This window comes from Cupressus sempervirens, chromosome 8 (assembly GCF_028749045.1).
Source record: "Cupressus sempervirens isolate cs-2001-9-10 chromosome 8, ASM2874904v1, whole genome shotgun sequence".
Lineage (NCBI taxonomy): Eukaryota > Viridiplantae > Streptophyta > Pinopsida > Cupressales > Cupressaceae > Cupressus > Cupressus sempervirens.
In genome coordinates this window covers 595,690,508-595,762,596 of record NC_143125.1, presented here as the reverse complement: position 1 = coordinate 595,762,596, position 72,089 = coordinate 595,690,508, and the positions used below count along the sequence as shown (strand labels likewise).

Sequence of the window (72,089 nt, the reverse complement as noted above, 5' to 3'; positions counted from 1 at the left end):
TGCAATTTGTACCTTGTTTATTTTGATACAAGAGATACTTGATACTCACATTGTTATTTTTATTTTGAGATGACTTGAGGGTCAAATGTATACTTTGATTCAGTACCATCGATGATTTACTGCTATGCTGTTCAGTTTATCATATTTGCATGTTCATGTTATTTTGAGATGATAGTGGATCTATGAGGATATCTGGTTATATGGTTTATTGGATATATTGTTGATTATGTTATGATATGGATTTTTATGCTATGGTTATTTACTTTAGTCTTGTATTTTTACAATTTTTGCAAACATGAGTGATGTAAATGGATTAGTTAGGTATTTGACACATGTTGCTTTGACTATGATATTATATGCAATTGTACTTGATCATGTATTTTAGTGTGTAGGATTTATATCCCTAGTAGTGGCACATGGAGATAGTGATTTAGCTATTCATATTTTACCAATGTCATCCCTATATAGTCAACATATCCTTATTTAATTATTTTAAATTAAAACCTTTATGTGATTAGAAAATCTCAACTCATCTGCATTATGTGATTAGACCAGTGAGTGTGTCTGTGCATTTAGAGGTTCACTCTGTCACACAAGTGTTGAGTGATTTTTTGTGATTTTGGGTTTTTAGGTTTTAAATCTTTTCAAGTTTAATTTTTAGTAGCTTTGCCTTGGGTGAATTCCTGCTATGAAGAATAACCTATTTTTGTTTGGGTCAATTTGGAGGCTAGCTACTCTAGTTGGGTATTTTCCTCAATTGACTATTCACTCAAAAAGTGAATAAATATTGAAAAAGTAATTTCATTATTCACTTCTCACTTTTTGAAATAAAAAATTTGAGAGCTTTTTGAGAATCCTCTTTTGAAGTCAAATTTTGTTCATTCTAGGAGCTAAGAGCGTGGATTTTTTGTGAGGTCAATCTTGTTAGATCTAGCTTAGGGAGTTTATGCTTTGCCATCACTTTTAGCAGATTTGGCAAGTTATTTATTTTATTATGCTCATTTCAATTTCTACCCCTTCTTCTGTTAGGTAGGGCATTCCCATTTTATTATTGTTACTATGTTTTAGCTTTTTTTTCTTGTAGCAATATGTTAGGAGCCTAAGAACTAGTGTTCCCCTCTATTTCTATTTGTTGGTTATGCTCAATTGGTTGGGTATGAACATTTTCCCTATTTTTGGGATGGGGGTTTGGGGTTTTGAGTCGTTATGCTAACTATTTTTGCATATGGTGTCCAAACTCATTTATTTTGGATTTTCAAGGTTTTTATGCCCAAAGGCTAAATGGATTTTAATTTTAGATTTTTTCCAAAATTTGGGAGTTTTACCTCATTTTGTGTGCCACCCTATTTTCTTAGGTTTTCTTGGCACAATGTGGGTCTTGGACTTGGATGATCTGTTTGGATATCAATCAAACCACTGTTGCACCTTTATGTTGCGTGGCGATGTGTGTTATGTCTGTCCTCTTAATTCTATTTTTGGTTGAGGAACTTTCTACTTTGTATTCTCATCCAGTCCTTGTGCTTTGATCTTTATGATGGTGGTGTGCCACACATGAGTACATATGCATACATTTTTTGGGTGACCTACAAGCTCTGCTCTTCCGTGGTACTTCTGGAAGTTATGATCATTAGGGTTGGGTTGGGAGTTTGCATGCCTATGGGAACTCATTGTTGGATGAGCATGGGTAGGGTAGGGTAACATATGGAGGGTGCTTCTATCTCCATAGCCTAGTTTCTATTTCCCAAGGGTTGGCATGTAGAAGCTTTATAAACAAGTGATAATTAAGCTTAAACATTGGGTGGTAATAAAATGTAAAGATAATAAAAATGATTTGGGATGTGCTCCTTCTATTGGGAAGTGAAGAGCTACTAGTAACAACTTGGGCTTGTCAATGCCAAGAAACTCTCAATGATGTTAGCCCCTACTTAGTAGCCCTTTAAGTGTCCAACCAAGACTTATAGTTTATGCATTGTCTATGTCTTGGATTTAGTCATCATATTGCCTAGCATGTGTGTTAGCCATGGATTTTTCTTGTGTATGTTTGTGGTTGGATCATTATCTCCATTAGCATGGTGGGTGTGGACCTAGGGGTTCCATGTGGTTGGGAGGAATAGCTACCTATTCCACTATTAGGAACTGGTGTATAGAGATGGTCTATTGTTCTAGCACAACCATTGTTGGATGTTTTCACTTGGTACTTTGGTGTTTGGAGTATGCTTTCTTATGATTTATGATTTCATTGGGATGCTTGTATATCATGTTTTGATGATGTTAGTTACTGACACATTTCCTTATTATGTTGATTAGCATGTGATAGGTGATGTTATCTACTTGTAGGATTATCTTATGTTTTTTTTCTAGCATGTTAGATTTCCTTATGCTTATGTCAGAGCATGTTTAAGAGTGACATCCCTATTATGATATTATCCACAATCTAGTTGGTGGCTTGGGATTTTATGCATAGGGGATGACTAGGGCCCATGATTGTCTTATGATGCTATTGACAGTTGGGAGGAACCACATACTTAGTTAGTTGTTTTGTTCATTACAATGTTAATTGTGTTATTACAATGTTTCTTTTAGTGCATTGTGATGTTTCCCTTTCATACTTTTCCTTCTTATTATTTGTTAGATGGTAAGTTTTGTTTCCATCTTTTAGATTTGGTTCAAGTTTTCTTGCCTCAAAATGTGGATCCAGTACTCCCTAGTGCGAATGTTTCATACACTGTTTTTACCCTTTGGTTGTTGTCCTTAAATTTTTCTTATTTTCCTAGGCGACCATGTGTCAAGATGGTGCAATATAATAAATTATTGCACGGCCATTAGAATTGTATCGTGTGTTCCTTGATTATGTTGTATGCCTCTTGGAGTTTTCTTGTGTGATACTTTTTAGTATTGCACCCCCTTTGAAGAATTGTTGTATAATACCCTTAAAGTATTGCACACCCTTGTGAATTGTATCACCTCATCCCTAAAAATATTGCATTACTTCTTTAGAAGTATCACATAATACTAGAAAGTATTTCCCAATGCTAGTTTAAAATATCACCTAGAAATTGTAAAAACCTATGCAGGCTGGCAATGAGCACTTTTTGGTAACACTTGGACTTTTTTAGAAGTGTTTTGAGTACCCTCTTTGGTGTTCTTCATTTTTTTGTTGTTAGTCCTTTGTGGTTTAAAATATATTGTTTAAGTTTATGTATATTTAATTCCTTATACTTAAGATATATTTTAATATATGTGACAATTCATTTGAGATAGGTTCCAGACCTCTACTAGCTAAGATAAAGATTCTAGGAAATTTCAGGGCTTCAAAAATTTAGTCTTAGCCAATTTTTAGGAATTGGCATTTTTTTTTTAGCTTGGTTGATCTCTTATGCTTTCTTGTTTATGTTTTGGTTAGTAACGGTGTTTGGAGGTCCATTGGTGTTTGGATGATTGTCAGTCTTCTGTTGTGATCTTTATGATCTATGTGTGATGGTCGTCTTGTGCTTTCATACTTGTTAAAAAATATTATCTTTCTTATATTTCATCCTTGTTCCAAGAATCTCTGAGTAGGGCATTACAAAAGGTATAACATTAATTGATATGGTAAGATCTTGGTAATACAATCCTAGAAAAGGAGGAGATAATGAATGCTAGCCAAGATAAATAGTAGCTATAGTTAAAGTTTTCATGAGGTTTATATTGATTCCTCTATAGGACTCTAATAAATGGGTCAAATTTTTCTCATCTGATTTGTAAATCTACAAAAAATTGTATAACATTGAGAGAGACATTGGTGCTAGTAATGATACTATAGTGGCCAATTAGAAGTCACACCATTATACTACAAGGAATGTTCAAAGAGTTGAACCAACATAAAATAATGAACCTACAAGAAATTTAAATGTAGAAGGTAATGTGTATGCTCAATAAAATATCATGGAGCATGAATGTGAAATAATATCTAGATTATATCTTGGTCAACACATCCAAGTTTCTAAAATAGATATATTGGGAAGAAGAGATATTCATAGGAATACAAATTTGTGTATTGAATATCAATGCAAAGAGAATAAAGTTGTAGTCATCAACTTTATTGGTGAAATGAAGAAACAAGAATTTCTCATGTATGATGACATTTGGAAATAGATAAAAATTTCAACTCTTAGTGGAAATCCAAATAAGGCCATTGACATTATTATGACAGGCTACCATATAAATTAGATGGGAAACCCTCTATATATGATAATCCAAGAAACTATGTGAATAGAAAAATCTTATCTAATTGGTGCCACTAGTCAATCTCTCCATATTGCTACAATGCCTAATCCTTCTCTACTTCTATTACTTGCACCAACCAGAGTGACAACTTTCAATGTTAGAGCTCTAACAATTCATTCAAAGATGTGAATACCAATAAAAAAATCCAGTCAATAGGAGGAGACATGACTTACATATTTTCAAGAAAAAATAGATCACATCATTTTTTTCTTCTTCAAATGAGCATCATTGGTGAAAAGTTGCTAGAAAATATAGATTGTCATCACAAGCAAGCATTCCAAAAATGTCCTAACATAATTTTTGTAGGTAAAGGTTTTGTTGTTGTTATTTTTATTAATCTATGTGACCTAATAATTAATATTACAACAGTCCATATAAAGTATTTCTAAATTGTTTTAAAAAACATTTTTTCATTCTTTTAGGTGTTTTTGCTATTTTGGTTAGTGGTATTTGTTAATTACCTCCAGTCAATGATAAACCTTCATATATTAGCTAGAGTTGAGAAAAATTATCGTGGAAAGAATTCAAAGCAATGGTTATATTGGATAAAATCTTTAGGAAAGGTGGCAAAGACAATTTTCATAAAAGAATCCATGAGCTTCTAACATATCTAAGAGATGCAAATCCAAAGATAAATGATTAGAAATTTCTCAATATGATAAGGAACCCTATAATATTTGATGTTGCAACTAATAATGACTTCAACAAAGAAGTACATTTCTTCTTGACCAATAATAATGTCCACAATCATAACATGAGAATGTTTTAATCTTTGAGGTATCCTTTTGCACGTAGTCTCACAACTAATAGAAGGAATGGTAACATAGTTGAAGATAGCTAAAAAAAATCTTTGGATAGAAGCTAGCTATGTCAATGGAGCATTGAGATATATCCAGAGTATTTTGTATAAAATAGGAAGTCATCCTTTTAAACTACCTATCATTTGATGACCACCATCCAAAAGTATTTCATATAATCCCATTATAGAGGAGAAGAACCTTTGAACTACTATTAATGTTGGCATGGACATTGACAATTCATGAATCTATAGGGCTAACTCTTGTAAAAGAAACAATTAATATAGGTCTAAAGGGAAGAGATGGATTAACATTTGTTTCTATTTCTTTGTTGGAAATAATTCTTCAATTGTATCTTGTTATTGATGTTACACAAATGTTAGTATTAACCGAGCAATGAAGAGTTTTTAGTATTAACCTTGTATATCTTAGAATTGACCAAGTAGTTGGCTAAAGAAGAACATCCAATATTAACCAAGAAATTTATTAATGAAGAGTATCATGCTTGTAGTATTGACCAAGTGGTCATGCATCAAAGAACTCATAGTATTAACTACGAGTACAATCTTAGTATTGACTGAGTGACAACAAAATGAAATTGTCTAATAATTAATTGATTGAGGCTGACTATTTGGATGTTTATTGACTATTTGGAAGGGTATTTAAGATGGCTCATCCAAACTTGTGATATATAAAAATGGTTAAGTTGTGGGATAAAAGTGTAGAAGAGGAATATTGAATAATTTAGGGCTATGTGAGTGAAGGAAAAGGTAGACTAGGAAAGTGTGGTAGATAAGTTTTAAGGAACATCTAGTTAGTAAGGATCTAGAGATCAAGCCAGAATAGAGATCTAATTGTGAAAAGATAATTTTCTCATAAATTAGGTCAAATTGTTGTTACCTTCTAACTATTGTAGAAGTATAGAAATCTCTTAATAGAGTTGATTTAATAGTCATATTGAAAATCCTTTAACAAGGTGATATTTTAAGATTGAAGTGATCAAATACCTCTAACCAAGAAACTCCTAATAGGGTGATCTAAATCCTCAAACAAGGTCATATTTAATAGTATGTTTTATAAACTTTAACAAGGCTGGCTTCTTATAGAGATCACTTTAGAAGAGTGAAAAATATTGTAACTAGTTGCATGGTGCTTTTTCCAAATTGGGTTTCCACATTAAATCTTGGTGTCATCTAAGTTCATGTTATTTTCTTATGCTTTATGTTTCAACAACTAAGTTACTGAAAGACTACAATAGTTTAATAATCATAATATTTCTTTGTTAACTGAGTAACAATAATATTCTAGTTTTAATCGAGTTGGATAGTATTGTATAATTAGTCAAAAGTTTGAATTGACATCTAGGGATAGGAAATTATTTTTGTGGTAACTGGTTCACCCCTCTACTCTTAGGTACACTCTATATTTCTAACAATTCATATCAGAGCACTTAGTTTTTGTAGGGAAGGTTTTAGGGACCTAACCTAATGATCAAGATGCCATACAGAAGGAGATTCCTAAACTTATTAGAGAAAAATTTTCAACATGACATGAATTAATGAAGCTGCATCTATCAAGAATTAGTAATATTAGTATGTTCTACATGAAAAAAAATATGTGCCACCCCCTAAACCTATGACTATGGAGCAAATGAAAGAGGCAAAGGAGCACAATATACAAATGATTAATATAGCTTATCCTTTGAACTATTATAAATTTAATGAGGTTAAATATTGTCCTACTACCCTTGAAATGTGGAAAAAGTTGTAGAAAGTATATGGAGGTGATAAAAATGTGCAAAGAGTCAAGGCATAAAGCTTGAGAGAAAATTTTGATTGAATGAAAATGAAAGAAAGTGATAATATTGTCCAATACAGTTAAAGAATCAAAGAAACTATGAGTAATCATAGCTACGGGAGGAGAAATAATTGATGAGACAGTGGTCAACAAGGTATGAAGAACTCTTCTTCCTATTTATGCAATTAGAGTTTCAGCAATTTAAGAGATGAAATGCAATCCAAAAAATGATATAACCTTAGATGCACTTATGGGAATACTAACTTTATTTGAGTTGGATAACTTTGATAACTATGCTCCTACTTCTAGCAATCTTGAATCTATATTCAAATCTAAACTAACCCTTTGTAGATCTCAAAAGGAAAACATGTTGATAGTGATGAAGAACATGATTTAGATGAAGACCTAGAATCTATTGAATCCCTACTTGCAAAAATAGTATCAAAAGGGAAAGAAAAATTCAGAGACAACATTCCACTAATTTGTTCCTCATGTGAAGAGGTTTCTCATATTGCTACAAGATTTCCAAAAAAATAAGACAAGGATTCAAGAAAAGAAATAACAAGATCAGAGGAAAGAAAGACTTCAAAAGCTACAAGGACTACAAAGAAAAAGGTAAGAAATATTTTGACACTGATAAGGATTCTAATAGTGATGATAATGAAGAAGAGGTAGTTGATATTATTAAAGATGAAAATGAGGAAAATGAAAAGATGACACTTGTCTCTCATGGAAGAAAAACTAATACATGGATAGTAGATAGTCATTGTTCTTATCACATTACTAGTGACAAAACCAAATTTGAATACTTAGGACACTATGATGGTGGAAGTGTTATATTTGGAAATAATGAACCTTGTTATGTTAAAGGAAAAGGAATCATTGCATTAACTAAATGAATCAAATTTGAAAATCCCTACCTGGTTCAAGGATTAATACGTAATCTACTAAGTGTATCTCAGTTGAACAATATAGCATACAAGGTAGAATTCATGAATGACAAAGCTAAACTATTGGATGGAAAAGGAAACTTGATTAGGACTGGCAATCAAATAAGAGGTAACTTGTTTTAACTAGATCTCACTAAAAGTACATATTTTTTACCTCAAATAGAGGAAATTTGGCTATGTCATAAAAGAATGTGTCATGTTAACTTTGATAACCTAGTTGACATAAGAAATAAAAAAAGAGTAAGAGGCATACCATATTTGAAGAAACCTCAGATGGGCATGTGCAAACAATGTCAAATTGAAAAGATGAGTAAAAGAAGCTTCAATAGTAAGTCATACAATTCTAAAGAAGTTTTAGAACTAGTTCATACAGATATTTGTGGGCCAATAGGTATAGAAACCTACTATGGAGACATATACATCTTTCTATTTGTTGATTATTATTCTAGGATGATGACTGTAATGTTTTCAAAAGATAAATCAGATGCTTTTAAAAATATTTAATGGTATTTATCTAGAGTTTAGAAAGAAACAGGGAAGAATATAAAATGTTTGAGATCAAATAGAGGAGTGGACTTCATCTCAAATGAATTCAATGAGTTCTACAACAAAAGAGGAATCAAAAGATAGGTATCAAAACCAAGAACTCTAGAGAAAGGTGATATAGAAGAAAGAAGGAATATATCCATCATGGAATGTATATGAACACTAATACTAGAGAGAAGAAATCAACACAATAGTCCATACACTTAACCAAGTTCAACTGAAGAAAGATACAAATAAAACACCTTATGAATTGTGGTATGGGTACAAGCCTAATATTTGTTATCTTAGAGTATTTGGAACCAAAATGCTATATATTGAAAGATGTAAAGAAAGGAAAGTTAGATGGAAAAAGTAATGAAGGTACATCCCTAGGGTACTCCAATAAAAGTAAGCCATACAAATGTTTGAATCTTGTTAATCACAAAGTTATTGAGAGTGCACATGTGAAGATTGATGATTTTGTAGAAAGAAGTGAAGAATAGATCAACAAAGAGCTTGAAGATCATAGAAAGTTTTTTTACTATGAGGTGGATCCCAATAGTTTAACACAATTAGTTGTTAGCAATACAACCTGAATACTAGATAAAGGAACCTATTGTCCTATGTCATAGAAAAAGGCACCCGAGTCACAGATGATTCAAATTGATTTGTGGCCACAAGTAATGCAACCTGAGTTATAGGAACTGCAACCCAATTGGCCAGTGGAGACCAAAGAAAAGGTAGAAGATCATGGAGATCTAAGTGAACCAAGTTTAGAATCAAGAAAGAAAGATCCAAGAGTTGCAAAATATATTAGAAGAAATCATGCACCTAATCAAATATTTGGAGGAGAAACTAAAGGCATACTAATGAGGAACAAATTAAAAGGCACATGTTTTCTTCTTGTATTTGAGCCTAGATCTGTAAAAGATGCATTACAAAATGGAAGTTTGGATAGAAGCAATGAATGAAGAAATTGAGAAAATAGAAAAGAATAAAACCTAGTCTCTTGTACCTAGGCTTAAGGATAAGAATGTGATTGGTACAAAATGGATATTTATAAATAAGTTGAATGAGAAGGGAGAAGTAACAAGAAACAAGGAAAAAATATTATGAAAAGGCTATTCTCAAGCAAAAGGTATTAATTATGGGGAAACATTTTCCCTTGTTGCAAGACTTGATGGAGTCAAAATAATTCTAGCATATGCAACAAAAAAAGGGATTCAAAGTATATTAGATGGATGTTAAATCAACTTTCTTGAATGGAGTCCTAGAAGAAGAAGTCTACATTGAGCAACCTAAAGGTTTCATTGATCTAAGCAAAAAGACATGGTATGTAAACTTCACAAAGCTTTATATGGACTAAAGTAAGCTTCTAGAGAATGGTATAAAATACTACATAGATATCTAGTAAGAATTTGTTTTAAAAAGATAAGTGATAACAGTAAGTTTTGTATATAAAGGAAGGACCATAGGACAAGATATTGCTTACAAAAATATTTGTAGATGATATCATATTTGGAGGACATGAGATGTTATGCAACTCATTTGCTAAAGAATATGGTTTAAGGTATAAGAAAGGGAGAAATATTGAGTTGAGATCCTTTACTGATGCAGATTGGGAAAGAAGCATTCATGATAGAAAAATCACTAGTGGAGGAGCATTCTTTCTTGGTAAGAGGTTAGTGTCTTGGACAAGAAAGAAGCAAAATCATATTTCTCAATGTATAATAGAGGCATAGTATGTTGCCACAATAGTCAATTATTCTAACATAATATGGATCAAGTGATTAATGTCAAGAATGAAGGAGAAAATTGAGAAATTAGTGGTTATCTATTTTGATAACACTAGAGCAATCAATATACCCAAAAATCCTATGATACACACAAAGATGAAACACATTACAATCAAATGTCATTTCTTAAGAGAATTGGTTCAAGAAAAAGAGGTGAGATTAGAATATGTGAACACTAAGGAGAAGATAGAAAATATATTTACTAAGGTTTTACCTAAGGATGCATTTATGTATCTAGGAGGTAAAATAAGGTTTATTCCCCTATTAGATGCTTGCCAAAGGAAAATATAATGAGGCATCAACCAAGTTCCATTGAAGATCTATCAAGTTGATGTAGATTGTTACACTGTAGGTGTGAAATGCAAAGCATGTTCTATATGAATCAGTACATGAGGTACATATATAGTAACTCAAGATTGTGTATCCTTTAGAATTTGATGTCAAAGAGGAAGAGTTCAATATCAATAAGGATGAGTAAAAGAGAGTTTAGTGCCAAAGTAAAAGAGGGAGAATTTTGTATCTCAAAAGGAAGTCATTCAAATGATGGAATCTACATCAAAGAGGGAGAAAATGATAGTAATCCACAATAGAATGTTGAGAGGGAAGCGATAGAGAAAAATCCAAGAAAAATCTTAGAGGGAGTTGGTATGGATGAGAATAAAAATAAAACTAAGGATATTATTCAACTTCTCATAACTTTATCAAGTTTATGTTAAGGACCTGAAACCTTTAACAAAGTATCAAGAAGTAATGATAGTATAACAAGAGGAGTCTAAGATGAAACATAGAAATTCAAACCACATAGAACACAAACTAACAGGCCTCATAGAGAACAAAAACCAACAAAAACTAAGAGGCCACCCAAAGATAAAGCTAAAAGAAAAGACAAAAGGATAGCAAAAAACCAACACCTGGACATCTATGTATTTTGCAGCAAGTCAACAACTTGATCTGCCAGAATGTGCATGTTCTTCGCAGTAGCCTTCATTTCCTCCACCTTGCTCGCATCCCCAACCTTCTTGGAATGAGCCCTTGATCACTTTCTTGGTCCTTGGTTGTCAGTCACAATAGGTGAATCCTACCCTTTACCCTACTCAACCTTTTTCAAGAGAATACTAACATTATTTGCCACTGTCTTTAATAAGCTACCATTCTGCTCAATCATCTTCTTAATCATTTTTTTGATATTCCCCATTCTAGTCTCTGGACTCTCTAGCCTCTTCTTGAAATTAGTGTTAGCCTTCTCTAAGACCTTGCTCTTATCTTCAAACATAGGGACCTTCTTCATTAAATTTTTCACCTCTTCAACATTACTAATTACTTCTAATAACTAGTCAATATGTTGACCCCAAGTGTGTTCACCTCTGGTCATCTTATTTAACTGTTCAAAATCCTTGAAATTAATGTGCATTTTTTGTTTTAAGTATATAACTTCCTTCAAAATGTTCCTAGGATTACAAATAATCTCTTTTGTAACACCCATTTGTCTCTCATTCATGTTATGATCTAAGGATTCATCATCCTCCCCCAAATTCTCTTTTTCCAGATCCATATGATTCGAACAAGTCTCAACCCCCTTTTGAACCATAGTCACTTTTCTTTTCCTTTCCATTCTATGAATAAGAATTTCCTCATATAAAGGAACTAAAACCCTAACCTCATTCTAGCTCCTATTCCTCAAACCCTTACCTCTACTCCCTTTCTTCTAAGATCCCCTCCTCCATCCCTCATCACCATCACTATCTTAGTTAGAATCACTCCCACTAAATTTTGTATTCTTCTTCTGAGAACTACAAATAGCACCCCCTTTCAAACTCATGCTATCCCCCTCCACATCATCCTCATTCTCCAAATCATACCCCTTCTCTATGACACTACCCTCCGTATCATACTCAACCACCTTCAAATTATGCCTAGGTTTGTCAACCCTTTTTTATTTAAGCAAGTTCATTATGAGTACTATTAAAACCTCACAGAACACATGTTCCTCATCTGTGTCTTTTTGAATTTCTTGAATAGAATTATCGAGTGACTATCTAAGATAGAAGGGAAAATTGAGCCTAATACTATGCCTAAAATGGTTGGCTAACATAAAATGATAACTGTAGAACTTTGTGATAGGACCATCCAAGGTAAGGTATTCAATTATCATAAACAACACAAATCTCCAAGGCCACAAAATAGAGGTAGGATTATAGTAAGCATTACCAATTTTCACTAGTCGATTACGTTCTTTGGCAGAGTCCACAAATTCATCAATCACACTGTCTAAGAGCTTCCTATCATGGTAGAAATTAATGCCCTCCATGTGTAGTCTCATGGCTTCCACAATAACCTCTTCTGTGACCTCCATTCTCTAATTACCAACCAAGATTGACCCATTCTTCCAGGTCTTAATGAAATCCATCAATGCCAAATAGGGAGTTTGTTGGAAACAATTCTTCAACTGTATGTATTCATTGATGTTGCACAAATGAACTAATATTAATTGATGAACCTCTAAAAAGCCATTATTTTTGGAACCTTCTATCTTGTTTTTAGACAATTATCTTGCAAGAAGCATTTAATGACTCTATAGTTTAAGCAAAAGAACTTATGTTTTTATCAATATATTATGTATATATTAAGACATGAAGATTGAAGTATAGATTATTTAGATATGTTTTTTTTTATTGAATCTATGGTTTTCTATTGTTTAATGAAGAAATATTTCATGCTAATAAATATCTTCTCATCCATGCTATATTTGCGTAGGTTTCTTCCTACAGCTATAGGATTTCTAAGAGTGATAATTTGAACGTTATACCTTGTCTAACATCAACAATGAAATGAATATGTATGCATGTAAAAGTCATTGTGTTTAATATTTTGTAAGTGTTTGTTGCACATGTCCAAGTTAGAATTTCAACACTAAGTCAACATCGGCCAGATTGATGAATCATTGCAACAAGAAGAATATGGTGTGATTTCTGTTATGGAAATGCATGAATATAGCTTCCTCAACTTGCTATATTTAGACTTGATCATTTTTCTGTTCACTCATCCAAGGGGGCCCACTTGGTGAGGGAACTTCCTTTTTTGAATAGATTTTATTTCTTTTTTCTTTTTTCTTTGCAAAGTAGAAATCTATTGTTCCTATAGCCATTGATAAAAAAATCATTTAACTAATAAGTAGACTTATTGTTTGTAGCATTACCTTAAGCTTTAAGGCAGAATGTCATTTCAGTTCCTAGCTTAGTTCTTTCAGCATTCCTTTTATGTTTTAGTTGGAATGACTTAAAGAGGAATCAGAGCATATACTTTGTAGCCACCCTCTCAAACTTACACTTCCATGTTGACAAATAAAATGAAGTAAGTATGTTGTTCTTAACAAAATATGTAAGATTTTTTTTAGTCATAGAGTCAATGTAGAAGGATTCCTAATCCTTTATTACTAAGGTAATTAGCTAACTAACCATTAATCAAGCCATGAAAAGCTTTTAGTATTAGCCTTGTATATCTCAGTATTGATCGAGAAATTGGTTAAAGAAGAACTTTGACTATTAACTAAGTAGTTGATTAATTAATAGTATCCTACTTGGAGTATTGACTAAGTGGGTGGTATCAAAGAGCTCACATTATTAACCAAGTGTTAAATCTTAGTATTGACTGAGTGATAGAAAATAGCAATTGTCTAATAATTAATTGATGGATACCGACTATTTAAATATTTATTGATTGTTTGGAAGGGTATTCAAGCTGACTTGTCCAATCTTGTGATATATAAGAAAGATCAAGTAGTTAGGATAAAAGTGTAGAAGTGGAATATTGAATAAGATGGCTATGTGATCAAAGTAAAAGGAAGAGTAGGAAAGTGTGAAAGATAAGCTAAAAAGAACATTTGATTTGTAAGGATCTAGAGATCAAGCCAAAATAGATATCTAAATATGGAAATATTGTTGCTTCATAAACTAGGTCAAATTTTTGTTACCTTCTAACCAATATAACAGTAAAGAAATATCTTATCAAAGTTGACTTAACAATTATACTGCAAATCCTCTAACAAGGTGACATTTCAAGATTGAAGTGTTTGAAGACCTCTAACCAAGCCACTGCTAATAGGGTGATCTAAATCCTCAAACAAGGTCCTAACATGCCTCACTTTAGAAGAGGGAAATATATTATAACTAGTTGCAAGGTGGTTTTCCCAAATTGGGTTTCCATGTTAAATTTGGGTGTCATCTATGTTTGTGTTGTTTGCTTATATTTTATGTTTTTGCAACTAAGTTACTAAAAGGCTAAAATAGTTTAATAATCATAAGATTGCTTTGTTAAATGAGTGATACTAATATTCTAGTGTTAACCAAGCTAGACATTATTGCATAATCAGCGGAAAGTTTGAATTGACATCTAGGGACATGGAATTGTTTTTGTGGTAACTGATTCACCCCTCCCCTCTTAAATACACTCTACATTTCCAACATTCTCTTGTAGAGTCCATATTAGGATTCAAAATAATGCCACCATTTACATATGACCACTATGAAAAAAATGAAAAGTGATGAATGACTTTCAAATAGAAAGGTAGAAGAAATGAGACAAAGAAACCTTGAATATCAATTATGTACTCAAATAATGTAATTAAAAATTACTTTTAAAATTAAAAAAATGCAACAATAATTATTCTTCTATTTTTCATCAAATTTGTGTTTTATTACTTTGAACCAATATACTATGACTAGATATTTGAAAACTATGTTAACTTATTCTTTAATGTCTATGAATGATCATAATAATGTCATATTTCCATACACAAAATTTTATTGCAATTTTTAATGCAATATGATTTTTACATCAAGATATTCTGCACACTTCATTATGCTAACTCGCCTATTATGTTATTCAAAACATTATTGATTTCAAATTTATATCCCTCCAATTAAGTATACTTTGTTCTTAGTATTTGTTTATGTTGATGTTTTAAAAATTATTTCAGCTATCGAATATTTTGATAGAGTATCAAGAATCATTGACATGAGCTCAACAACTTCTGTAGGCTGAAATCTTTTTTTGACATAGAGTTTTTTTGAGCTATTGTTATGCACAATATTAAATGATAGGAATTCTTTTGAACACCTCTCTTGAAAAGTCAATTTTCTTAATCAACTTCAAGGTTTTGGGTGATCTCACAACCTAATAGAATATATTTAGTTAAAGATAAATGTGTCTTCTCATGGGGAGGCCTTTGCTGGATCATTTTGATTTCAGATGAGACATAGAATCTGCACACTACTTCAACATAATCATGCAAAAGAACTATGTTTTTTTATTTTCACATTTTTTATATGAATGCAATCTAACAATGCAACTAATATGAATTCATAATTTAACAAGGGGTTAGTAAAGAAAATAACATGAAAGTAAAATCCTAATGGACATAAGGTACAAAAAACAATGTGTCTATGAGTTAAACTTTCGAAGAAACTAGTGGGTAACCAATGAAAATAGGAGTAGCACTTCCTTGATTCCAATAATGCAATCATTGATGCAAAACTTAATAACCATATGGTATTTCACTCTTCATCAAATTGCAAGGCCATGAAAAGTGCACTCATGTGAGACAAAGAGTTATGCAGGTACAATTTGGTGATTTCTTCTCGAGCTAGATACATCAACAAAATTCATCAAACCATAGCAAACACTGAAACTAAAAGATCACACAACTAGAATTAAAGCAATAAACTTTTGGCTCAATCACAATTCCATGAACATAAATTCAGAAAACAATGGCATATTTAGGTGAGAATCACTACACTCCAAATATGAGCACTAAAAGCATAATTTTATTCCAAAATAATGATAGCCTCAATTACATATTACAATTGAGTATTTATAAGAAATAATCTCCTCTATTTTTGTTGAGAGTGAGAGATATCTCCATGCAATCATATGCTTTTAATTTAATAAACAAACTAATTATATACAAACTAAGAATCTAGCTAGTGCCTAGTAGGACTCCATCCATTTATATTCATTAATTGGATGCATGAGCCTTTGCATGTCATAGAAAAAAGTATTTATGAGAGAAAAAAGAATAAGAAACCCTTTAGTGAAAGTATAATTTTTTGGAAGTGTCAAAAATAGAAGTTGATCTTTTACTGGGCATCTACCAAAGTTAAACTGCTATCAGAATGTGTTCCCAATGCATAGAAAGCTCTATTTTTGCACCTAGCAGTTAACTATCGACACACCTTTGGAAAAGTGCACCAGTGTACTAGCTCACTAGCATACCTAAACACCTATGTAGTAGCTCATCAGCTCACCTCAAAGGTCCAAAATTGAAAAATTCTATTGAGTGTCAAGATTGAAATTATGGCTTCTGGGTTTTGTCCCTCTTCACAAAAGAGCTATATATGGATGTTTGCCCTTGAACTTCTCAATAATTTTAGTAATCTTAGCTACATCCAATAGATCTAAATCATCATACTTATCTTTGAACTTTTGTAAGTAGTTGTTTACTTCAATAGGGGTATCAACAAAATCCCTGAGTTTTATATCTAACTCTAGCAAGGCTTCTTCTGTTATGAAGGCCTGTCGGATGTCATCATCACTAGAAGCTTCTTCAAAAATCTTCTAGAACTTCTCTACCACTACCTCTATAGGCATTAATTTCTCCTACTCATCATCCTCAAAAATATCCAAACATGCATCGCTATATTGTCTCTGTGCCTCCAAAATTTTCTCTCAGGCTTGGTCCTTGAGTTGATGGATCTCCGCGTGTAATGTTTCCATTACTTTATTACTATCTACTATTTTCTCAATCCAATCATCAATTAAATCTAACTACTTCACTATATATACATCTACCAAAATCTTGTACCTCTACCCTTTTATAGCCTATAATACCTGTAAATCTTTACTTCAAGCACGTACCTTATCCATAATACTAAAATCTTGCTTCAAAATTGCTACCATCTTGTATACATTTTCCTACATAGCATGTAGTAGCTTAAGATTTCCTTGAATGATTAGGATGCTCTTTTCCTCAAAATTTTCTCACCACTGGTGACAAGCTTTCAAAAATGGATCCAATTGTACACCTCCCCATTTTTTCTCTCTAGTCTAGCATTAAGAGTCTCCTCAAGGTGCTCTGGATCCAAAGGACCAACAACTTCGGCTAAATATATTTTTAAGATTTCATTTTTCCTATGAAGTGTCATCAGTTCTGTCCCTTCCTATTCCAGACTCCTAAACACCTCTTTTATCCCATCATGACCATCAACCTTGCAGTATCTAATGTGGGCATCCCAAGCATAACCTCTCTAATTTAATAGTCTTGTGGGCCTAAATCTTCTACATCTACATCAAGAGGAGGCATAGCCACTTGTGTGAATAAATATTGATTCTAGTCACTATTGATAAAAGCCAACACTCTTGCTTCTCTAGAAGGGAACTTAGGTTTTCTTAGAGCCTCTACCAACTCAACCATGTCATCTTCATTAGTAGTGAATTGTGGCTTTTTTCTTCTCGTCATTTCCTTTCCTAACCACCTTGGCACTCTTTCTACCAAGGGCCTACATCTTGAGGATGAAGGAGTTTGTTCTTCCACTATTTTCCCCTTATCACTCATCTCTGGGGTTCTTTCCCTCTATGAAGGTTCTCCTTCTATGGTTTTCATCTTAGTGGAGCCCATAGTTTGTACCTTAGTATCTTGGGAGGTTTTCTAAATATATTCAACCATACATCTCTCTTTAGACACTTCATCAATTCTTGTTTGTTGTAGCTCTTCCTCTTGCTCCTTTTGAATCTACTCATCTTTGATACTTAGAGGTAAAGGAGTAGCTGAGCCTTTGTCCACCACTATGACTTGTAATGGGGATGGAGGATTAAGATCAGGACCCTATGATTCTAGCGACATTTGCATCCAGTCTTCTTATTGGGTCTCATTTGTCAAGGTATCCTAGATCTTATCCCCAATAAACTATGTTTCTATAGGCATGAAGTCAAAATTTGACATCTATGTCTTGCTCATCAACCCATTGTTGTACTTCATCCTCTAAATTAGTTATTTCTAGAGGTTCTTCTAGGATAGATGGTGGTGTCATGGTGGAACTTCTCCTCCTTTCTTGCTCTGTGGCTCTTGCTAGCCAAGTTCTTCTTTGCAATGGCACATTCTCCTCCTCATTTTCCTCTTCTTCTTCTTCCTCTTTAGGAATGGGGTCTAGGATATATGGAAAAGGAAACATCCTTCTAATCACCCTTTCCCTTTTTCTTAATAGGGGTCTTTATTTTTCTTTATTTTCAGGGCCCGAAGGGGGTGCTTGTTCTCCCTACAAAGGAGGAGAGAATTCCTAGGTTCCAACCTCTACTTATGTTTGGTTGGTCACATCTAGTGGCACTTGAGGGTCTACCTAGACATGGGAAGCTCCAGTATCTTTTGGCCCTTACATATTTTCTTCTTTTTGTTGTGGAGGTGTTAGAACTTCACCCTCCTCTGGTTCAGCTCTTTAAGGAGAACTCCTCTTTCTTTTGCCCTTTCCTTTTTTCTCCTAAGGGTGATAGTATCCAATTGATCTATCCAGTTGGTATACCATTTTTGGCCTAATAGGAGACTGAGCTACAAAGGTAGGTATGGTGACCTTCTTCCCTCTACCTTTGGTGGGGTGGTCTTGTGCATGAAAAACCACTGTCTCAGGTATTGGATCAAGTTTAAATAGTTTCCTGATCCAATCCTATGTCATCTTGATAAGATGCATTGTCTGATGATTAATATCATAATTTTCCTCCCTATCAACCTTAGCATTCATTATGGGCCTTTCTCCAATTTTGTTTGTGCTGAATAGAGGGTCGAGTAGCTCCTTGAGTCATGTTCCAATATTTGCAATGGAATCTTGACATTTAGAGCCTTTTCTACCAAATATGAAGTCATCCTATAATAATCCATAATATGGATGTCATATTCATTTATTGCATTCATCTAGTGGTCTTTGATGGTTTCTTTATGCTAAAATTCCTTGCCTACCAGACTTTGGACTCTCTTGATATTATTAAAGCACGGCCTCAGAGAATTGTACTCTTCTAGGGGATATTGATCCCATTCCCATTCAAAAGAAGGAATATCCTACTTTTCCTTATCAGAAGCCATGTCCAACATGGTCTACACTATTTCCTAACTCTATCATATGTGGAATCAACTTGTCGAGCAATCTCTAAAAGAACAAGTCTATCACTAGGATATCTTGGGAGCTTCTTCGGGTTGATAGTGGCACTAGCTACCCTTAGATATGTAAATATTTTAAACTAAATTTAATAAGCCCCAAGTGTTGTTATATGTGCCACTGCATCATCAAATAATCTTTTTGCATAATCTCCCTTAATGAATTAGATGATAGCAAATATAAATGCATCATTCATGATTCTATATTATTTACTTTTCTTTGAGCATTGTTTCCTTACCAGCTGAGGGTAGATGATATATGGCCAAGCATTAGGTTCTTGTATGTTGTCTCTCTTGTATAATCTAGGATAGATCTTTTTCCTTGCAGCTAACAAATACACCAAATATGAAGTCATATAGAACTTCCTCATATCCTTTACTACTCCCAATTGCTCACATAGATTTTCACTTAATGTAGTGGCCCATTCAAGTGGCATATTTTCCATCTTGATAGTCTTGATAAAATGTATCATAATGACATTCAGGTGTCCAGCTACTAGCAAACTCATCACTCTACTCAAAAGTATGATTGATTATCCAATATCTTCTTTCATATATCCCCTTGTCATATCCACCTTACCAGTTACCTTCCCCAAAGGAGTCTTCTCTATAAGATAAGAGGACTAGATGATATCAGAAGCCTCTTTCAAGTGCTCTTTGTACTACCTTTATGTGGCCTCATAGGTTAACCAGATAAATTGTGCCACCCTCAGGAGATGGAATACTCTTTCAATATTTTTAGGTCAAAGGTCCAAGACAACTTCTCTAGTCACACACTTCACCACCCTCTCCTCGAGGAAAAAATATTGTGCAAATTCCATTATGAGCTCTGAGGATTGCACTGATATTGGGTGTGAAGCTATCTTTACCAACCCTAATTAGATCAATGTAGAAACCATAGCCAATCTCTCAATGGGTTTTTTACATAACCTGAGGAACTCCCCCAAATCAATGTGTCCCAAATTTGTGCCCTTAATGTCAGAGTAGTCATCTTGGAACCTCAATTTTGATGGGACACCTTGGAACTTGAAGAGTAAAAGTTTTGATGTCATTTTCTCACTTGATGAAGATGACATAATATTCGCACAAAAGGGAAGAACATCCATTAGTCCCTATTGAACCATAATTTTACAAAGTGACATTTATTCAAAAATACAAGAACACTTATTTTAACATCTTAAGGGAAAAAAAAAATTAAACATAGCAGGTGTGCCATGAAGGTGCACTTGATGCACAATATTAAATTTTCTTTAAAATCTTTCAAAAACAATAGGTGTGCTCCTAGTTAGGCTTATGACTTTATGTTTTGTTTTACTATACCCAAGTGTGCACTAGCACACCTAGTTAGGTGCACTAGTGTGCACCAATGTTTTCATTTCATTTTGTTTTGTATTAAGGTTTGGTGCACACTTGCACACCAAACTTTGAGTTTTTGTTTTTTAGGTTTTATTTAAACTTGCACCTCATGTGGATGTGAGGTGGCACACCATGCCAGGTGCACCACTCCGCACCCCACATGGGTTTCTATTTCTTTTTAAGTTTTAGCATTTTGAATTTAAGTGTGCACTAGTGCACTCAGATAGGTGTGCGAGTGTGCACCCAATTTAGGCTTAATGCTTTGTGTCCCTCAAAGGTGCATAGGTGAGGAGAAAGGAACAAGAGGCACACCTCGAAGGTGCAGTGTCTATTCAATGGAGGCCTTGGTGGAGCTCAAGTTTGTGGGATATGTAGCGAGAGACTTTGACAAATGTAGAGGATAAAAGAAAATAAGGTGAGGAAGGAGGAGGGGGTGGGAGCTTATATAGCCTCACCCACTTTTGGCAGTACATTGGTGCACTCCTACATAGCTGTGCAGGTGCACATTCGTGCATCACCAAAGGATGATATGCTTTCCCCCTTAAGTGTTGTGTAGATGTGTAGCTGCATTAATGTGCAAAATTTCCTTCTTCTTACTATTTGCTACATTGGTGCACCTCATTAGGTGCATTGGTGTGTCCCTCTATTTTTTGCAATTTTGACTTATTACTTCTTTAAACTAGCTTTCAATAACTAGGTTTGTCTTCCAGGACTTGGAACATGAATTAGGGGCTAGGTAAGACCATAAAAATGGCTCGGATCCTAGACTAGAAGTCCCAAAGCCCAAAATAAAGTAGCGAGTCCCCATTTCTAACTGAAATGGAGTGTGTGTTGTGGAACCACAACAAATAACCCTAATAAAAGGAAGAAATGAGGAAGGCATTTCTTCATTGGAAAAACTTTTTTCAATGTCTGTTGAACACCAACTAAATTCCAGACATTCTGTGCATATTTTTAATGACTTCATAGTCAAAACTTTAGGTCCCAAAACCTTCAAGCCCAGTGTGTGTTCAATGTATTCATTTCATTCAACATCTCAAGATGTGATCAATCAAAATCTATAGACAACTTGGAAACAATCTTCCACCCCTCCTAGCACATTCATCGAGAATCTCTGCGAAGGTCATTTGTCAATCATTTGCTCGACTAGATGAGAGAAATAGTTTGAGGGCTCTTAGCAGGATGTTGATTTTATTTTAAATTTCTTGGTAATCCCTTAGGTGATTGCTCCATGTAGTTCATAATGTTTCCATTTGGTTGTTGGATGAAGCTACATTTTTTATTTATATCTATTTATCAGATTACCCCTTTTAGATCTTTTAGAATCCTTCAATCTTAACACCATTCTTTTCTCTCTTTTTTTTTTATTTAATTTTATTTTTTATTTTCTTTTGTTACTGACTACACTTAGACTATGTAGCTAGGACATTGGTGTCATTTCTTGGATTTAATATTTGGTGAACATCCCTTGCATTCCTCTTTTAGAACTATTTATAAACTCCCACGCCAAACAAGGATCTTAGAAATTCTTTGAGAAGACCCCTCTATTTGAACTAATAGAAGTTTGCATCATCCCTCGCTACTTTCAAGCTTAGTTTGACAACACCTAAGACAATCGATCTTTAAATTTGTAAAGTTTTGAGAACTTGTGGGTCTAGAATCCTGAACTCAAAATTGAAAGTCCCCCTATTACTGTAAGAAACATCTATTCCTTAGTTGGAATAAGACACACAATCATCCTAATTCTTTGAGAAAGAATTCCTAAAATTGGAACCAAAAGAGTAGTTAGTAAGATATGTCAAGATAAAATCTTGAGTGCACCTTACCTCCCTGGAATGACACAACTTTGAAAGAAAACAAATGACTAAAAACACACATACAATTGAAAGAAAAAACACTTATAGAGAATAATAGCTAACTAATTTATTTATTTATTATTTTTATTTTATTTTTGAGTCTCCTAGGCTTCAAAATAATGTTTTAGAAATTGCCCATTGACTGGCAATGGAACTAATTCCCCCTATAAGGAACTAATCCTAAAAGTAATTTTTCCAAGAATTTCAGCAATCTGATAAGGATTTATCCACAAGTGTTGAAACTTGGTGTAGCTACCTAGCTTTTCTTTAGCTTTATCACAAAGTAGAACAAGGTCAAAAATATTGAAGGACTTTCTCATGGCCCTCTTTTCAAACCATCTCTTCACAAAAGCTTGATGTTTAGCCATGTGCTCCAATGTAGCCGTTTGTTTCTCATTCATCTCTAAAAGATTCATCAATCTGATTTGTAGTTTTTCAACATCTTCAACATATCCACTCATAAATTTCAAAATGGGAATCCTAAGGTTAAGCAAGAACATTGGTTCTTGTTCATAGACAAGCAAATATGGCAATTTTCCCAAAGCATTCTTGACCCTAATTTGGTCTATCCATAAAGCATATTTGAGTTGCGTATGCCAATCTTTAGGATTCTCCTTTAGTAATTGCCTTATTACTGAAGTCAATTTCTTGTTTGTAGATTTTTTCACACTATTCCCTTGTGGATAATAATTTGAGGAGAACTTGATAATAACCTGATTTTCAAATGCCCATTGCATCAAGAATACTGATGCAAAATTGGATCCATTATCGAACACTAAAGTGAATGGCATCCCAAATCTAGTAACACTATGCTCCTCCAACAAGTTAGTTACTACCTTATCAATGCAATTTCTGAAAGTTTTTGCTTCTATCCATCTTGTACTATAATCATTGGCTGTAAGAATGTATGTGTGTCTAGTCGATGATGGTGGATTGACTGGACCAATGAAATCCAGCCCCAACTTTGCAAAGGCGTGTACCTCATATATGAGTTGTAGCAGCATTACCAGGTTTCTTTCTCTATTAGCACTAGTCTAGAAAATATGACAAGAAAGTACATGTTCAAAAGTGTCCTTGAATATCATGAGCCAAAAGTAACCTAATCTTAAAATCATATGAGCAGTCACTTCTGTCGAACCATGCCCTATACTATACTTGTCATGAAATTGTTCTAGGACTTCTTTCACTTCCTCATGTCCTAAGAATTTCAAGTAGATCCCTTCATAGTTCCTTTTGTACAACTTGTTATCATGCATCATTTAGGACTCACACTTCATTTTAAGTCCTCTACATTATGAACTATTCATCCAACTGGGTCACCAGTTCTATAGAAGATAGTAAACAATATCCTAGTACCAAACATTCGTTATTACACCTTGACCAATGTCAGCTTGAGATACTATTATTTTCTTCTGATCTTTTGTATCTGTCTCTTTCTCAAACTTAAATTTCTTTTCATTGACAACCTAGTTATCAGCTATCATTCTTGATAATCCTTGACCCCTAACTAATAAAATGAGTTGGATCTCTAGATCAAATTCTTGCAATATCACCATCCATTTACCTCATCTTTCACCAAGTTCATTTTGCATCAATAATGTCTTTACTACTAGATTTGGCACAATAGCATACACTTTTCTCCTTAGTATGTAATGGTGGAACATTTTTATTGCTTTAAGCAAGGTAAAAGATTGTTTATCGAGGTTGGAATAGTTCAACACAACATTTCTTAGAGGGTAGCTCATTAAACCAATAGGTCTTTCATCTTCCTTCTCCTTTTTCTAGGTTACAATTCCAGCACACGAATGTTACAAGGCAAAGGAATATATCTTAAAGGGAAGGTTGTAATTAGGACTTACTAGTATTAGAGTCATGGAGATGGTTACCTTGATATCCTTGAATGATTTCTTGACCTCAGGAACCCATTCTATTTTAGCCCCTTTTTTGAGTAAATCATTAAGGGGATGCACTATCTTTGCAAATCTGATTATGAATTTTCACACAAAGTTTATCTTTCCAAAGAAAGACTTGAGTTCCTTTTGACTATTGGGGGGTGATAAATTTAAAATGGCTTCAACTCTATCAAGATCAATGGAGATGCTAGCTTCAAAAATGACATGACCTAGGAGTTTTCCCTTAGTGACCTTAAATGAACATTTCTTGGGATTGAGAGATATGCCATATTTATGACACTTATTGAACACCTATCTTAGATCAACAATATGAGTAATTAGATCCTTTGAAAAGATGGTCAAGCAATCCATATAGATAACTATACAATTATTAATCAATCCCTTAAAAGCTTCATCCATGGCTCATTGAAATGTGGCCCATGCATTAATCAATCCAAACGAAATTCTCCTATAGGCAAAGGTTCCCCATTTGGTCATAAAGGTAGTCTTTAGTCTATCTTCTTCTTCTACCATTACCTAATTACAGCTTGAATATCCATCCAAGAAAGGCATCATTTTCAAACCATTCACAATTTGTAAGACCTCATCTAGTGAGGGCAATGGGTAATTTTCCTTCTAAGATGCCAGGTTTAAATTGTGAAAATTTATGCAAAATTTAATCTCTCTAATCTTTTTTAGAAGAACTAAATTAACCACCCATGTAGAGTGATGCATAGGGAAAATAATCTTCATGTCCAGTAACTTCTTGACTTCCTTCATTATTGGAGGCCCAAGGATGGGATTGATAGGTCTTTGCCTTTGTCAAAAGGGTTTCATGTCAAGTTTGAGTGGGATATCATGCATAATAATCTAAGGATCATACATCTTCAGTTCTTCATAGCTCCAAGCAGTAAGATCCTTATATTATTTAAGAAATTTGAGTATGTCTTCCCTTTCTTGTAAACTACATGCTTTCCTAATCCTTACCATCTTGGGATCATCTTCCTTTCCTAAATTGTATGAGTCACATTCCTCATTACCTTTTTCTTCAGTGGTCCTTTTATGAAAAACTGATTCATCATGATCAAAAATGCACTCCAACTCAATCATCCCCTTGGGAATAGTATTAGTTTTCAAATTCAAAATTCCTTCTTCATCTTGAGTTGTACTATTCTCAAGTGCATTGTATGGGGTGTCATCTATTTTGTGTCCCTTAAAGTGGTTGCTGCACATTATAAATTTGAGAATATGTCGATCATCTTGAAAAACTTGGAAGTTTTTTATATTGTCTGGAATAGATGGAGCAACAACCAATTCAACTAAAAGTTGTTTTAACTTTGTTCCTTCAACTGGTTGTAATGCACTTGCTAAAATAGCAAGGGCATTTGCTACCATGTTTTTCCTTCTTGGAATAGACTTTATGTTCAAAGCTTCAAAACCATCTAGTAGATCCCATACCCTTTTCCTATAAGCAAGAAACCTCTTATCATTACAAGAATATAGTGATTTCACTTGTTGAAGAACCAACTAAGAATCTCCTTTGACTATGAGAGTTATAAGTCCTTTCTTGAGTGAAAAAAGAAGTCCTCAAACCAATGCTTCATATTCTATGACATTGTTAGTAGATCTAAATTGCAATCGATATGTTGCGTAGAAAGACTTACCTTTTGGACTAATTAACTCAATACCTATAGTGGCTCATGATTTACATTTGGAATTGTTGAAGTGAAATGTCCACATTGGTCTTTCCTTGGGTTTTCTAACCTTATGCTTATTTTTCCTCATTTTTTCTTTTACCTGAGCTTGGAAGGATTGTCTCTTATGTACCCATTGTAATCTTTACAAGGTGGGCTTATTGATTTTCCATCATCATTCTTCAAAACTGAGAGTGTATGTTTTTCTTGTTTGTCTTGAATTTCATCTATCAATTCTTTGATTTTGTCCACATTGGGTTTAGGATGAATGACTAACAAATTCCATCCCTAGCCTTTTATGTACCATTTTCTTCTTTTTACTTTGATCATTTCGAGTGGAGGAGAAGACAAACCTTCACTGTTTGAAGAGGTATCGCTATATGATGCATTTATAGCTTTATTTTCCTCTTTAATCTCCTCCACAACATTAGATGTGTTTGTACGACTTTGGTTTTCTATAGGTTCATTTTGTGGATTATTGACTTTCTTTACTCCCACCGTTTGTGTTAACACCTTAGCAACTACTTCTTGACATGATGAACATTCAAACTCCAAATGGTTAACTTTATGTAATCGACAAAATCCTAGAATGAGAAGGATATTAGGGTCAGCTTCTTCTCCTAGACATTGTAAATTAGCCATCATGTGGTCTATGAATTGCATTATGATCTCATCTTTCGGGGTTGAAATTATGTAATCCATATCGTGATCATTTGATATTTTGGCTGAATTTGTATCCAAAACCATTACCTGGTAGGAGCCTAAATCTACTTGTAAGAAGGCTACCTCATTAGGAGCATTGTATTCTATGATCATCTTTTTTAACTTTGGCTCTACATCTATTTTGATTTGATTGTTCAGACCTTTCCACGTAAACCAAAGTTCTATGAAATTCATGGAAAACTATCCCCTTAGGCACTTCATCCATTCTCTACTATAGATTAATCAATATGTCTTTGGGATATCAACCACATCTATATCAATGACATCTTGAATTTATGGGTTGATTGCTAACTATATTATCCTTTAGTATGCCTATGGCATTCACCTCTATTTTTTCCAATTGTATCAATATTCGGTTGGTAGGTTGAGGGATTACTCGTAAATTTTTCACTATGGACAATGGCATGACATTACATGAGGCTCTTGAATCAATAAGGCAATTGTGAAGATTCTTCCCATATATTCTAATGCTGAGCAAAAACAGGGGCACCTCTACCTTGTCTTTAAACATAGTGGGCAATGCCTCCACAGCATTAACTTGTTGTGATACCATATTTTGAGGGGTAGTATTCGCATTATGGGAGGTCTTTGTATGATCCAAAGTCTTCATGAGTGCTTCTCATTGTTGTGGATAGTTTTACAACATGTCAAACATGGACATGTTGGCCTTTGTTCATTTTAGGTCTTCTATGACACTATACTTTTTAGTAGACCAAGAAAGGTTTTTCAATATTGTTGGTACACTTCCTTGGTTCTAATTTTTTTGTCCTCCAAATGATGGTTTAACTGGTGCTAGATTGTTACTCACTCTTGGATCAAGAGGAGTTGGTTGTAGTGCTAGGGGAATCCCATCTGTTAGAGGTTCCTTCCTACTTCTCAAGTTGTATGTATTCCAATTGTCATTGTAGAAAGAAAACATCTCTTCATGTTGAAGGTCAGGTTCTTGGCTAAATGGGAATGAATTGACTAGATACTCTACTTGTGTGCTTTGTGCAGAATCATAAGATTCTAATAACATAGCATTAAATTGGATAGGAGGAACATTATGGTTTTCCTACGAAGTTTGAGTCATTTCTTGATTTCTATCATAGTACAAACCATTGTTGTTAGATATGTTTTGACCATCATCATATTGATTAATATCTATGTACTAAACATTACTATTGTTATTATCTGCAAGAATGCTTCCATTATTTAGATGGGTATTCAACTATTAGTTCTACCTCTAGAAGCCATTATTGCAGTTAGGAGGATAGAAGTTGTTCCCTCCATTATTGTTTGTTGTATTGTTGTTCTCACTGTTATTGTTCCCACTAAAGTTCCTATTATAATTTTGACCATGATTGTCATTGTAGGGGCTAGTGTTGCTCCTCTAAAAACTATTATTCTATCCCTTTGACAACCTTAGATGAGTTAGTTCATTATTTATTTGTGACATAGTCTTTTTCATCTAACCAAATTAAGAAATAAAGCTATTGTCTACTTTAGTAGGTACTGCTACCTTTTGCTCAAACAAGGTAGCTTTCGAAGGTTCATACCCTAGATACATTAGAGCGGGGTTCTAGGGAGCCAGTGCCTATCGTAATGGAACTAGATTCATAGGTATTAATTGACTTGGCATCGTAGGTCCTTTGACAAGGTATGTTGGCATTGTTGTGATAGCTTGGGTTGGAATCATCAATCCTCCTCCACTTATATTGGCTTGCTTAGTAAAATTTATTGCTCTTGTGAAGACATTTTCCAATGTATTGATATTTGTTGTAGGAAGGCTCCTCAAAAACATAGTAGTAAGAGGGTCCATAGCATTTAGGTAAATTTGAATAGCTACTTCAACTAGTATAGTATATGGTGTTTCTAATTTGCAATATACCATATGAAACTGATGATTGAAGCTTGAAATTATCTTAGTTGGATCCCTTTTGATCGATATGAACTATTGATGTATCACTATTGGGTTGATAAAAGTTTTAAATTGTTCCAAGAATAATTTTTTGAAGGTATCCCAATCTCCACTACAGCCAAGTGGTAAATTGACATGCCAATTGTAGGCAACTTCCCCCAAAGAGTAGGGGAATAAATGAAGGACCACATCCTCGTTAGCAATCTATTTTTGGTCGCAAATTTCTTTGAATACTTTAATGTGGTCTTCAGCAGTTCATGTCTCCCCATAAATAAACCTTGGGCAAAACTTCTCAAGATTTTTAGGGAGATCATGGAGTGCACCTCTCAAATTGATTGGTGAGTCTACAACATTTGAAAAAAAGGCCATTAGAGAGTTTGGAAGACCTAAGGGTGGTGGTTGTGGAGGTGGAACTATTAGAATATTTGGTGGGCCACTAGGTGGTTGGAGTGGAGGTAGAATTGAAGAAGATAATGAAAGTTCAAATGGAAGTGATTGAATTTAGGGTATTCCTTTGTCCTATGTGGTTTGTGAAAATGGGTAAGCTCAAGAAACTCATGTATACTTGGTGAAGACCTTAAAGTTCACTGAAACGGGGATTCTAGATCAAAATGCTCCAATTTGCATTAACTCTAGAAAAAGTGCACCTTTGTAGAAGTACACTTTCTCACAAAATGAGGCGCACCATAGAATTTAGTGCACTTGCACACCTGCGCACCTATGCACCTATATGCCTGAATTTTTGAAAAACTCCAAAAAAAAAAATTGAACTTTAAAAAATACAGAATTTCAAAACTTTGGTAGATTTTTCTTCTATTCTAAAAATCAAAATATGGCCCTCCTTCTAGCGCCACTTCTGTGGAGTTGTTATGCATGGTGCTAAACAACAGGAATTATTTCAAACTCCTCTTTTGAAAAGTGAAATTTGTGAATCAACCCCAAGGTTCTATGTGATATTATGACCTACTAGAATCTATTTAGTTGAAGATAAATGTATTTGTTCATGAGGAGGCCTTTGCTGGCTCATTTTGATTTCGGATAAGATGTAGAATCTGCACACTACTTCAAAATAAACATGCAAAAGAAATATTTATTTTTGTATTTTTTACATTTTTTATAGGAATGGAATCTAGCAATGCAACTAATATGAATTCCTAATTTAACAAGGGGATAGTAAAGCAAATAACATGAAAGTAAAATCCTAATGAACAGAAGCTATAGAAAACAATGTGTCTATGAGTTAAACTTTACAAGAAATCAATGGGTAACCAATGAAAACAAGAGCAGCGCTTCCTCGGTCCCACTGATGCAATCATCGATGGGAAATTTGATAACCATATGATATTTCACTCTTCATAAAATTGCAAGGCCACAAAAAGTGCATTCATGTGAGACAAAGAGTTATGCAAGTACAATTTGTTGATTTCTTCTTGAGTTAGATACATCAACGGAATTTGTCAAACCATAGAAAACACTGGAACTAAAAGACTACACAAGCAGAAAAAAAGCAATAAATTTTTGGCTCAATCACAATTCCATGAACATAAATTCACTACACTCCAAATGTGAGCACTAAAAGCATAATTTTATTGCAAAATAATGGTGGCCCCATTTACATATTACAATGGAGTATTTATAAGAAATCGTCTCCTCAATTTGTGTTGAGAGTGAGAGATATCTTCATGCAATAATATGATTTTAATTTAATAAATAAACTAATTATATACAAATTAAGAATCTAACTAGTGCTTAGTAGGACTCCATCCATTTTATATTCACTAATTGGATGCATGAGCCTTTACATGTCATAAAACAAAGAAATTATGAGAGAGAAAAGAATAAAAAAGCCTTCAGTCAAAGTAGAAGTGTCTAGAAGTGTCAAAAATAGAAGCTAATCCTTCACTAGGCATCTGTTAAAGTTAAACTGCTATCAAAATGCATTTATGATGCATGGAAAGCTCTATTTTTTGAACTAGTAGTTAACTATTGGCACACATCTAGAGAAGTGCACCAGTGTACTTGCCCACTAGCATATCTGCTTACCTATGCAACAACTCACTAGCTCACCTCAAAGGTCCAAAATTACAAAATTCTACTCAGTGTCAAAATTGAAATTCTAGTTTCTGGGTTTTGTCCCTCTTTACACTGGAGCTATATCTGGATGTTTTCCCTTGAACTTCTCAATAATCTCAATAGTCTTAGCCACATCCAGTAGATCTAAAACATCATACTTATCTTTGACCTTTTTTCTATAGTTGTCTACTTCAATATGGGTATCAGCAAAATTCCCAAGTTTTGTGTCCAACTCTAGCAAGGCTTCTTCTATTTAGAAGGCCTACCAAATGTCATCATCACTAGAAGCTTCTTCAAAAATCTTCTATGAATTCTCTACCACTACCCCTATAGGCATTAATTTCTCCCACTCATCATCCTCAAAAATATCTAGACACGCATCGCGATAATGTTTCTCTACCTCCAAAATTTGCTCTCAAGCTTGGTCCTTGAGTCGATGGATCTCTGCATGTAACATTTCCATTACTTTATTACTATCCACTATTTTCTCAATCCAATCATCAATTAAATCTACCTCCTCCACTATATATACATCTACCAAAATCTTGTACCTCTACCCTTTTATAGCCTATAATACATGTAAATCTTTACTCCAAGCACGTACCTCATCCATAATACTGAAATCTTCCTTCAAAATTGCTACCATCTTGTCTACATTTTCTTTCATAGCATGTAGTAGTTTAAGATTTTCATGAATGATTAGGACACCCTTTTCTCCAAAACTGTCCCACCACTACTGACAGGCTTTCAAAAATGGATCCAACTGTACACCTCCCCCATCTCTCCCCTCTAGTGTAGTGTTAAGAGTCTCCTCAAGGTGTTCTGAATCCAAGGGACCAACAACTTTGGCTAAATATCCTTTTAGGATTTCATTATGTGTACAAAGTGTCTTCAATTCTACCCCTTCTTGTTCCAGATACCTAAACATCTCTTTTATCACCATCCTAACCATCAACCTAGCAATATCCAATGTCGGCTTCCCAAGCATAACCTGTCTGATCTAATATTCTTGTGAGCCTAGATCTTCTACATCTACATTAGGAGGAGGTATAACCACTTGTGTGAATAAATCTTGATTCTGGTCACTTTTGATAAAAGCCAACACTCTTGCTTTTATGGAAGGGGACTCGGGTTTGCTTAGAACTTCTACCAACTCAATCATGTCCTCTTCATTGGTGGTGAATTATGGATTTTTGCTTCTTATCATTTCCTTTCATAACCACCTTGGGACTCTTTCCACCAAGGGCCCACCTCTTAAGGATGAAGGAGTTTGTTCTGTCATTGCTTTCCCCTTATCACTCCTCTTCAGGATTCTTTCCCTCTATGAAGGCTCTCCTTCTGTGGTTTTTGTCTTAGTGGAGCCCACAATTTGTAGCTCAATGTCTTGAGAGGTTTGCTGAGGATATTCAACCATACATCTTTCTTTAGACACTTCATTGGTTGCTATTTATAATGGCTCTTTCTCCTACTCCTTTTGAATTTTCTCTTCTTTGATACTTGGAGGTAAAGGAGTAGCTAAGCCTTTTTCCAACACTGTGACTTGTAATGGGGATGGAGGAGTAAGATCAGGACCCTGTGATTCTGGCGGCATTTGTGTCCATTCTTCTTGTTGGGGCTCATTCATCAAGGTATCATGGATCTTATCCCCAATCAACTTCGTTCCTATAGGCATGAAGTCAAAATCTAACATCTTGAATATGTAATTTCCTTCTACATCCTACTCATTAACCCATTATTGTACTTCATCCTCTGAAGTAGTTATTTCTAGAGGTTATTCTAGGACTGATGGCAGTGTCACAATGGAACTTCTCCTCCTTTCCTACTTTATGGTTCTTGTTAGTCGGGTTCTTCTTTGTAATGGCACATCCTCCTCATCTTCCTCTTCTTCCTCTTCCTCTTCAAGAAGGGGGTCCGAGACATATGGAAAAGGAACCATCCTTCTGATCACCCTTTGCCTTTTCTTAATAGGGGTCCTGATTTTTCTTTTTTTCTTAGGAGCTAAAGTGGATGCTTGTTCTACCTATGAAGGAGGATAGACTTCTTGGGTTTCAACTTTTACTTCTATTTGGCTAGTTATAGCTGGTGGCACTTGAGGGTCTACCTAGACCTGGGAAGCTCCAATATCTTCCTACCCTTACACATTTTCTTCTCGTTGTTGTGGAGGTGTTGGAACTTCACCCTCCTCTAGTTTAGCTCTTTGAGGAGAACTCCTCTTTCTTTTACCCTTTCCATTTTTCTCTAGAGGGTGATAATATCCAACTAGTCTATCTAGTTGGTATACCATTTCGGGCCTAATGGGAGACTGAGCTGCAAAGGTAGGGATGGTGACCTTCTTGCCTCTACCTTTGGCTAGGTGGGCCTATGCATGAATAACCATTGTCTTAGGTATTAGATCAAGTTTAAATGGTTTCTTGATCCAATCCTATGTCATCTTGATAATGTGCCCAATGATTAATATCATCATTCTCCTCCTTGTCAAACTCAATGTTTGTTATGGGCCTTTCTCAAATTTTATCTGTGTTGAACATAGGGTCGAGTAGCTCTCCTGACTCTTGTTCCAGTATTTGCAATGGAATTTAGACCTTTAGAGCCTTTTCTTCCAAATACAAAGCCATCCTACAATAATCCCTGATATGGACATCATAGTCATTTGTCGCATTCATCCAGTGGTCTTTGATGGCTTCTTCATGTTGGAATTCCTTGCTTGCCAGAATTTGGACTCTCCCGATATTATCAGAGCATAGCCTTAGAGAATTGTACTCTTCTAGGGGATATTGATCCCATTCCCATTCAAAAGAAGGAATATCCTACTTTTTCTTTACTTGATAAGGTCCTATGATTAGAGGCCATGTCCGACATGGTATATGCTATTTCCTAACTCTGTCATATGTGGACTCAACTTGTTGAGCAATCTCTAAAAGAACAAGTCTATCACTAGGATATCTTGGGAGCTTCTTTTGGTTGGTAGTGGCACTAGCTACCCTTAGATATGTAAATGTTTTAAACTAAATGTAATAAGTCCCTAGTGTTTTTATTTGTGCCACTACATCATCAAATAATCCTTTTTCATAATCTCCCTCTATGAATTGGATGATAACAAATACGAATGCATCATTCCCAATTCTATATTCCTTACTCTAATAGTTTCTTCCTTACCAGTTGAGGGTAGACGATCTATGGCCAAGCATTAGATTCTTGCATGCTACCTCTCTTGTACAATCCAGGATAGTTTGTCGCCCTTGCGGCTAACAGATACACCAAACATGAAGTCATATAGAACTTCCTTTTATCCTTTATTGCTCTGAATTGCTCACATAGATTTTCACTTAACATAGTGACCCATTCATGTGGAATCTTTTTCGTCTTGATAGTCTTGATAAAATTTATCATAAAGACATTCAGGTCTCTAGCTATCGATAGACCCATCATTCTACTCAAAAGTATGATTGAGTATCCAATATCTTCTTTCATATATCCCCTTGTCATATCCATCTTACTTGTTACCTTCCCCAAAGGAGTCTTCTCTATAAGATAAGAGGACTAGATTATCTCAAAAGCCTCTTGCAAGTGTTCTTCGTACCACCTTTCTGTGACCTCATAGGTTAACCTAATAAACTGATCCACCCTCAGGAGATGGAATACTCTTTCAATGTTGTTAGGTCAGATGTCCAGGACAGCTTCTCTAGTCACACTCTTCACCACCCTCTCCTTAGGGACAAAATGTGGTGCAAGTGTCATTATGAGCTCTGAGGATTGCACTGATGTTGGTTGTGAAGCTATGTTTACCAACACTGAATGGATCAATGCAAAAAGCATAGTCGATCTCTAAGTGGGTTTGTCAAATATCCTTAGGAACTCCCCCAAAATAGTTTGTCCCAAATCTATGTGCTTAATCTTAGAGTAGTCATCTTGGAACCTCAATTTTGATGGGACTCCTTGAAACTTGAAGACTATAGGTTTTGGTGCCATTTTCTTCCCTAATGAAGATGCCATTATGTCTGCACAAATGGGAAGAACATCTATTAGTCCTTATTGAACCAAAATTTTACAAAGCAACATTTATTTGAAAACACAAGAACACTCATTTTAACCTCTTAAAACAAAAACAAATTTAAACATAGTAGGTGTACCATGAAGGTGCACTTCATGTGCAATATTAAATTTTCTTTGAAATCCTTTTGAAAATAATAGGTGTGCACTAGCCAGTGCACACCTAGTTAGGCTTATGACTTTTTGTTTTGTCTTATTATACCTGAGTGTGCACTAGCATACCTAGTCAATTGCACTAGTGTGCACCAATATTTTCATTTCATTTTGTTTAGTATTAAGGTTTGGTGCACACTTACACACCATGTTAGGTGCACAAATGCACACCAAACTTTGGGTTTGTGTTTTGTAGGTTTTATTTAAACTTGTACCTCATGGGGATGTGAAGTAGCACACCATGCCAGGTGCACCACTGTGCACCCCACACAGGTTCCTATTTGTTTTTAGGTTTTAACATTTTGAATTTGGGTGTGCACTAGCACACTTGGATAGGTGCACAAGTGTGTACCCAATTCAAGTTTAATGCTTTATGTCCCTCAAAAGGAAGGTGTGTAGGTGAGGAGATAGGAGCAAGAGGCACACCTCGAAGGTGTGGTGACTATGTAGTGGAAGCTTTGGTGGAGCTCGAGCTTGTGGAAGATGTGGTGGGAGACTTCAGCGAATGTGGAGGAGGCGAGGGCTTATATAGCTTCACCCAACTTTGGTGGTATGCTAGTGCGCTCCTACGCAACTGCACAGGTGCGCATCCACACATCACCAAAGGATGATATGCTTTCCCTCTTAAACGATGTACAGATGAGTAGTTGCATGACTACACTAATGCACAAAATTTCCTTCTTCTTACTATTTGGCACATTGGTGCACCCCATCAGGTGCACTGGTTTTCCCCTTTGTGTTTTTTAATTTTGACTTGTTACTTCTTTTAACTAGCTTTCGATAACTGGGTTTCTCTTTCAGGACGTGGAATGTGAACTAGGGGCTAGGTAAGACCTTAAAAATGGCTCAGATCCTAGACTAGGAGTCCCAAAGCCCAAAATAAAGTAGAGGGTCCCCATTTCTGACTGAAATGGGGTGTGCATTGTGGAACCACAACAAGTTTGACAAGTGAAATGCATAATCAAAGAGTGCTGTACAACTATAGTCAAAGCTCTCAAGAATGCAACTTTGAAAATTGATGATGTATAAAAAGTGAAGATAATTGAGATGGAAGATGTTGCAAGATTTGTATGTTGTACATCTAGAAAAGTAGATGTGTTTCCATCCATGGTTAAAGAAGTCTATGGAGATAATTTATCAAACAAGGGTCACAATACAATTTTGATCTCTAAAGAATATGTTATTTACTTCCATCTTTATGGAGAAATCTTCTGCATATAGTGAAGTCATATCTTCTAGTTTTTACTTATTCCTTCATCTAAATAATTGTACAAGATGATATAATTCTCCTTCCATCTATATATGAGAATAATAGGAGCCAACTTCATAATAAAGTTCATTTTTTAAAACTATACTTTCAAACATTTGTAGCATGTAATCTTGTTCTTTGTGTTTCTAATATTAAACCTTTTACATTAAACATATCACTAATATGTCGGGCATTAAATGGATGTGCTAATTCTATCAATAAACAAAACTTAAAGCATAAGATTCATTTTATAGAAATTTTATGTGTAATCATTACCTCAATAGCATTAAGTAATCCTACATGTTATAGGAATTCACACTAACCATAATTTTCACTGAGCAATACTCTAATTATAAACATAACTAACAAAATTATAATACTACTTAAGGAACATCACAATTCTTAATTTTCATAATATTATGCTAAGAGGCATGTACAATAGGATCAAGATGTTGGCATAACTATAAATCTACCCCTAACCATAGTAATAAGTCTAAACCTATCCCTAAATCTAACTCTAACCATAGTCTTACTTCTATCCCCAACCTTGCCCATTATAGTGACAATATACCTATTATTATATAGGGCACCTAATAAAATAATGAATCTAATCTAAAACTCCACCCTCACTTAATTGAAAATATAATAATAATTCATTATATTGTAGCAATAGGTACCCTGTTTATAAACCTAATCATAATCCTGCATTGGTACCATATTGCTAAGTGTAGCTCTAACCCTAATTCTAACTACATACTATTTTGATAAAACTAAGTCTACCTATAGCCCTAACCATATTCATAATGCTAAATCTAACTCTAACCCTAATACTAACTAGCCACCTTTTCATTAAACATGGTTCTAACTATAACCCTAAACATATTTGTAATGCTAAGTCTAACTCTAACCCTAATTATAACCAACTATCCTTTTGCTAGACCTAGCTATAACTATAAACCTAACCATATTCCTAATGCTAAGCTTAACTATAACCCTTATTCTAACCAAAAACCCTTTCAATAAACCTATGTCTAACTATAATCCTAACTATATTTGTAATGCTAAGTCTAACTCTAACCCTTATTCTAACCAACCACTCTTTTGCTATACCCAAATCTAATTGTAACCCTAACCATATTCTTTATGCTAAGCCTAACTATAAATGTTATTCTAACTAGGAACCCTTTTAGTAAACCTATGTCTAATAGTAATCATAACCAAACTTGGAATGTTAAATCTAACTATAACTCTAATTATAACCAAACACCTTTTTTCTTCACATAAGTCTAACTATAACCCTAAGTCAAATCTAATTATAACCCTACTTCTCACACATAAATAAATTACTAATATTATACTAAATTGAAGAAAACCATTCGTGTCTTCAAATTATGGAAGTTATACACTACATATACAATATTATGTAAAAATAAGTACAAGAATAATTTGATACTAACTTTATAAAAATAGAATTAATAATTGCAATCTGTAAGCCTACCTGCAGCAATATCCATAACACTGTTAAATAAATTTAAAAAAAAAAAAAACAAGTATTTATAAAAATTAATTATCATCAAAAATTATTCAAAAATGTCTTCCATATATATATATATATATATATATATATGTATGCAAGTTATACACTACATATACAATATTATGTAAAAATAAGTAAAAGAATAATTTGATACTAACTTTATAAAAATAGAATTAATAATTGCAATATGTAAGCCAACAATATCCATAACACTATTAAATAAATTTAAAAATAAAATAAATAAGCATTTACAAAAATTAATTATCATAAAAAATAATTCAAAAATATCTTCCATATATATATGTATGTATGTATGTATGTATGTATGTATATCGAGAGTCGTCAGTCATCTTTCTTGAGGTGAATATTTTATTTCAAATTCTAACCTACAAAAAAAATCATAGAATTTGAAAATTGTGTGTGCGCGTGTGTACTTCTGTGTGTGTGATCTTTCTTGAAGTACTTATTTTATTTCAAATCCTAGTCTTGAAAAACTATAGAATTTGAAAATAAAATAGATATATATATATATTTAAAAAGCTCTCGTAGAGTTCAAAGAATTAATAATAGTCATAAGAGTCAAATAAATACAATGTTTGAATAAAATGATAACAAAGCCAAAACAAAACAGAGCATTACCTTTGACGTTAACGTTCTTATCATAAGAAGTTAGTGTGGCCAAATCCTGACTATCTCCATTGCTGTCTGCCAACAACGGACATTCAATGACGTTTCGAGCGACTTAAAGGCCAGTTCTAAGGCGACCAGAAGCTTCGATTGAAAATTTACATTTAAAAAAATGGAGGACGCTGATCCAAAGCTATTTTTTAGCTGAAGGTGGGTCTGAATAGGTTTGCATTCTTGGATCATTATAAACAATGATTTACTGAAGCACTTTTCATGCCTACTCAAATTTAAACTCCAAGATATAAAATGGTGGATAACTGATTGAGCTTTTGAGATTGATTATTAGGTTAGCTTACTCATGTTTGACTATCATTTTAGATAGTTCGGATGATGACGTAGATGAAGGTTCATTATACATCACTACGAAGTTATGTTGGGGTTTATCTAATAATTTTGTAAAATCGATTTGAGGGCTTGTTTAATCAATTCAGCTATTAATTTGTATAGTTTAGGTCATGCGGTCAACACTTTGGATTGTTGTACGTGCATATGGATAACTAAATTTGAAGGACAAATAGCACACATTTCAAGACAAGAATTGTGGTATTAGAAAACGATTTTCTTGAACTTCTTAGAATTTGGTAAAATTATATATAATCTTTATATTTTTCATTATTTTGAATATACTTGTAAGACAAATTAAATTCAAAGTGTACCAAAAATTCTTTTTGAGGTTGGATGTCTTTGAGAAATGGATTCATGCTTAACAAATTAGGCTCTCATACCATGTAAGAGTTAGATGATGATTTCAACCCACAGGGTAATAATCTCTTGCAAGCATAATCTTGTCACAAAGGGAATGGCTTAAACATCACAAACTAAGCTTAATTCCTTAATTAAAGCTGTTAAATAGTCAAAGTTGACTTTTTTTTTTTCTCAAGATTTATTTTTCCCGTAGTATGTGATGTTTGAGGGTGGCCATCACAAAGAAAGATCTAACAAGATAATATGCACAACTTGTGATTTATGTATTTGATCAAGAGCACAATGGGTTGAAATTAGGAAATCAGATTGGATGACATAAGTTACAATGAATATGTGAAAAGAAAAAAGTTGGAGCCAAATTAGACTAAATTAGGCTCAACTAAAGATCAATTGGATGAACTTTAAGCTAAGCTAAGCATCCATGTGCAACCATGTGATCAATTATACATGAAACTATTCTTTAAGCATGTCCACAATTATTTTATGTAACGAAAATAAATGTGCATGATACAACAAACCTATGTAGAAAATAACATATATACATTCTCTAACAATACAATGGAGTAAAAGGCTCCTTACTCAAATGTTTTTTTTTTCAAATCTTACAATTGAAATTGTGAATTACATATTATTCTTTCCATGTGCCAAGCTTTGGGGTTTGGAGCCTTTTTCATTTAGTTAGTCTCCATGCTTTTTTCCAATGCCTCTAATTGCATTACCATCATTGGTAGCTAGTCTCATGTTTTTGGCTCTTTTATTCAATTTATCAATGTTGTCCTTTAGACCCTCCTCTCTATGTCCTTGTTGTTGAAGGCTTTAGATATACTCAGTATGCTTGGCTTCTCATGGGCTAGTCTAGGGAATCCTCATGCATGATTCATCTATCCAACTTGTTACCATTGGGTCACTTTGTGGAAAAGGATTTCCTCATTCTCATTGAAGAGGATAATTTCAATTCATTCTCAAGTGTTTTGACATTTTTGTTAAACATTAACCTCAACCGTTGAATGGAACAAGACCCATTATTATTGTTAGTCTTATCTTTTTGTGCCTCATTGGCCCCATGCCTTTGGATGGACTGGTCACAATAAAATATTTAGATATCTAGCCATTCCATTTGATTTTAAGGCTTCCCAAGAGACCTTATGGTACAAATTTTCTTTAGAATTGAAAAGTTCTCTCAAAATTGAATAAAATCACTCATGTTTATTATTCCTCCTATTGTGCATATTCAAATATAATGGAGGAGCATCCAGGATGTAACAAAAATCTTGCACTACCCAAAAAGGAAATGCTATCTATATCTTTTGTATTGTAGCTTCTCTTTAGTTTTATGGGTGCTCACTATGATAGTTGCACTATATAATATGTATAGAACCTAAAAATTTGAATGTATAGTCACATGCTATTTTCAAGAAATTTTTCCATTTAGGATCACATGGACATGAAAATCAGTCCAATAAGCGTAATTAAAAAATTAGTTGATTGGTGAGAAGAATCACCTCAATATCCAGAATAATTTGAAAGAATTGACATATTTGTCTCAACCAATTTCGGGTGAAGCTTAGAAATTAAATGTGAAGACTTCACAAGCTCAAAAAAGGTTCAAGATCCTAACAAATAGATCTTTGGATATATGTGCCATTTTATATATCTTCTCAATCTTTTCAACAATATATTATGTAAGAAAATCAAACACCTAGGTAAAAAGTTATGGCTTCTAGAAGTTGTGCCATCAAGACTCAAGTTCCAAATGATTTTATATTTTGAATGTAGTCATATATGTACTACTACGATGTTATATATACAAGTGTAGGCCAACAAGCCACCTTCAAGCATTTGTGTCATGGCTAAAGTTCCTCCATTGCCTTCCCCCTTTTGTGGTAACTCTTCTTAGAAGTTATTTATCTCATGATAATCAAACTTCTTCATTCCATCCCCCTTGATTAGTTAAAAGGGTTGAAGTCAAAAGAGTGGATTATGCTTTGTTGGATGGTGCTTGCCATTGATTCTCCATTAGGACATTTCTCATGGACCACTTTCTAGGAATGCTTCAAAGTGGCCTACTAGTGTGGCTCCTTGCTGTTCATTTGTGGCTCCTTGGTGTTCATTTGAAATTTATTTATCTAGTTTGTAATGAAGAAAAATAAAAGGTTGACAAGGGGTGAGATCCTCCAATGTTATTCCAGATCCCATTATAGTTTTTTCTGCTTACTAACCTTTATGTCCTACCAACACGTGGACTATTGAAGTATAATTACAGATCCACCTACTTAATTTTGTGAATGCCCACTTTTATTCTCAACGGCATAAAAATACTAATGTCTATTCATAGACAAAAGACAACAATAACAAGTACATATTCTTTGACATATAATTGTATTAATAATTATTTATAATTTTTTTATAATAAATTTATCATCTTATTGAATTATTGAATTGTAACTTGTTGATTAAATTCTTTTGAATTTTTTTTAAAAATAAAAAGGTTTATAAACCTGCATTTCAAGATTTCAAACACAAAAGTTAAAGAAACAACTGGTACGCTATTTGTTATTCTGGAGCTTTGCCCTCATCCCTTGTACCAGGGCAAGCCAATTTGGAGACATAGATGCAGTAAAATTTAATTAACAGGCTGCCAATGTAATCAAGAAATCCTAAAATCCTACATTTCATTGAATCATTCCATCGTGTGATCAGGGCACTTATATGGCTACGTTTATAACATGGCAGATAAGATCAGGGCACATATATGGCTCTGCTTAAAACATGCAGATAATCTCAATAACAACAACAGCCAAAACTCATTGGATACAACAGGCATTGGGATTCTCATGGTTCGAGGCATATGAATAACCCCTACAACGGTCACAGCTATTTGGGACATATACATACGTTACATTTGGCTCTGGGTTTGCCTTTGTTGCCTCAGCCTTCTTCTCCTCTTTCTTTTCATCCTTCTTCTCTTCTTTCTTCTCCTCTTTCTTCTCATCAGGTTTCTTCTCTTCAGGTTTTTTCTCATCAGGCTTCTTCTCTTCAGGTTTCTTCTCTTCACTTTTCTTCTCTGGCTCTTTTGCAGGCCCAACGTTCAACAATTCTGTCCATACAATTTTTCTGAGTTTGTTTGTAAGGAAAACTGGGTCTGCATCTCCTATCACTGTGATTTTCTCCTCCTTGGAATCGAATGCCAAAGAATCAACGCCTGCCAAAAACACAAATGAAACTGGTACAAATTAGTTCTCTCTACCCAAAAGAAAAGCTTTGAACTCTGAGAAACCCACATTTCAACCTTCTGTCCCTGCAACAGCCTTCATGACCCTCCGCTTATCCTTCTCCCCATCAATGGTAACTCTCAACACAATTTTCTACAAAACAGAATTCATCAAATACTTCCATGCTTCACAAATCCATGAAATTATAAATAATGCTTTTAGATTTGATTGTGTTTCCAATCACTTTCTCTAACCAATCATCTAAAAGAAGAAAAGAATCTCAAAGGATGATGCAAACATAATATCAAAAACTAATACAATCAAATCCAAAAGCATTATTCCTCCTAGAATTCATATATCATAATCTGAAACAAAACTCTAATCCTAAAAATGCAGCAAAGTAAACATGGTTGCCTAGATGCCTACCTTTGACATCTCAGTTTTCTTCTGATAGGCTCGGTACATACTTGTTGATCGCGCATGCATAAATATAAATCCTCCCCTAAAGAAAAAGTTGAAAAAGCAAAGGACATGATCGTTCCTGACGTTGAGTTTGTTTTGTAGCTTCTAGAGTATTTGATTAATTGAAATTTACAAACTGACTAGTACTACTCATCTTTTTCCAGAAAAGCACAAAATGTTAAACTGGTGAAATGATGGTGGTATTATTCTTATTTTCACCTCTGTTCAAGTCTTTCTTATTAGGTTTAAAGTTGTATGATAGAGAAATGAATTCCTGTTCCGCAGAAGAAAAACACGTTACCATGTTGATACTTATATTTTTAACTAGCAGTCCAAACCATCCAAATTAGAAGACAAAAAAGGGTCAAAGTCAGAATTTAGAACAGAACGTTACAATCAAAGGCAGCCAAACGACTGTTGTAGACACTATGACATGTTGGCCACTACATTGAAAATATATCTTCAGTAACAGTGGGTAAGGTGATTTAGAATGAGCAAAATAAGTACAAGTGTTAAGGAAAAGGGTGTTCTCCAATAACATTGACACGTTGGTTGCACAATCTTTTCAAATTCACTTGAGAAAAAGTGGGTAGATAGAGTATGCAGTTTCTGTATTTTAGTGTTGATGGGATGGAATGACATTATTTCATGGAGTGTAGGGTCTACATAGATATTCAGATCAATTATATCAAGATGTTAAATATGGGTTCCAAGAGGACTCCGCTTAAAGAAGACATGAGAAAACTGTGAATTGCTAGATCAAGATATGCAGCAGAATATCTGAATCCAAAACCAAAGGTAGATTAAATAGGTCCTTGTTGAGATTCTGCTTGTTTTGATCTTTTGTGATAATCCAAAGGTCTTATTGACTGTTAGACATCAGGAACAATTGTTATGTTCAAGACAGTTTATGCTGAGCTAAACAAATACTCTATGTAATGAAAAGGGTGTTCTCCAATTATAGGGGAGCTGATCCTGTCCATTGACACGTTAGTAACAGAATTTTTCAAAACTAAAAGCAAAAAATGGGTAGATTAGAGTATTTTCTTTTGTGATTCATGGGTGATGGAAATGGAGACGGATTAAAACTAAACTATGTAATGTTGTGTCTATATAGATATTTAGATCAATTATATTAAGCTTTTGATACTGAATTTTATAAATATTTTATTTGAAGAAGAAAAGATAATATAATTTGTAAATTATTGGATCAAGATATATAACAGAAATCTAAAATCTAAAATGAAAGGAATATAAGGTAGAAGAAGAACACCAATAGTAGAGCGTGTTACAATAGCCATATCTTCCATACAAATCTGACCACACAATTTCTAATTTTAAAGGAGCCAATGAAATATAACTAAAAGTCCATTAATAAGTTTTTCATGTACCAATAACCAACCACTTTTAAACTTTTTGGTGCAGAATTGGTCTACTTCTGCACTATCACTGGAATATTTCAACACAATTTATTGGGAATTTGTTCATAGCTACTAGTCATTTTGAGTGCATAATTATAGGGGTATCTTTAAAAAGTTATTGGTGGACACATTGAAATGATCACTTTTTTACCCTTTCTTTAACACTTAACAAATCCTATAGAGAGCTTTGTTAATAATCCAATATGTAGTTTAGATTATACAAGTCTATGACCTTAAGGCTACCCATACACTTTACCTAGGTCCTGCATTGCTTTATTTTTGTTCATCTTTTAATATATCTTATATGTTATCCGAAGGTCTTATAGATTATTGGCCCTTCTGAATAAATTTTTTAGAAGATTTCCACAATATATGAGACTATTTGCTGTTGTTTCTCAATTTGATTGCAAAATATTTTTGCATCAACTTTTGAATCACACTCCATGATCTATTTTTAATCTTCTTAAGTTTTATATCACGCCTCAACAGAGAGATTCGTAAATGCCTAAATGTTAAAACCTTAGCTTTAAGCTCTTCATCCACCTATAGAAATACACTTAAACAATTAGCATAATTCAACTTATTGTTTAGGAGATCTAAATCTGTAAAACTAAGCTGAACAACTAATGGACCTCTTCCCCTAGATCATAAGATATGTTCCAAAATATTATTACAAAACAATTATCTAATCAGACAGTGAATTTAATTAAAAATAAACTACTACAATTCTAGAATCCTACCTTTTATCCATGGTCGCATAGGATTGCAGCTTTTGGGCAATCACTCGTGATTTGTTTAGAGAATGAGGCCCACTGAGCAGTATTCACTGGCACTACCATGTGAATACTCTGATTTGGAAATGACAGTCGAGAGTACCCATTTAGGTATCTTCTCTCGACAAGTACTCTGCGCAAAGTCAGGTATGTTAACATGAGGGCCGATTCTGTCCTTTCCATCAGGATTTCATGGATTTACAGGATCTTGTCAATTCTAACCACGTCGTCATGGATTTTAATTTGATTGTTTCAATAGAAACTACGTCTGCCAAGAGATTCATCGACTGTGCATGCGGATTAACAGATATAACAGCAAATACCGCGGCATTTCATGTTTCTCCTCGAACATGTTTACAGAAGTCCATGGATTGCGATTAATCTAAGAACTACCAACAATCAAATTAGAATCAATTACAGTCAATTTCGAATTTATTATGCAAAAGTTTGTGTAGTCAATTTTCTACTTGATGGGCATCTTAAAATATGGGTCAATGAACAGTTGAATTCCTGATAACAATATCACAATTTCAGAATAGCATTAGAAAAAAAAGGAAAAAGTTTTAGACTTATTGTTCTGGAATATGTTTTGTATATAAACACAACAATTATTGTACTGATAATAGACAAAAACAGTAGCATTACCCTATTTCTAATTACTGAATTATATATACTATAAAAATAACAGGCATTTTAAGCAAAGTAATGGTGAAACCTTTCGAAAGTATAAGTACCATTTAGTACGTGTAAATTAAACTTATGTAAGTTTAAAATAAAAAGTTACCTACCATATTTAAGAAACATTAAGAAAGCCCATAACCAGCAGATTAGACAAATTAAAAATTGTAAGAGGCAATGTTCAGATATAATACTCAAATAACATTATCTCCAGCATGGCGTGCTAAGAAAATCTTGAGGCTCCAATCAATGACTTGAATTCTACAAAGAAGAGAATATAGGAATTGGAAATAGGTATGAAGCATTATCCTTGTTTGAAGGAACATGCCACATTGGAGCAGGAGGAGCACTTATAACCAAATTCAACATGAAATACAAATTAATAAGAACGTTAATTTCTGCCACCGAGATGAACCTTGTCAAGTTGTTGCTCCAAGTCCAAGATTTTAGATGCCAAGCGATCACCAACTATATCTATCCAAATTATAAATAAAAAATCTCCAAAGTCACTATTAGTCAAGAGTTTTTCAGATGAGATATGAAGCCACCCAAGAGAAAATCATCATGATGAAAATGACAACTAGTGATAGAATTTATGAATTCTAATTCAAAAAGTAAATATGGATGAATGATTTTCTATAGAATAATTAAAACTAATTCCCAGTTAAGCTTCCAACTGGCATAATCAAAAATCACAAGGCTTCAACCAATGATTCAACCCTTCTAAAGGAGAACATAAAGGAATTGGAAACAAGTAAGCATCATCCTCAATTTTAAGGAGCAAATGACACTCAACCCTTCCAATTGGGGAATGTAAAGGAGTTGGAAACAAGTAAGCATCATCCTCACCTTAAGGAACAAATGTCACTAGAGTAGGAGGACGAGACTTGATAAACACATCCAAGATGAAATGCAAATTTGTAAGAAGATCAAAACTTGCCACCAAGACCTTAGGAGAAACCTTGTTAATAACTACTCCAAGTCTAAGCTTGTAGATACAAAGTGATAACCAATTATACCTACCCTAATCACAAACAAAATATCTCCACAACCTCTATTAGTCAAGAGTTCATGATGAGATATAAGGCCATCCAAGAGAAAAAAGACCACGATGAATGTGATGACAATAATAAGCCCATGATATAAATGTACATAAACATATAAGAAACTAGGTATATGCAAATGTGTGAACTGTATAAGCATGTGATATAACTACACATACTCATTAGAATCAATGTTGACATATGGTCATAATCATTAGAAAGTGAAATGTCCCCTAGTGAAACTTTACTTATTTACCATAGATTTCTCAACTAGAATTTGGATTGTAATTTTTCATAATAGATTTAGTTGTTAATCATATTAGAATCAACTTCATATCCAACCTTGTTATTAATTCAAATTAATATGGGAGGAGTTGATGTTATCCAGAATACCTACATACTACTATCAATGCTAGACACTACTATCAATGGATTCTCTCAAAGTTTACAGTTCCAAATTTGTATCACGAAAAATGCTAAGTCGAGCCCTCTCTTGGGAAAAAGATCTATTGCTTGAATTTATACAAGCTCTTTCTTGATAACATCCAGACTTCCCTAGTAAGTTGAATAAAATACAAGATTAAATATAATTGCATTATTGTATTATAAATATAATCAATAATTTGATAATATTTATTTAATTATTTACTTCAAATAGAAAGAATAATTTCCTATTATATAAATCAAGGATCTCATGTCATTCGTCCTATTTTCCAAGAATATTTGTTATACTTGTATTCACTCTCCATCCTTGTATGAGAAGGAATGTCCATATTTAATATTCACTTCTTATATATTACCAAATTTCCTATTCAATACTTTATATATTATGCAATTGAGAGGTTTGGTTGTGTTACAAAGGACACATCACATGTCTATCATGTACACATCTCCATTCATAGTAATTGTTTATTTGTACAAGATTTACAATTGAAAGTCTCATTTTCTCACTCCCTTCAACCCTTACCCCTGGCATCAGCCTTTCCATTCCCCTTCTTTCTCTCTTTGGCTCTATGTTATGACTCTTCCAGGGAGTTTTCTTGAATCATCTCTTGTCTCTATGGGATGGCCTAAGTCCTTTGTGGTTTCTTCTATGCCTTCCTCCTCTTTTTTGGCTTTGGTCATAAGCTCTCCTTTGGTGATTCTGCTTGGAGGAAGCTTTTTCACAAAAAATAAATTAGGTGCTTCTACTGGTGGGTCTTCCCTTCCCAAACCAAAGGGATCTTGTACTGTTATAGGTAGTATGATTCTAATTCTTGATGATATCATTGAAGAGTAAACATTTTTTAGGTTGGAAATCATCCTGGTAGGTTGATTCTTTCTTTTTAGGGTGACTATTGATTAGCTCAAACAATCAAAAACTTCTTCTTAGACTCTGAAAGGTAGTGTTAAGATTATCACTCTCCTTAATAGTTTATTTTTCTTCTCCTTTGCAGTTAAAGAGAATTTTTTTTGGTCATGAATGGGCCCTAGTCTCTATGATCTAACAAAAGGAACATTCTCAATGCTTCTAAGTTGAAACCTAAACTTGACCCAGCTATTGATCTATGATCTTTTGTAACATTGTGGGTTAGAATCCCAAGGATCCTCCTAGAGTTCTTGAATATTGACATTGTGCAAGGTATTGTTGAAAATTTTGGTTCTTTATTATCAATGGATAAAGTCACCTTGACAATTTTTTTATTTTTTTATTTTGCTAGAATATGTGTGAGTGTTTTAGTCAACAAGATTATTCCTTTATCTTCTATGCATTAGACTTGAAGTTGGGCTCCTATGTGCAACCATAGGTCTTCAAAAAAACATACTTGTTTTGTTTGAAGTGTAGACATTTTGGTCACATCAACCTCTCTTTTCCTTCTTCTGCCCCCATGTTTGAGGAGGGGCCCAAGGAAGATTTATTGTTATAGGTTGATCTTTGAAGCCCCTTTGGTTTCAAAGGTTCTATCATAGAGTGTTACCCCAACCCCTCCATTGGTTGAGAAAGTTTCTAAAGACATTTACTTCCTCTTCCAAAGATTATCCCTCTTCTTAGTCTTTTTCATCAAAAGATCATGGATGAGTCAATTAGATCTCTCTTTTCCTCCTCCTCTTCTTCTAAATTGGTTGGCATCTCTCCCCCCACCTTGGATAACAACTTGTGTATCCCTATATTACTATTGTGTCCTAAATCTCTCTCTTAGAATGGAAGTAAGATGTTGCATTATATTCCCTTGAGATCTAATATACCTAATGCACTTTTGGATGCTAACTTTGTCATAGAGGATGATATTATCAAGGAATTTTAGTAGACGAAAGTTGATAAAAACAAAAAAAGTTTAAAATTGATGTTGGAAAGGGTAACAAGGTAGGTATGATAGCAAGCAAAGTAGTTAGCTCCTTACCAAAGGGGCATTAGGTCTTGAGCTAGGGATCCTCTTTTAATAAGGGAGGTCAACAAGTGATTATAGCCTTAAGCTTTTTGGGTGGTTATTTTTTTTAGCATTTTATTGATTTTAGAGCTTTTTGTATTTCTTTTTATCATGGTCAAAATACTATCTTGGAATCTTAGTGGTTTGAACAGTCATCTAAAGCATCATATGTTGAAATGCACTCTTTGGGATCTCGTAAAGAATATTCTTCTCATACAAGAAACTAAAATGGATAAAGAAATAATGGAGAACACAGTGAAGTTTATGTGATTGTGTGCTTTCTAGATTTTTTAGGGCTTTTAAGGTGCTTCAAGGGGTATAACTATCATTTGGAATGGGAGTAAGCTATCAAGTACTCTTTTGAACTCCTCATGTAACTCTATTATTACTACTTTCTAGAATCTATCATCCTAGTGGTTGTGTAATTTAGTCAATGTGTATGCCTTGAACAATAGAGGTCAAAGAAAACTTCTTTGGGATTTCCTTTTGAACCTCATAAATAGTGGCAGTTCTAAATGGATGGTCATTGGTTACTTCAACTCTCCCTTTCATCCTTCCAAAAAAGTTGGGGGATATAGAAGACTTCTCTGATAGCATGGAGGGGCTAGGGGAGGTTTTCCTTAGATCTAATCTTATCAACATAGATCTAAGCAAGGCCAATTTCACATGGTCTAATAGGAGACAAGGTCATGGCCTTACCAAGGTTAGGCTTGATAGGGATTCTCTCTCTTCAAACTCACCATTAAGGATGATTTTTTTTTTGGAAGCTAAACCATGTACTAGATCAGACCATAATGCTTTCCTCCTAGAGTGGAAAGTTGATGAAAAGGTGGCTAGTCCCTTTAGATTTGAAAATATGTTGTTCTCTAACCACAATCTTAGGGACCTAATTTCTTCATGGTGGGATAATCCTACTAAGTCCTCCCCAATGATTAATAATGAGATGGGGCTAAGGGAAGTAAGGGATAAAGTAAGAAAGTGGAGCAAGGTTTCCTTTGGAAACATCTTTGCTAAAAAATGGGTCATAGAGGGAAATTTAAAAGAGGTTCAAGTGTTACAAGAAAATAATCATCATGATATTATCATGAGCTTGCATGAATAGTCCCTTAGGGACCAATAGATTACTCTCTTTGTCTAGGAAGAGACCTTTTAGAAACAAAAATCCCATGTTCAATGGATAAAGGAAGGAGACAAAAATACTATGTTATTTCACCAAACTACTTAGAAACATAGAAGCAGACATCGTATTAGATCCCTAGTTTTTGACAACAAGGTGGTGCTCGTAGAAGAGGAAGATATCAACACTAAGATTATAAATTTATTCATTCAAAAAGGACCAAATGATCAAGGAATGGAAGACCCTAAGGACATCCTTGGGTGTTTCCCCCTTTCTCAAATAGATGAAGACAATACCATGCCGACTTCCTCAGTCAAAAGAGAAGAAGTTAAAGATAGTACCTTCTCCTTCCAATATTCCAAACCTATGGGTCCTGGTGGATTTCCTCCTACCTTGTATTGTAGGGGAATATATTTTTAAGGTTGTCTACCACTTCTTTAGAATGGGCTGGGTATGTGCATGATCATAGTCAACCAAACTATGCTCTTAAGTAGCAATTAAAAATCAGCAAATCAAGGTTATGTCAACTTGACGTGCAATTTTCTACTTATTATAAACTTTATATCAAAAATTTGATAGAAAAGAATCTCTAGGAAATTGAATTTAGTTTCTAAACTACTAGGCCTTATCTGAAAAAAATAAAAAATTGATTGGTCAAAATTTTGAATTTTAATGTAAAGTATGAAGTACAAAGTTGTGGCACCTTTCAGGCTAACTTATCAGAATGACTGAATTTGAGTATTTCTATCAAAATATAAATTTTGTTCAAACATATGATCTTGATTAATTTATTCTAGCTTAGTCATATATGGTCTCACACTTTTCCAATTGGAAATGTCTATTAAATGCATATTTTATACTAGTTAGTATCCAATTACTAAAGAAATAAAATTATTTTAGAAAACTGACATTTCAATAACTCTTACTATTTTTTATGATTATTTTTTTAATAACATATAAACACCATTTTATAGAGCTCAATGTCATGAATATTCTCATATAGAGTTCATAGTCTTTTAATTAGATACAGTATTTTGAAATTTAAAAAAATTACAAGTACATATTTTAACACTCGAGATGTTGATTTGGAGAAAGAAAAAAATTATTAAATCATATCAAAAAAATTGAAAAAAATTATATGATGTTCTAGAGGAGAGAGTCCTCTTCCAGAATCTATAATTTTTATTTTGGTTGGAATAGATTTATTTTGAAAAATGTGGTGGGAGATGAAAACCATTTATTCAAATAAGTTAAAATTTGAATCGTTATAAAAGAGAAAATATAGGTCTAAAGCCAATTTTTATTTTTGATTATTCTAGCTATGTATGTTATCTATAACATAATCTAAGATCATAAGCAAATAAGTTTATTTTGATATCATTTTGTGGTGGCAACTAGACCCCTAATTTCCAGTATTTTTCAGCAACTAAAAAGTCAACTTTAAAAAATAGGAAAGTATATCATTTCTTATTCCAAATAATTATTAAAAATTATAATCTTAAACTTCCTCTATTTCTACACATTTCATTAGTTCATTATCAAATTCTAAATAATAATAATAGTTTTATGTCACTGAAGTTGAACAATTATACTTTTGTTAACATTTTCCTTTGTAAAAGGGTGACACAAGTTTGTGCTTTTACTAAGTGTAAAAATTTTAGGACAAAAATAAGAAGTAGATGTATGTCTGACCACCTTAATCAAAATCAAATGATAATATTTTTCAATAATATTCTAGATAGAAGAAGTAGTCTTGTGCATTGATTTTACACATATTTTTGAGTATTTTTATTCTAAATAAAAAATTAATTATTAATTTTCTAATTTAGTATTTTTGGAATTAAAAAACTCTCGTGTCTGACCACCTTCACTAATTCGAAAATTTGCAAAATTTAAATTTTCTTTCTTTTTCCTTATAGTAAAAGAATCATAGAATGTGAAGTATATTTTGGATTTCAAAAATGTTGTACCTTTTGAAAGTTATAGTTATTTTTCAAGCATTATGTCAATCAACACTTTATATGTAACTCTATTAGAAAATAAGTAATAATTACTTATTGAACTCATAATTTGACAATCCTTACATTTATGGAAAGCTAAGAACATTCTTAATAAACCTATTTTATTTCATCGAATTTTGGTTTAAAAAAAGTTGTCAGCTACATGTTTGAAGTAAAAAACACACAAGAGCAGGCCAAAACCACATTTTCAAGAATTTTTTTTAAGTTGACAATATAGGGTAGGTATCAAAAGATATAGTAGGCCTTTTAAAGGAATTAATTATTTTCATTTAGTATCAGCATGGGTGGGAAACAAGTTGGAATAGATTTAAAAATGCTTTGAAGCATTTTTGGACTACATATTTTTTAGATTGCCTCTTTTTGGCACACCACGATCCTACAAATACTTGACATTATGGCTGATATAATGAACCGGACATATATATCATTTATTTCTAAAATGAGAGACCCTTTCTCTATGAATGATTACCAACCCATTAGCCTTTGTAACACAATATATAAAATAATTGCTAGCTGGTGAACATAATGAGACCTGTCTTGGCTAAACTAGTCTCCGAGAATCGAAAAGGTTTTGTTGGATGAAGAAACATTTTGGATACTACTATTACTACCCATGAAATTTTTGACTCTATGATTATTAACAATAAGGCTACTATGGCTCTTAAAATTGACATATCCAACTCTTATGATATAATTAAATGGTGCTTCCTTAACAAGGTTGTAACTAGATTGAAGTTTAAAGGAAAATTTAATAAAATGGTTATGAGCTATGTAACTTCTACTTAGGTTGTCTTGGTTAATAGTAAGCCCACTAGTTTTTATTATCTATTAGCAAAGGTGTGAGACAAGGAGACCCCATTTAATCTTAAATTTTCATCTTGGTGACTAAAGTTCTTCGAAGGAACCTTTGTAAACTCTTCTTAGCTAACTCTATCTTAGGAGTTAAATCTACATCTAGGCTTCCTCCATCTACTCACCAATAGTTTGTGGACAAAACAATGCTTTTTGGGGTGTTGGAAACTTACAATTGGAACAATTGTTGTTTTGTTATTGATGTCAAATCTACCAATTATGCATGTTCCTACCTGATCTAAATGTCATATCTATTTGATTGATGAAGAGGATTTTAGAGATTGCTGATAACAATAGCACCTAAGATGAAAGGTTGAGTTATGAAAAGGAAGCTACAATGTGTTAGATTGTGGTGACTGATCAGGAAAGTACGGCACATACTTCATAAATTATGGCCAACATGTTATAACCCTAAAGCGATTTAATACTTGTATAAAAAGGGCTTAGGGTTGGGTATTTTTCATGATGTTGTGATACAAAATTGGTTCTTGCAGCGGTATTGAGCTGTAAGGGATTACGGATTGTAATCAGGTTGTAATCACTGGATTGTAATAAGATCGAACTTGCTGTTTGGTGGACGTAGCCCAGGGATTGGGTGAACCACGTTAAATCTTGGTGCCTTGTGTTCATTTCTGTGTGTTCTATTATTTTATGTTATTGGTTATATTTGCATGTATTTTTTATTTCTATCCATGGTTTATCCTAACACAATGGACATTTGCTTAGTTAGACTTTGATAAAACAAAGTGGTTATTTGTATCTTCGATGTAAAGCTTAAGTAAGAAATAAAGTAAAATATTAAATATTTCCAAGTGATGCTAGTGTTAATTGAGTTCTAGTGCAATATGAGTGAATCTATTGTTGATTGAGCATTAGCATCATCCAAGAAAGCTAGTTGATACCAAGCCAAGAAGTTCTATATCTATCAAGTGATTAAATGATGACCAAATATAAGAGCTTCATAATTTTTGAGTGACAGTATTTAGAATGCATTTGAGGAATCATGATTTCTAGCTAACTTAGCTAATTTCTTGGGATATGTAAAATATGTTGAAAACAAGATTAATGAGTTAGATAATTTAATTCAAGGAGAGGATTGAGTAAAGACCTAACAAATGGATTATGAGAATTTTCTAGAGGATGATGAAGAAGATGGATAGATTCATTGAACATGTTTAACTAGATCATAAATCCTAAGATCAATGATGATTATTGAGAATGACAAAGGAAGTATTACCTATATAAGGAGGAAAACATGTGAACACTCTGTGTGTGTGTGTGTGTGTGTGTGTGTGTGTGTGTGTGTGTGTGAGAGAGAGAGAGAGAGAGAGGATGCATGTGATGCCCTATAGTCAGAATAGATAAACTATTCACAAAAGGAGATAAGGATTAATCTAGTGTAAGAATGTATGCATGTGTGACAATGTTTCTAGTATGAGGGAGTAAGGATGTTGATGTTGATAAGTTGATTAGAGTAGTAGACTTTATTTTGATAAGAAGGATCATGATTTCTTGAAGGATTTCCAAGTGAATTAGAGACAAAGTTGACGAAGGGACTTATATGAGATCAACACAAGGAAAGAACAATGGTCTGAAATTGCAAAAATGAGTTGTAATCATACATATCAAAACCCTCCTATTTTATTTCTAATTATTGTAAACAATTTCTATTGAAATCTTTTTAATAGAAGTTGACCTAAAAATCATTTAAAGGACATAACAGTCTATGTAAATCCTTTAGCAAGGTGACATTCTAAATGGAATTATCAATGTCCTCTGACAAGGCTACTCCTAATAGGGTGATTAAATCCTCTCACTAGGTCACATTTAACAGTGTGTATTGTAACCTTTACTAGGTTTGGCTACTAAAAGAGCTCACTTCAAAAGAGTGAAAAAGTGGTGACATGTTGCTGGTGGTTTTACCCAAATTGGGTTTCCACATTAAATCTTGGTGTCAAACTTGTGTTGAATGTTTTATGATGTTTTATATTTATATGTTTTACATTTAGCACTTGTATGCTATGTTTAGGATAGTAATTTGTTTATCAACATAGTAGAAAGTGAGTAACAAAAGGATAAGAAGAATAGTAACAGTTTATTGTTTAATTATTCAAATGATACTTATGACCTTGAGTAACTAATTCAACCCCCCTCCCCACCCTTATTTATTCTAAATGATTCTACCAATTGGTATGAGAGTTTAATTCTTACCAAAATAATTTTGAAGGTACTTAAAGCTAAAGATCGTGACTCACAAAAGGGAGGTACCAAAATTGAACAAGAAGAACTTTCCTGCATGGCAAACATTGATGAGGCTGCATATATCTAGTATTAGTGATGTTACTCTAAAATTTATGGACAATGAGCATGTGAAGATAAAAATTGTTCCTCAGACTTCTCAACAACTAAAAGGAAATAAGAACACAATCATGTAATGTTGAAAATTTCTTCAACACTAAGCTATTCTAATTTTGATGACATAAACAATTGTGATAGTGCAAAATAGATGTGGGACAATTTGAAGACCATATATGGAGGAGATGACAATGTGTTGAGAGACAAATCAAAAAACCTAAGAGGAAAATTTGATGACATGAGAATGATAGAAGGTGAGAAAATAGTACAATATTGCACAAGAATCAAAGAAGTTGTCAATGCTATTCAAGGTGCAAAGAGAACATTTGAGGACAAAATAGTGATAAGCAAGATATCAAGGACTTTACTTCCCATATATGTCATTAGAGTTTCTATGATTCAATAATTGAGATATACTCTAGGTAACACATTGACTTTAGAAGGTGTAATTTCTAGACTTATTTCTTTTGAGATGTCTAACTTTGATAAGCACACAACTACTACAATTGAATTTGCTTTCAAGTCACAACTAGTTCTTAGTAAAAAGAAACATAAACATGTGAAGAGTGAAAATGATAGTTCTAATGATGAACTTGAAATGAACTTGAAGTCCTTATTACATAAATATTTGGAAGAGGTAGAGGTAAATACAAAGGTAAATTACCTATTATTTCTTTTTCATGCAACAAGGTTGGTCATATTGCTTCCAGGTATCCCAATAGAGAAGACATGGATGAAAGAAAGGAAAAAAGGTGCAAAGAAAGACAATATGACAACGATTACAAGAAGTACAAGGATGAAAAGGGTAAGAAGTCTTTTTGTATTGTTGAAGAAGAAACTAACACTAAATCTAAAAGTAATGATGATGAAGTTGTCTATGTTACTATGAAAGAAGATTTTGATGAAGATGAGAAAATTGCATTAATCACTTATCATGTCTCTACTGGGTATCAGGAGATAACTAGACAATTATTTGGGGATGCTGAGGTCCCTTGGTGGAAGCAAGTTTGGAATAAACTTTCTTGGTCCAAGTGCAATTTTTTCATGTGGCTAGTGGCTCACAATTGTTGTCTTACCTGGGATAATCTTTGTAAATGTGGATTTCAGGGCCCCTCTTATTGTGTTTTGTGTGGTAATGGAGAGGATTTTGTCTCCCATCTGTTCTTCCATTGCTCCTATTCTACTCAGATATGGCACCTTTGGTGCAGCGCTTGGGGTTGCTCTTGTCGGCATGCTTCCTCTTTGCCTAACTTCTGGGCCCACTTGGGTAGTGCTCCCTCCAAGTCTTCTTCTCTCCATGCTGCTTGGATTGCTGGCCCATCTTTCATGCTTTGGCATATCTAGTTGGAGAGGAATCGTTGCATATTCCAAGATGTTCGGCTTGGTGTTTTACATCTTTGGTGGAAAATATCACATTCTCTTCAAGAAACTATTCTTGTGAAGTGTGAGCTTGATGGGGGTATGGATCCGGTTGATCTTGCTATCTGTAATCGCCTCAATTTTCATCTATAGGATGGGGTTGCAGCTCATAGGTTTCTTTCTATGTCCAGGCAGCTTCACCATCAGAGGAAGGGTCGGGTTAACCAGGATGGGCACTGGACTCCTCCTCCCTGTGGAGTTCTGAAAATTAACACTGATGGTTCTTCCCGTGGGAATCCTGGTCCAGCTGGTATTGGCGGAGTAGCTTGTTGTAGTTCTGGGGATGTTAAATTTTTCTTCTCAGTTCATAAGGGTGATTATACTAACAATATCATGGAAGCTCATGCTATTTTATATGCTGTGGAATAGTGTTCCTTGCGGCGATGGAGTAAGATTATTTGTGAGTTTGATTCTCAGGTGGTGGTGAACATGCTTTCTTCGCAAGAGCTTGAGGATGTTAGTTGGCAGCTGGCCACTGTTATTAAGCAAATTCTTTTCTTCTCTTCCTCTTTTCAATTCATTAGGTTCATGTATATTCCTCATGAATGGAATAGAACTGCTGATTGTTTAGCCAAATGGGCTTCTAGTCATGATCCGGGTTGGAATATTAGGGATAGCAGGCAACTGTCCTTTGAGATGGTGCAAGAATTTGATGATCTTGTTGCTCATGATCAAGCTCCTTGTTGTATTCCTTTCTGTCTTAATAAATTTTTACCCCTCTTTTTGCAAGTTAAAACAAGAGTAATAGATGGATGATTGATAGTGGTTTTTCTAGTCATATGACTAGTGATAAAAATAACTTTCAGCATATTGGACCATATAAAAGTGGATGTGTAAAATTTGGTAATGATATTCCATGTGTTTTGAAAGGTAAAGATACAATTCAATTGACTGACAAGATCAAGTGTGAAAATGTTTACTGGGTTGAAGGACTTAACTATACTCTATTGAGTGTTTCATAGCTGAATAAATTAGGATATAGTGTTGAGTTCCATCACAGAAAGGCTAAGATATATGATGTTGATAGTAAGCTAATTAGAAGTGGTGATCAAATAAGAGGCAACTTGTTCTATCTAGATTTATCTAATGAGACATGTTAGTTTGCACAATAAGAAGATTTTTGGTTATGGCACAAGAGCTTATGTCATGTGAATTTTGACAATTTGGTGAATATTAGTAAAATGAAGAAAGTTAGAGGGTGTCCAAAACTCAAGAAGACTAAAAATTCTAAGTCTAAATAATGTCAATTTTTAAAAATGACCAGGTCTAGTTTCAAGAGAAAAAACATATGAATCTAGTGAAATTTTGGAATTGGTTCATACTAACCTATGTGGATCTATTAATGCTCAAAGATATTGTCGAGATAAGTATTTCATTCTATTTGTGCATGACTATTCTAGGATGATGATTGTGATATTTCTTAAAGTTTAATCTGATGCTTTTTAGTTATTTAAGTAGTATTTAGCAAGAGTTGAAAAAGAGATAGGGAAGAGTCTGAAGTGTTTGAGATTTGAAAGAGGTGGTGAATTCATTTCCAATGAGTTCAATACATTATACAATGATAGAGGGATTAAACAATAGATCTCAACACCAATGACCCCTCCTTAGAATGCGACAACTAAAAGGAGAAACAAATAAATAATGGACTATGCAAGAATATTGATGATGGAGAAGATGCATCATATATATATATATATATATATACATATATATATATGTATACATATATATATATATATATACATATATATATATAGATATACATATATATATATATATATATATATATGTATACATATATATATATATATGTATATACATATATATATATGTATACATATATATATATATGTATATACATATATATATATGTATACATATATATATATATATGTATATACATATATATATATGTATATACATATATATATATGTATACATATATATATATGTATATATATGTATATCTATGTATATATATATATGTATATACATATATATATATGTATATATATATACATATATATACATATATATATGTATATATATATATATATGTATATATATGTATATATATATATGTATACATATATATATGTATCTATATATATATGTATATATATGTATATGTATATATATATATACATATATATATGTATCTATATATATCTATATATATGCATTTGTATATATATATACATACATACATACATATATATATATATATATATATATATATATATATATATATATATATATATATGTATATATTGAAGAGAAGTTGTTAGTACTACTATCTATAACCTGCATAGAGTACAAGTCAAGAAAGGTACAAATGCTACACCTTTTGAACCATGGTATGGATATGCTCCTAATTTAAAAAATTCAAGGTCTTTGGAAGTAAATGCTATAGATTCAAAGATAATTGGAATGGAAAACTTGATGCAAAATGTGATAAAGACATATTCCTAGGGTATTCCACCAAAAGTAAAGCTTACAAGTTTTTAAATTCTAACACTAAAAAAGATGTGGAAATTACGAATGTGAAAGTTGATGAGTTTACAAAAAGAAATGACCTTACATGTAAAAAGGAACCTAAAGATTATAGTGCATTCATCTATGTGGATGATGATGCTCCAAGCATTCCAAATGAACAAAAAAACCATGTTGCAATTTCTCAACAATCTGAAGATGATGAGGTGGAACAATAGGTTGTTAAGCAATAGATAGTGGGTGCCGAGAAACAAGATAAACATGTTGAGTCACATACAAGAAATGCCAACCATTAGAGAGACAATGTCAAGCATGCATAATTTGGAATAGAACTTGAACAAGGAAGTGCAAATGATCTTGACATTATTTTTCAAGATGAACCTATCGAAGAATAGAGAAGGAGACAACCTATACTACAAAAGTATATAAGAAGACATCAAAAAGGTCTAATCAAATATTAATCATTGGACATGTAGATTATAGTGTTATTACAATAAATAAACTCAAAGATGATGCATGCTTACTTTGTGAATATGTGATATAGGAGCATCCTAAGTGTATGAGCAATCTTGCATCACCCAAAAATATTTTTTTATTTTTTAGTCTTTTCCATTTTAATAAGGACTAGTAGATAAGGAGGTTGTTATTTCTGGGAGCTTGCTATTTTTAGTCAGTCTATCATACAAGCTCTTCATGCTCACATTTTCTATAGCAAGGTTAATTTTAGAGTTGCAAGCCTACCATAAAAATCTCATTGCTCAAGCATTAGTATCAAAAAAGTTATTGCAGATTTTTGGTGGAAAATTTTGTAGAAAAATCTCCAGGCTCACCATTGGAGATCTTAGAATGCCTAGATGAGGTCCAAAAACTCAACAAAAGGGCACTAGCACTATTCTTATCCTATAGATAAGGATCTAGCATTTTTGAAAAGTGGTTATAATAGCTAATCAGAGCAACAGTTCATGAGTTGTGGCCTTCTAAAGTTGGGCTACCAAAATTTCTATAATAATTTGTCAAAAATGTATTTGGCCAACTCTATATGTATTGTTAGGGTCTATCAACCCTAGATATTAAGTTTGAGCATCTAGTACTTTCCTGGGTGGCATAAAACTACCAATTTAAGAAAGACCTAAACATTGTCCAAGATAGCTTTGGGTGATAGTTTCCAACTTGTCTTGCAAATTATTGTACTCAAGGTACCCATGTGGGTTAGAATTTTGTATTTGTGAATTCTATAATACTACATTTGTGGAAAAAATAAGAAATTCATATTTTATTCTTGCATTTTTTGTTATTTCTTTGTTTTTGTTATGAATTTACTATATTAAGGGGAGCATCGTTCATCAAGTGGTAACAGAGCTAGAGTTCTCAAGTGTGTGGATAGATGGCCGATTATGAGGTAGTTTGCACTAGGACATTAGTTTGGGCTAAGTGTGTAGATAGAACACCAATTGTGAGTCATTTTACACTAGGGTTTCAGTGGAAATGTGAAAATGCCTCCTTGAAGAGAGTGTGGAAAAAGTGCTATAGGTGTTACACCTGAGGGTTTTTGAGCCCTCCAAAGGTAAATGTAAGAATTGGAAGCACAAATGCTAAGAGGAATAAATCTTCCTATAAGAGATGAAAGCAAGGATTAGAAGGAAGTAAAAGAAAATGCCAGAGTAGAGGTAGTTCTAAACCCAAGGGAAGAGAGGTTTTTTAGGGCCATCTCCAAGATTGAAAAAAGACCTAAGTTTGAAGTTCTCACATTTTTTGGACATCTTAATCTAGAGGAGCTGATCAATTGGATCAATGAACTAGAGGAGTACTTTGAATATGAAGATATTAAAGATCCTAAAAGGGTCAAGTTTGTGAAGGAAAAACTAAAGGGACATTCGAAGATCTAGTGGAAAGAGGTTTAGTTGGACTGAACTAGAAAGAGAAAGGACAAAATCATCAGATGGGAATGGATGGTAGCTAAATTGAAGGGACAGTTCATTCCTATGGATTATGAGCTTGATCTGTTGAAGAAAATGCAAGGTTTGAAGCAAGTAGGAAAATCTATTCAAGAGTATACCGAAGAGTTCTACCAAGTTCTCGTTAGAATAGGCCATGCAGAAGCTGATAAGGAGAAAGTCACTTGTTATCTTAATGGGTTAAGGCCAAGCATTCAAGATGAGTTGAGTTTGGTTCAAATAAATAGTTTTGAGGAGGCACACTAGTTTTCCCTAAGATTTGAGGAGAAACTAAGCAAAAATTTTGACAATAAGAATAGTGGAAAAGGTCATGGTGGAAGATTTGGTGGAAGATCTTATGGTGGTCGTAGTGATGATCAAATGAATAAGGATGGAGCTGGAAGGAGCAGTCAGAACCAAGGGGGAAATAATTTCAATGATTTCTATGATCAAAATAATAGAGATCAAAGAGGAAGATGTAGAGGAAAATGATCTAGAAGAGGAGGCTTATGCGGGAAATGTTTTCACTATGGAGAAGAAGGGCATAGAGAATTTGAATGTACCTAGTGCCAAAGAAGGACAGATCAAAGAATAGAAGACCAATTGAGACTTGCACATTTTGATGAAGATGCTAGATCCTCACATTTTGAAGATGTTGAAAGAGGAGAAGTAAATGGTGAGAATGAACCTAAGCAAAGAAAGAGCTTGTTTCACACAAGGTGTAGATGTGAAGATAAGTGTTGTGATGTGATTATTGATGTTGGATGTACTAATAATCTAGTGTCAAAAATGATGGTCATCAAGTTGAAGCTAAAGAGACAGAAATACCCATATCTATATCATATTGTTTGGGTGCAAGATGACCACAAGGTCATGGTCAATGAGTAGTGCTCAATGAAGTTCAAGATTGGAAGCTACCAAGATTAAGTACTATGTGATATCATACCTATGGACATATGTCATATGCTGCTGGGTAGGCCATGGCAGTTTGACAACCATGCTATACACGATGGGTGAGCAAATACCTACACTCTAAGGATGGAGTGAAACATGAGTTAAAGTCATTAAAGGATAAAGATGAAAAGATATGTAGTGCTACTAGAATATGCTTTGTTGATGGAAAAGAGTTTCTTAAAGGCATGAAGCATGAGCATATGTGTTTTGCTATAATTTGTAAAGATAGTAAAGAAGAAGTAGAGGAAGTAGCTGTAGAAGATGCAGATATGTTGGAAGAGTTCTATGTACCTAATGGATTGCCTCTAGTAAGGAAGATTAGTCATCAGATGGATTTGGTTCCAGGAGCCAGTTTTCCAAACAAGGTAGTGCATAGAATGACACCAGTAGAAAGTGAAGAGTTAAACATGCAAGTGCATGAGTTGTCACAAAAGGGGTTGATTGGAGAGAGTTTGAGTCCATGTGCTATACCAATAGTGTTAGCACCAAAAAGGAATGTAAAATGGAGGATGTGCATAGATTCTCACACTATGAAAAAGATCACCATCAAGTATAGATTTCCTTTGCCAAGGATGGATGATATTATGGATTGTTCAAGTAGAGCTAAGTATTTCATAAAGATAGATTTGAAGAGTGGGTACCATTAAATTTGTATGAGAGAAGGTAATGAGTGGAAGATTGCTTTCAAGACAAGGGAAGGACTGTATGAGTGGTTAGTCATGCTTTTTGAGATAATCAATACACCGAGTACTTTCATGAGGCTAATAAATGAGGTACTGAAGGAGTTTCTTGGTAAGTTTTTCATTGTTTACCTAGATGAAATTTTGATCTTTAGTAAGACATTGGAGGAGCATTTGATTCATATTTGTAAGGTGTTTAATAAGTTGAGTGAAGAAAAGTTGTTGATAAACCTAAAGAAGTGCAATTTTGTAAAGGAGTTGGTGTACTTGGGATTTGTAGTCTTAGGAGAAGGTTTGAAAATGGACCCAGAGAAAATGAAGGCTATCCTTGAATGGCCTACTCCAAGGAGTGCAATAGAGGTAATATATTTTCTAGGATTGGTTACATTTTATAGAAAGTTCATGAAAAGTTTTAGCAATATTTTTGGACCCTTGACTGAAACAATGAGAGGGGATAGGAAAGAGTTTAAGTGGACTATAGGCACTGATAAGAGTTTCAATATGTTGAAATAGAATGTTACTAAGCAGCTTGGTCTACCTCATAATAGGTGTATAATAATCATGCTCTAAGCCATGCTTAGGAATAATGTATTCAATCTAAGGACTATTTTTCCCACTATGAGGTGCATTTAATCTTGTCAACCAAGGGATGTATACTTGAAAAGGTTAGCACAGTATGTGCACTAGGTCTCTTAATGAGTCATTATGCTTATGTTGCAAGGAAGTAAAATGCAATGAAAAGAACCTACGCTATCACTGTAGGAAACTAACACCCTTAACTCTTTACAGATACTGGAAATGCAATGAAATGCTAACATATATTCCAACTCAGTTCATCTACTATAACTGTTCTCATAGATGTTGTAGGAACATTCACAAAGTATGGTGATACAAGAAAGAACTTACAACTTCTACTTGTAATACTAGAAATGCTTGGAAATAAATCTATACTACTCTAATCTAATCCACCTCCCAAGTGGGCCCCTTGGTTGGCTGCTACTAATATACTAACACAAGATAGAAGCCAAAAACTATTTCATTATATTTCAAAAATTTATTACATGGGAATAATACATAGAACTATAAAAATAACTTACTGCAAAAGTTAACAGTTTGTTTTCATAAACTTTCTTCTTCTAACCTAACACAATTGGTCTAATCTTATATATAGAATATTGACACTTATTCCAAAATAGAAGATCAAACATACTAGCTACAAATCCATTGGTGAAGAAGGAAAGATAGCAACTCAAGGCAGGAAGAAAAAATAACTACTCAAGGCAAGAACAATAGAATCTAAACAACCACTTGACATAATAATAAATGCAAAGAATGCAGCAAGTCTTCTTAGCTCCTCCATACTCACAACCATGTCCTTTGGTACTATTATGATTTTTCTCCACCATGGTTAAACCCCAACATTCTTCCATCCTTGAATGCTATTGGTTGTCTTCAACATTTATCTTTGAATTCTTTCAATCATCCTCAACTTCATTGCTAATAGGTTAGTTATAATGCAAAGATATTTGCAAATAAGTATTATCAAATTAAATTCAAATATAAGAACACACATTCTGGTCATTATATGAAATACTACATCATGTATATAATATTGGCAAAAGATGACATACTATCTACCCATAGGTTAATCATTGGTTTAGGTAAACATAAGTTCACAAATGTCGTGATGAAAATAAAACAGAGTGTTCAACAAAGTATTTTAAAACTATCATAAAATAGAGGTAGCCTCATCATATGCCCCCAGTAGACTGATGCTTATCCTCAAGCATTGCATTTCCTCATGAGTTACTTGAATTCCCCAACTTCTATCCTTTCTTTCCTATTTCTCTTGAAGGTATAATAAAATCCTCATCTTCTTTCCCAAACCTCCCTTCTATTGTCCTCCTACAACTTGTCAATTCTATCAACATTAATGTCATATAAAGGCCACATGAGCATTGGAGGTTGAATATTGAGTGGGTACTATAGTTTTGGTCTAGCATGTTTCCCTAACTCTAGATACTTTGGAGCTTGATGAAGGGAAACCTCCAAATTGATGGGATTATGTGGCTTTGACCTTTTAAGTGACTTAGGTAATCTGGCCCATCTACTTCTAGCACCAGCCATAGCTCTTTGGAAGGAAAAGTAGGGTAAGTTCTCATAATTAGCATAGGCCTTAGTTCTAGAAATGAAGATTCTATCCCTTACTCCCTTGTTCTTATCCCCATAAGTTAATCTAAACCAGTCCCTAAGAACTTCTTCTAGTTTACTACTCTTAGCTCTTAATGATAGGTGCTCTATTCTTTCCTCATCTCTATAATTATTCAATTTCCTATCATAGTTTGCTTCATTAGACATCCAAGACATGAAAGCCCTCAGATGTATATCCCCTATATAGAGTAAAGGATTCCATTGGGTTTCTGATGGGATAATAAAATTATGCACATATAATTCACAGAGAAAATTCTACTGCCAGGATGGTAGAGTCTGGTATAAACCAAAGAATTCCTAGGCTAATTTGAATTCTACATTTATATCCTTAAGTGTTAGCATAAGTTGGAATAAAATAAATTGTTCTTTTAAATAAAGAGCATAAATACATGGCGGCAATCTACAAGAAAGTGCTTGATCAACCAATTTAAGGGCATGATCCATCCTTTGTTTTTTATTTGCTAATTGTTCTTTCAAATCTATAATTTTTGCACTTAGAGACAATGTTTCTTTCTTCCTTCTTTTCCTCTCTTCTTCCCATAGGGTTGCAACAAACATATTTTGTCCAAGCAACTGGAAAAATGGAGTTTCTGCAGGGTAATGGAACTGATGTCCTCTTCATGGTTTCTTCTCCTCTTCCTATGTTCTCTCCATAAATATTCCACAAAAGCAATAAGCCATGTTGATTTATAGGGAACTAGGGCAGTGTTTGGATAAACTTGCTTAGGAACTATTTCATCTCTATAGCTTGAAGTAATTGGTTGGCCTATTGAGGTATCATTTTGATTTTTATTGACTTCAACCCTACATTCCTCATTAGGGTTTTTAGGAATGTTTGTAGTTTCAGGATGGGGAGGAGAGTGATCAGGAAGAATTTGTACTGGGGATTCCTTAGTAGATGGTTTGGATGAAGTGGATTCTTTAGAAATTTGTCCTCTCATTCTAGGACTTCTTCTTACAGGGGTTTCTTCTAGTATCACAACCTTCTTCCTACCTCTTCCTTTTGGTGTCTCTGATGTAGGAGTAACTACTACAAGACCCATTTAGTTCTTTTTTGCCTCACAACTGTAGGGTTTGGCTTTTCTTTTATTGGAGTAGAGATCTCTTCTTGCAATTTTCAGCTTCTCTTTTCTAGGCTAGAGGTAGGTTTCTAGGTTTATTTAATAGGTAAAGCCACAGTTTCTTGCACATTCTCTTTGACATTTTCTTGTACTTTTCATTGCACATTTTTGGCTTTAGCCTCTTGTGTGCTTTTCTCAATAGGTTCATATTTGGCAACTACATTCTCCTCAGTTGGCTATTCATTAAGGGTAGCTTGGGTTTGTAAGGTTTTAGCTTGGACAAATTATGCCCATGACATGGGAAAGACATCCCTAAGTGATCTCTCTATGAGTAATTTAATTAGGTCATGATGGGTGACAAAATTGTCCTTTCCTTTTTGGGTTTCTTCAACACTAATACACAACACACTATATAAGAAATTGGGAACATTTACTAGATGATTATGTCTTATACAACTAAGCAATTTAAAATGATGTCCATGTAAATATGAAAATTTTCCTTCACATGTGAGGTACCTAATAATGTGCATGGCGATAGAAGAGACATTCTTTTGCAACCTTGCTTGGTAATATCCATTTTAGGATCAGTTGGTATGACAAACTGAGTTCTCATTGATCTTGCATCATGTATATTAGGATAATGTTCTCCTATTATTAGTAACCCAGTTACTTCTGCTATTTTCTCTTCTGTAGAAAGCATTGTTAAACCCTATACAAAAGCTTCTCCTTCATCAAATGTCCTTGTGAATTTTGTGGCTACTTCTTCATCAAATGTAGTCAAACTTAAGATATATTCTAACCGGCCACACACATTAAATCTCCTTAGTGCCTCTACATCTAAGAGAAAAATGGTATGTTCCACTAGTTCTCATTGCTACAATTGTCCACCCATTTCTTCTTAACACTTTTACTGTCTACACTGTTAGCACTATTTTCCCCTTATGAATTTAGGCTTCTTTTGTTATTTTATAGACCCATTTCACATTGCATTTGATAGGTAATTAATTTCATAATGATTCATTATAAGCAATAATATGGCTTCAATGAGAGTAAATCATGGATGTGTGTGAAAATCATCCAAAAATGGGATTCAGATCATTTAAAATTTAAATACAAGTCACATCGCAACCTGACAATAAAATCATTAAAAAATGAGGGGTATGACAGTTAGACACTTATGTACTTATGACAATTGAATTCCATCAATAAAGGAAATATGAAGATTTGAAAAAATCTATGAATAAATAGGAATATCATTGGGTTTGAGTAACCTTCCCTGCCCCCTACAAAATATGGATAAGTGTCCACACTTGTCAAACTTAGTACAAGGTATGGAACTAGCATAACACTGCCATAATATAAAGAATGTAGTATTAGATATAATAAATGAAATCTATGTACTATAAATGAATAATAATTTGAAAATATTATACATGTTAATTGATCATCACACATATCAAAAGGTGGTAAAAGTTACATCAGTAGTGACAACATCTACTAGCAAACTTGTGGTGTTTATTGAAAGCATTAGAAAATGAGATAAGATGGATAAAGAAGAAATAAGAAAGTGAATGGAGAAGTTTGGAACTTTATGTGGGCATAAAATTTATGTTATGAGCATGCACAAAGAAATTAATGTTGAAGAGTGGCAGATGAAAGGTTAACACCTTCAGTTGTAGAAAGAGATACCTGGTGTGTACTTGAATTTAGCCACTGAAACTACTATAGAAAGTCATCTTTTGTTTGGGGCCATTTATATAACTTGAGTCTGTGACCATTGAATAATAATTTAAAGGCACTAGATCAATGGTAGTTAATTGGATAGCTCCATTGTTAAAGACATAATTAATTTCATATGGACCCAACCATCTTGTCTACAACTTGCCTGGCATATCTTTAAATCTAGAATCATATAGTAGTGCCCAATCACCAACTTGAACTTTTTTATTTGATAATGTGAGAGTCATGTCACTATTTTCTTTGTTTCTATATAATTTCAATAGATTCCAAAGTCGCTTTGCACATTTTATCCAAAGAGTTAAGGTGCAGAAGAATTCCTCTTTGTGCTAGAGGAAGTTCAATGTCTAACTCTAGTACAATTCTTAAAGTTTTATGTTCAAATTCAATGGGGAGCATTGCTACTTTCCCATATAGGAGCTCAAATGGTATGAATCCTATAGTAGTCTTCCATGTTGTTCTATAGGCCCAAATAGCTTCTTGTAATCTACTGGTTCAATACCTATGGTGTAAATGAATTTTTTTTGTTAGGATGTTCTTTAGCTTGCGATTTGTGACCTATGCATACCCATTAGCTTGAGGGTGATAAGGACTTGATTTCTGGTGCGTAATGTTATATTGTTTCATTAGTTTTGAGATCAAATTAGAGTTAAATTGTGCACCTTGATTAGTGACTAGATCTTTGGGTACACCATAGTGAGAAAAAATTTCTTCATACAAAAATTCTATAACAATTTCATCACGAGCATGCTTCATGGCTTTGACTTCAACCCATTTTGTCAGGTAATCAATGTGCATAAGGATATAGGATTTCCCATTGGATGGAGGATCAATGGACCAATGAAGTCCATGCCCTATTTGTCAAATGGTGTTAACGCCATTTGTGGGTTAAGAGGCATTTCATTTGTTCTTGTTGGTAAGCCCATCCTTTGACACTTATCACATTTTCGTGTATAGTTGATTTCATCTTTGTGTAGTGTAGGCCAATAATAACCAGTTGTCAAGATTTTCAAGATTTTTCTTTTTACAGCAAAGTATCCTTGACATTGTTCATTATGACATGCATGTAGAATGTCATATGTCTCATCCTCTCTCACACATCTTCTCATAACTTGATCAGGTCCAATGTAAAATAGGAGATTATCTATCCAAGAGAAATGGAAACTTTTCTCTACAAGTACCTTCTTTTCCTTGTAAGAAATTTTTTTTGATATTTTATTAGCTACAATGTAGTTAACAATGTCTGAATACCATGGAGTTTGAATAGCAATATGAAATAAATGCTCATCTAGAAATGCATCATCTACCAGAGTAGTGTCATTATCATCATGATGGATTCTTGATAAATAATCAACTATAACATTAGCTCTTCCATTCTTATTAAAGAGAGTTATATCAAATTCTTGCAACAATAGTAAACATCTTGGTAACCTACATGTTATAATAGGTTTGTTCATGAGATATTTAACTGCTGCAAGATTAGTATGAACAAATATGAGATGTAATGTCAAAATTTGTTCAAGGCATAAACGAATGCTAATAGTTCTTTTTTAGTCACTATGTAGTTTAATTCTAGTCCATGAAATCTTTTTCTAATATAATATATTTCATTTTCAAGATTTTGAGATTGTTGTCCTAGAACTGCACATATGGCATAGTCAAAAGTATGTATATATATATATATATATATATATATATATATATATATATATATATATATATATATATATATGAAAAGGTAAATTCCAATTAGGGCCTTGTAAAATTGGGGTTGTAGTGAGAAATTTCTTAAGCTATAGGAAGGCTTCATTACATTCAAATGTCCAATTGAATTTATCTTCCTTTGTAAGTAATTTATACAAGGGACTAGCTATTTTTCTGAAATCTCTTATGAAACATCTATAATATTCAACATGACCTAGAAAAGATCTTACATCTTTCAATTTTGTAGGTATGGGCAATGTTTGAATTACCTCTATCTTAGTTGGATCCACTTGTATTCCTATAGATGATATGAAATGGCCAAGTACTACACCTTCCTACATGAGCATGAAACATTTTTCACTATTAAGTGCCAAATTATGTTCTTGACACGTTACCAAAACTTTTTCAAGATTCATCATTTCTTCCTCAAAGGTGACTCTAAATGTTGTGAAATCATTCATATATATATTTCCATACAATCATGTGATATATCAACAAAGATGCTAATAACAACTCATTTGAATGTTGTAGGAGCATTGCATAGACCAAATGGTAAAATAGAGTATGCAAAAGTACCCCATGGGCATGTAAACATGGTTTTGTCTTGATCTTCAGGAGCAATACTGATTTAATTATAACCACTATACTCATCTAGAAAAAGAAAAAAAAAATTTAGCTAGAGTGTGTAGAACTTGGTCTATAAATGGTAAAGCAAAGTGATCTTTTTTGGTGGCCTTGTTCAATTCTCTGTAATCTACACAAATTCTCAATTTTCCTTCCTTTTTGAGCACTATGGCCAAGGATGACACCCATCTTCTATCAGATATAAGATAAATAAAACCAGCATCAAGCAATTTTTGCAATTTAATTTTAACTATTTCTCTAAGGCTTAGATTTATCCTTCTTCAGGATTAGCAGAGTGGTAGACACCCTTCATTGATTTATATCCTATGGGTGAAAATTGTAGGACTCAACCCTTTCATATCACCATAGTCCCATGCAAAGGCCTTTTCATGCCTTTGAAGCAACTTTTTTAACTATTCCATCTGTGTGGGTGTTAATTTGGGATTAACATGGAGATTATGACCTTTAGACAATTCAATAGTAGTGGTAGACTCTATCATAATAATTTCAAAGATTGGACTTACTTCTAATTCACATGGTAAGAGTGGATGAAAAATGTTAGGTTCTTTGAGTAGAGTACAATTTTGTTAGGTTCTTTGAGTAGAGTAAAATTCTCATCACATTCCTCATATGTGATTACTTCCAACATAGAACTTTTAGATACATCTTTTTCTACCACATAACTATTACTAAGGATACTCTAAAGTACTAAATCTTCCTCCTAAAACTTTAGAAAGGATTGTCTATATAACATCATGAGTTACACTACAAAATTCAACTCTTCTTCTTTGTCCCCTAAATTTGGGCAAACAGATGTGCTCAAATCTGGTAATGGTTGTGCTAGAGGATATAAATCAAATTTCTTTGTTGCTTGCCCATTGGATATGGTCATATTCTCTTATCTACAACTTATATTTGCATCAACTATAGCTAACCATGGTTGACCTAGGATGATAGGGTAACCAAATAGATTAACTTTGGGGGACAAAATCATGAAGTCTACAAGATACTCTAGAGAATCTAAGGTTACAACTATGTTTTCTATCATCCCATCAGTGGTGATAGTAGAACTATCTACAAGTTGCAGAATTGTTGGAGTAGCCCTTAATCCTTATATTTTCAACTTCTTCATAGTCTCTTTGGTCATGACATTTATAGCAGCACCAAGATCTATTAAAGAATTTTTAATAGACTGCCCATTTATGCTCACATCCACTACTAGACTACCTAGATTAGAATATTTTGGTGTGATCAATTTTCCCAGCCAATTGTCTCACAACATGGACTATGGTGGGGTCCTTTTTCTTCCTTCTAGGCTTCTTCAAGTGGGCATCTCTAATGGCTTTTCCATAGATTGGAACATCTTTAATAGCTTAGAATAGCGGTATTTGTGCATGCATTTTCTTCAACTAATCAATAATATCAAAAAGTTGTTCCTCTATTTTTATAGATTTATTTTGTATAAGCTTTTCTGGAAAAGGAGGTTCCACTGCTAGTTGAGCTTAGGTTGAAATGGTGACATTGGTTGGGTCAACCTCATAAGTGACTGAGGTTTTTGATGATGTAGGAGTATCTGGTATTTCAGTTATAAGAGGTAGTTTAGGTATTGGTAAAGTTGTACCAGATCTCAGATGTATATCTACAACACTCAGAGTGTAAGTAGGATATTGTTGAGTATCAACACTATACATGGGTTGTTGTGGCTATTGGCTATTTGTAATTAGTTGA

At 33.6% G+C, this 72,089-nt stretch overlaps 1 protein-coding gene across 1 annotated transcript; it reads right to left on the bottom strand.

The window, feature by feature from the left end:
* Positions 1-41,728: 41,728 nt before the first annotated feature.
* LOC149543848 (uncharacterized) lies at positions 41,729-42,994 on the bottom strand. Its single transcript, XM_089796332.1, has 3 exons — positions 42,841-42,994; positions 42,492-42,567; positions 41,729-42,404 (listed from the first exon to the last, which is right to left on the bottom strand). The coding sequence occupies exons 1-3, from the start codon at positions 42,898-42,900 to the stop codon at positions 42,007-42,009; spliced, it is 534 nt and encodes a 177-aa protein (XP_089652458.1). The 5' UTR covers positions 42,901-42,994; the 3' UTR covers positions 41,729-42,006.
* Positions 42,995-72,089: the final 29,095 nt, after the last annotated feature.

What these genes read in the sequence shown, in the direction of transcription:
- LOC149543848 (XM_089796332.1), bottom strand. Translation starts at nt 42,900, where the DNA reads ATGCATGCGCGATCAACAAGTATGTACCGAGCCTATCAGAAGAAAACT. An exon ending in AGAAAACTGAGATGTCAAAG is followed by an intron (nt 42,568 to 42,840) that starts GTAGGCATCTAG and finishes TCTGTTTTGTAG; the next exon opens with AAAATTGTGTTGAGAGTTAC. An exon ending in GGCTGTTGCAGGGACAGAAG is followed by an intron (nt 42,405 to 42,491) that starts GTTGAAATGTGG and finishes TGTTTTTGGCAG; the next exon opens with GCGTTGATTCTTTGGCATTC.